The sequence below is a fragment of the Aristolochia californica genome, unplaced genomic scaffold (assembly GCF_029961685.1).
Source record: "Aristolochia californica isolate CCGP_79_NKW_82.1479 unplaced genomic scaffold, dmAriCali1.0.hap1 SCAF_6, whole genome shotgun sequence".
Taxonomy (NCBI): Eukaryota; Viridiplantae; Streptophyta; class Magnoliopsida; order Piperales; family Aristolochiaceae; genus Aristolochia; species Aristolochia californica.
In genome coordinates this window covers 31,723,318-31,795,406 of record NW_027182257.1, presented here as the reverse complement: position 1 = coordinate 31,795,406, position 72,089 = coordinate 31,723,318, and positions in this window count along the sequence as shown.

The following is a 72,089-nucleotide window of genomic DNA, read 5'->3' as shown; positions in this document are numbered from 1 at the left end:
ATTTTCTTCACTTACATTTATAATAGTTTTCAATTCTTTTACATATAAGAACTCTAAAATTTTCATTTTGTTGTGATCGTTTGGTTTACGAGAAAAGAGGGACAAGTTTGGATTTGAAAAAAAAATTGAACATCCAAAATGGAAATTCACAAATGCTGAGAGAGATAATTCAAAAAAGTATCTCTGATTTTAATCAATAGGCAAAAAGTGGGTGGTTTGGATCTGGTAAATATCCAATCACACGTTAACTTGAGAATTTAATTTTTTCTACTCCTTGAAATTTTTGGATCATTAGGTCATTTGCATCTTCAACATGTTTATGGCATGCATACCCATCACTTTTAAAACATGTTAGAATCAATTAGAAATCTCTTTCTTATAAAATTCCACCAAGCTATTAGGGGTTGTACTAGTGGAATTTCCCAAACATGGATAACAAAACTTTGGGGTTCATTTTTAGTGCGTGCAATAATTTTCTTCACTTACATTTATTATAGTTTTCAATTTTTTTGCATACATGAACTCTAAAATTATTAGTTTGTTGTGATCGTTTTGTTTACGAAAAAAGTGGGACAAGTTTGGATTTGAAAAAAAAATTGAACATCGAAAAAGGAAATTCACAAATGCTGAGAGAGATAATTCCAAAAAGTTTCTCTAATTTTGACGGATAAGAAAAAAATGGTTGTTTGACCATGGTAAATATCCTACCACAGGTTAATTTGTGAATTTAACTTTTTCTACTCCTTCAAATTTTTGGATCAATAGATCATTTGCATCTTCAAAATGTTTCTGGTATGCACACCCACCACATTTAAAACATGTTAGGATCAATTAAAAATATATTTTTTATAAAATTCCACCAAGCTATTAGAGGTTGTACTTGTGGAATTTAACAATCATGGATAACAAAACTTTGGAGTTCATTTTTAGTGCGTGAAATAATTTTCCTCAGTTAAATATATTATAGTTTTCAATTTTTTTGCATACATGAACTCTAAAATTTTTATTTTGTGGTGATCATTTTGTTTACGAGAAAAGTGGGATAGGTTTGGATTTTAAAAAAAATAGAACATCGAAAATGGAAACGCACAAATGCTGAGAGAGATAATTCCAAAATGTATCTATGATTTTGAAGGACAGGTACAAATTGGGTTGTTTGGCCATGGTAAATATCCTACCATACGTTAACATGAGAATTTAATTTTTTTTACTCCTTGAAGTTTTTGGATCATTAGGTTATTTGAATCTTCAACATGTTTTTGGCATGCACACCCACCACATTTAAAACATGTGAGGATCTATTAGAAATCTCTTTCTTATAAAATTCCATGTAGGTATTAGGGGTTGTACTAGTGGAATTTCCCAAACATAGATAACAAAACGTTGGAGTTCATTTTTAGAGATTGAAATAGTTTTCTTCACTTACATTTATTATAGTTTTCAAACTTTTTTGCATACATGAACTCTAAAATTTTCATTTTGTTGTGATCGTTTTGTTTACGAGAAAAGTGGGACAAGTTTAGATTTGAAAAAAAATTGAACTACCAAAAAGGAAATTAACAAAAGCTGAGAGAGATAATTCAAAAAAGTATCTCTCACTTTGATCGATAGGCAAAAAGTGGGTTGTTTGGCTCTGGTAAATATCCAACCACACGTTAATTTAAGAATTTAATTTTTTCTAGTCCTTGAAATTTTTGGAGCATTAGGTCATTTGCATCTTGAACATGTTTCTGGCATGCATACCCACCATTTTTAAAATATGTCAGAATCAATTAGAAATCTTTTTCTTATAAAATTCCACCAAGCTATTAGGAGTTGTACTAGTGGAATTTCCCAAACATGGATAACAAAACTTTGGAGTTCATTTTTAGTGCATGATATAATTTTATTCACTTACATTAATTATATTTTTCAATTTTTTTGCATATATGAACTTTAAAATTTTCAGTTTGTTGTGATCGTTTTGTTTACAAAAAAAATGGGACAAGTTTGGATTTGAAAAAAAAATTGAACATCGAAAATGGAAATTCACAAATGCTGAGAGAGATAATTCCAAAAATTAACTTTGATTTTGAAGGATTGGCAAAAAGTTGGTTGTTTGGCCATGGTAAATATTCTACCACACGTTAACTTGAGAATTTAACTTTTTCTACTCCTTCAAAATTTTGGATTATTAGGTCATTTGAATCTTCAACATGTTTCTGGCATGCACACCCACCAAATTTAAAACATGTTAGAATCAATTAGAAATATTTTTTTTAGAAAACTCCACCAAGATATTAGGGGTTGTACTAGTGGAATTTCCCAAACATGGATAACAGAACTTCGGAGTTCATTTTTAATGAATGAAATAATATTCTTCACTTACATTTATTATAGTTTTCAAATTTTTTCTCATGCATGAAGTCTAAAATTTTCATTTTGTTGTGATCGATTTGTCTACGAGAAAAGTGGGACAAGTTTAGATTTGAAAAAAAATTGAACATCCAAAATGGAAACGTACAAATGCTGAGAGAGATACTTCAAAAATGTATCTCTGATTTTGAAGGATTGGCAAAAAGTGGGTTGTTTGGCTCTGGTAAATATCCTACCACACGTTAACTTGAGAATTTAATTTTTTCTACCCCTTGAAATTTTTTGATCATTAGATCATTTGCATCTTCATCATGTTTCAGGCATGCATACGCACCACTTTTAAAACATGTTAGAATCAATTAGAAATCTCTCTCTTATAAAATTCCACTAGGCTATTAGGGGTTGTACTAGTGGATTTTTCCAAACTTGGATAACAAAACTTTGGAGTTCATTTTTAGTGCATGAAATAATTTTCTTCACTTAAATTTATTATAGTTTTAAATTTTTTTGGCAAAGATGAAATCTAAAATTTTCATTTTGTTTTGATCATGTTTTTTTACCAGAACAATGGGACAACTTTGGATTTGAAAAAAAATAGAACATCAAAAATTGAAACGCACAAATGCTGAGAGAGATAATTCTAAAAAGTATCTCTGATTTTGAAGGATAGGCAAAAATTGGGTTGTTTGGCCATGGTCAATATCCCACCACACGTTAACTTAAGAATATAATTTTTTCTACTCACTTGAAATTTTTGGATCATTAGGTCATTTGCATCTTCAACATGTTTCTGGCCTGCATACCGACCACAATTAAAACATGTTTGGATCTATTAGAAATATTTTTCTTATAAAATTCCACCAAGCTATTAGGGGTTGTACTAGTGGAATTTCCCAAACATGGATAACAAAACTTTGGAGTTCATTTTTAGTGCGTGAATTAATTTTCTTCACTTACATTTATTATAGTTTTCAATTTTTGTGCATACATGAACTCCAAAATTTTCATTTTGTTGTGATCGTTTTGTTTACAAGAAAAGAGGGAGAAGTTTGGATTAGAAAAAAACTAGAACATCCAAAATGGAAACATACAAAAGCTGAGAAAGATAATTCAAAAAAGTATCTCTGATTTTGAAGGATAGGCAAAAAGTGGGTTGTTTGGCTCTACTAAATATCCAACCACACGTTAACTTGAGAATTTTATTTTTTGTACTCCTTGAATTTTTTGGATCATTAGGTCGTTTGCATCTTCAACATGTTTCTGGCATGCATACCCACCAAAATAAAACCTTGTTAGAATCAATTAGAAATCTCATTCTAATAAAATTCCACCAAGATATTAGGGGTTGTACTAATGGAATTTCCCAAACATGGATAACAAAACTTTGGAGTTCATTTTTAGTGCGTGAAATAATTTTCTTCACTTACATTTATTATAGTTTTCAATTTTTTTGCATACATGAATTTTAAAATTTTTAGTTCATTGTGATCGTTTTGTTTACTAAAAAAGTGGGACAAGTTTGGATTTAAAAAAAAAAATTGAACATCAAAAATGGAAATTCATAAATGCTGAGAGAGATAATTCCAAAAAGTATCTCTGATTTTGAAGAATAAGCAAAAAAATGGTTGTTTGACCATAGTAAATATCCTACCACACGTTAACTTGAGAATTTAACTTTTTCAACTCCTTCAAATTTTTGGATCATTAGGTCATTTGCATCTTCAAAATGTTTCCGGCATGCACACCCACCATATTTAAAACATGTTAGGATCAATTAGAAATATCTTTCTTATAAAATTCCACCAAGCTATTAGGGGTTGTACTAGTGGAATTTCCCAAACATGGATAACAAAACTTTGGAGTTCATTTTTAGTGAGTCAAATAATTTTCTTCACTTACATTTATTATAGTTTTCAAATTTTTTCGCATGCATAAACTCTAAAATTTTCAATTTGTTGTGATCGTTTTGTCAACGAGAAAAGTGGTACAATTTTGGATTTGAACAAAAATTGAACATCCAAAATGGAAACGTATAAATGCTGAGAGAGATAATTCCAAAATGTATCTCTGATTTAGAAGGATTGGCAAAAAGTGGGTTGTTTGGCTCTGGTAAATATCCAACCACACGTTAAGTTGAGAATTTAATTTTTTCTACTCCTTGAAATTTTTGGATCATTAGATCATTTGCATCTTCATCATGTTTCTGGCATGCATACCCACTACATTTAAAACATGTTAGAATCAATTAGAAATATCTCTCTTATAAAATTCCACTAGGCTATTAGGGGTTTACTAGAGGAATTTTGCAAAACTTAGATAACAAAACTTTGGAGTTCATTTTTAGTGCGTGAAATAAGTTGCTTCACTTACATTTATTATAGTTTTAAATTTTTTTGGCAAAGATGAACTCTAAAATTTTTATTTTGTTGTGATCATTTTTTTTACGAGAACAGTTGAACAACTTGGGATTTGAAAAAAAATTGAACAACAAAAATTGAAATGCACAAATGCTGAGAGAGATAATTCAAAAAAGTATCTCTGATTTTGAACGATAGGAAAAAATTGGGTTGTTTGGCCATGGTCAATATCCCACCACACGTTAACTTAAGAATATAAGTTTTTCTACTCACTTGAAATTTTTGGATCATTAGGTCATTTGCATCTTCAACATGTTTCTGGCAAGCATACCCACCACATTTAAAACTTGTTTGGATCTATTAGAAATCTCTTTCTTATAAAATTCCACTAAGCTATTAGGGTTTGTACTAGTGGAATTTCCCAAACATGGATAACAAAACTTTGGAGTTCATTTTTAGTGCGTGAATTAATTTTCTTCACTAACATTTATTATAGTTTTCGAATTTTTTTGCATACATGAACTCTTAAATTTTCATTTTGTTGTGATCGTTTTGTTTACAAGAAGAGAGGAAGAAGTTTGGATTTGCGAAAAAATTGAACATCCAAAATGGAAACACACAAATGCTGAGAAAGATAATTCAAAAAAGTATCTCTGATTTTGAAGGATAGGCAAAAAGTAGGTTGTTTGGCCATGGTCAATATCCAACCACACGTTAACTTGAGAATTTAATTTTTTCTACTCCTTGAAATTTTTGGATCATTAGGTTATTTACATCTTCAACATGTTTCTGGCCTGCAAACCCACCACATTTAAAACATGATAGGATCTATTAGAAATCTCTTTCTTATAAAATTCCACCAAGCTATTAAGGGTTGTACTAGTGGAATTTCCCAAACATGGATAACAAAACTTTGGAGTTCATTTTGAGAGAGTGAAATAATTTTCTTCACTTACATTTATCATAGTTTTCAATTTTTTTTGCATACAGGTACTCTAAAATTTTCCTGTTGGTTTCATTGTTTTGTTTATGAGAAAAGTGGGACAAGTTTGGATTTGAAAAAAAATTGAACATCCAAAATGGAAGCGTACAAATCCTGAGAGAGATAATTCTAGAAAGTATCTCTAATTTTGAAGGATAGGCAAAAAGTGGGTTGTTTGGCTCTAGTAAATATCCAACCACACGTTAACTTGAGAATTTAATTTTTTCAACTAGTTGAAATTTTTGGATCATTGGGTCGTTTGGATCTTCAACATCTTTCTGGTCTGCATACCCACCACAATAAAAACATTTTAGAATCAATTAGAAATCTCATTCTTATAAAATTCCACCAAGATATTAGGGGTTTTACTAGTGGAATTTCCCAAACATGGATAACAAAACTTTGGAGTTCATTTTTAGTGCATGAAATAATTTTCATCACTTACATTTATTATAGTTTTCAATTTTTTTGCATACATGAACTCTAAAACTTTAAGTTTGTTGTGATCGTTTTTTTTACGAAAAAAGTGGGACAAGTTTGGATTCGAAAAAAAAATTGAACATCCAAAATGGAAGATCACAAATGCTAAGAGAGATAATTCCAAAATGTATCTCTAATTTTGAAGGCTTGGCAAAAAGTGGGTTGTTTGGCTGTGGTAAATATCCAACCACACGTTAAGTTGAGAATTTAATTTTTTCTACTCCTTGAAATTTTTGGATCATTAGATCATTTGCATCTTCATCATGTTTCTGGCATGCATACCCACTACTTTTAAAACATGTTTGAATCAATTAGAAATATCTCTCTTATAAAATTCCACTAGTCTATTAGGGGTTGTACTAGAGGAATTTCCCAAACTTGGATAACAAAACTTTGGAGTTCATTTTTAGTGCGTGAAATAAGTTGCTTCACTTACATTTATGATAGTTTTTAATTATTTTTTTTGCATACATGAACTCCTAGATTTTCATTGTGATCTTTTTTTTTTACAAGAAAAGTGGGATAAGTTTGGATTTGAAAAAAAATTGAACATCCAAAATGGAAGCGCACAAATGCTGAGAAAGATAATTTCGAAAAGTATCCTCTATTTGGAAGGATAGGCAAAAATTGGGTTATTTGGCTCTGGTAAATATCCGACCACACGTTAACTTGAGAATTTAATTTTTTCTACTCCTTGAAATTTTTGGATCATTAGGTCAATTACATCTTCAACATGTTTCTGGCATGCATACCCACTACATTTATAACATTTTAGGATCAATTAGAAATCTCTTTCTTATAAAATTCCACCAAGCTATTAGGGCTTGTACTTGTGGAATTTCCCAAACATGGAACAAACCTTTGGAGTTCATTTTTAGTGCATGAAATAATTTTTGTACTTACATTTATTATCGTTTCCAAATTTTTTTGCATACATGAACTCTTAAGTTTTCCTTTTGTAGTGATGGTTTTGTTTACGAGAAAAGTGGGACAGGTTTGGATTTGAAAAAAAAATTAAACATCCAAAATGGAAATGCACAAATGCTGAGAGAGATAATTCCAAAAGTATCTCTGATTTTGAAGGATAGGCAAAAAGTTGGTTGTTTGGCTCTGGTAAATATTCAACCACACGTTAACTTGAGAATTTAATTTTTTCAACTCCAAATTTTTGGATAATTAGGTCATTTGCATCTTCAACATGTTTCTGGCATGCATACCTACCACATTTAAAACATGTTAGGATCAATTAGAAATTTGTTTCTTATAAAGTTTCACCAAGCTATTAGGGGTTGTACTAGTGGAATTACCCAATCATGGATAAAAAACTTTGGTGTTCATTTTTTGTGCGTAAAATAATTTTATTCACTCACATTTCTTATAGTTTTCAAATTTTTTTGCATAGATTAACTATAAAATTTTTCATTTTTGTTGTGATCGTTTTGTTTAGGAGAATAGTGGGACTAGTTTGGATTCGAAAAAAAATTGAACATCAAAAATGGAAATGCACAAATGTTGAGAGAGATAAAGCCAAAAAGTATCTCTAATTTATAAGGATAGCCAAAAAGTGGGTCGTTTGGCTCTGGTAAATATCCAACCAGACGTTAAATTGAGAATTTACTTTTTTCTACTTCTTTAAATTTTTGGATCATTAGGTCATTTTCATCTTTAACATGTTTATGGCATGCATACCCACCACATTTAAAACATGTTAGGATCAATTAGAAATCTCTTTCTTATAAAATTCCACCAAGCTATTACGGGTTGTACTAGTGGAATTTCTCCTTGAAATTTTTGGATCATTATGTCATTTGCATCTTCAACATGTTTCTGGCATGCTTGCCCACCACATTTAAAACATGATGGGAACAATTAGAAATCATTTTCTTATAAAATTCCACCAAGCTATTTGGGGTTGCACTAGTGGAATTTCCCAAACATGGATAACAAAACTTTGGAGTTCATTTTTTAGTGCATGAAACAATTTTCTTCTCTTTCATTTATTATTGTTTTCAAATTTTTTTGCCTACATGAACTCTAAAATTTTCATTTTGTTGTGATCGTTTTGTTTACGAGAAAAGTGGGACAAGTTTGGATTTGAAAAAAAATTGAACATCCAAAATGGAAGCGCACAAATGCTAAGAGAGATAATTCCTCAAAGCATCTCTGATTTTGAATGATAGACAAAAAGTGGGTTGTTTGGCTTTGGTAAATATCCAACCAGACGTTAACTTGGGAATTTAATTTTTTCTACTCCTTGAATTTTTTAAATCATTAGGTCTTTTGCATCTTCAACATGTTTATGGCATGCTACCCCCAACATTTAAAACATGTCAGGATCAATTAGAAATCTCTTTCTTAAAAAAATCAACCAAGCTATTATGGGTTGTACTAGTGGAATTTCCTAAACATGGATAACAAAACTTTGGAGTTCATTTTTTAGTGCGTGAAATAATTTTCTTCACTTACATTTATTATAGTTTTCAAATTTTTTTGCATACATGAACCCTAAAATTTTCATTTTGTTGTGATCGTTTTGTTTAAGAGAAAAGTGGGACATGTTTGGACATGAAAACAAATTGAACGTCCAAAATGGAAACACACAAATACTGAGAGAGATAATTCCAAAAAGTATCTCTGATTTTGAAGGATAGGCAAAAAGTGAATTGTTTGGCTCTGGTAAATATCCAACCACACGTTAACTAAAGAATTGAATTTTTCCACTCCTTGAAATTTTTGGATCATTAGGTCATTTGCATCTTCAACATGTTTCTGGATTGCATACCCACCACATTTAAAACAAGTTAGGATCCATTAAAAATCACTTTCTAATAAAATTCTACTGAGCTATTAGGGGTTGTACTAGAGGAATTTTCCAAACATGCATATCAAAACTTTAAAGTTAATTTTTTATTGCGTGAAATAATTTTCTACACTTACATTTATTATAGTTTTCAAAATTTTCTTTCATACATGAGCTCTAAAATTTTTATTTTGCTGTGATCGTTTTGTTTAAGAGAAAAGTGGGACAAGTTTGGACTTGAAAACAAATTGAACGTCCAAAATGGAAACACATAAATGCTGAGAGAGATAATTCCAAAAAGTATCTCTGATTTTGAAGGATAGGCAAAAAGTGGATTGTTTGGCTCTGGTAAATATCCAACCACACGTTAACTAAAGAATTGAATTTTTCTACTCCTTGAAATTTTTGGATCATTAGGTCATTTGCATCTTCAACATGTTTCCTGATTGCATACCCACCACATTTAAAACAAGTTAGGATCAATTAAAAATCACTTTCTAATAAAATTCTACTGAGCTATTAGGGTTTGTACTGGAGGAATTTCCCAAACATGCATATCAAAACTTTAGAGTTAATTTTTTATTGCGTGAAATAAATTTCTACACTTACATTTATTATATTTTTCAAAATTTTCTTTCATACATGAGCTCTAAAATTTTTATTTTTTTGGGATCGTTTTGTTTATGAGAAAAGTGAGACAAGTTTGGATTTGAAAAAAAAATTGAACATCCAAAAAGGAAACGCTCAAATGCTGAGAGAGATAATTCAAAAAAGTATCTCTGATTTTGAAGGATTTGCAAAAAGTACGTTGTTTAGCTCTGGTAAATATCCAACCACACATAAACTTGAGAATTTAATTTTTCTACTCCTTGAAATTTTTGGATCATTAGGTCATTTTCATCTTCAACATGTTTCTGGCTTGCTTACCCGCCACAATTAGAACAAGTTAGGTACAATTAGAAATATCTTTCTTATAAAATTCCACCAAGCTATTAGGGGTTGTACTAGTGGAATTTCCCACACTTAGACAACAAAACTTTGGAGTTCATTTTTTAGTGCGTGAAATAATTTTCTTCACTTACATTTATTATATTATTTAAATTTTTTAGGGAACATGAACTCTAAAATTTTAATTTTGTTGTGATCGTTTTGTTTACAAGAAAAGTGGGACAAGTTTGGATTTGAAAAAAAATTGAACATCCAAAATTGAAATGCACAAATGCTGAGAGAGTTAATTCCAAAAAGTAGTTCTGATTTTGAAGGATAGGGAAAAAGTGGGTTGTTTGGCTCTAGTAAATATCCAATCGCACGATAACTTGAAAATTTAATTTTTTCTACTCCTTGAAACTTTTTGATCATTAGGTCATTTGTATCTTCAACATGTTCCTAGCTTGCATACCCACCACATTTAAAACATGTTAGGATCAATTAGAAATCTCTTTCTTATAAAATTCCACCAAGCTATTAGGGGTTGTACAAGTGGAATTTCCCAAACATTGATAACAAAGCTTTTGAGTTCATTTTTTAGTGCGTGAAATAATTTTCTTCACTGACATTTGTTGTAGTTTTCAAATTGTTTTGCATGCATGAACTCTAAAATTTTCAATTTGTTGAGATCGTTTTGTTTTCGAGAAAAGTGGGACAAGTTTGGATTTTAAAAAAATTGAACATTCAAAATGGAAACACACAAATGTTGAGAGATAATTCCAAAATGTATCTCGGATTTAGATGGATAGGCATAAAGTGGGAAGTTTGGCTCTACTAAACATCCATCTACACATTAACTTGAGAATTTAATTTTTTCTTCTCCAAGAAATTTTTGGATCATTAGGTCATTTGCATCTTCAACATGTTTCTGGCATGCATACCTGTCAAATTTAAAACAAGCTGGGATCAATTAGAAATCTCTTTCTTATAAAATTCCACCAAGCTATTAGGGGTTGAACTAGTGGAATTTCTAAAACTTGGATAACAAAACTTTGGAGTTCATGTTTTAGTGCGTGAAAAAAATTTCTTCACTTACATTATATATAGTTTTCAAATTTTTTTGCATACATGAACTCTAAAATTTTCATCTTGTTGTGATCGTTTTGTTTACAAGAAAAGTAAGACAAGTTTGGATTTGAAAAAAAATTGAGCATTCAAAATTGAAACGGACTAATGCTGAGAGAGATAATTCGTAAAGTATCTCTGACTTTGAAGCATAGGCAAAAAGCGGGTTGTTTAGGTCATTTGCATCTTCAACATGTTTCTGGCATGCATACCCACCACATTTAAAACATATTAGGATCAGTTTGAAATCTCTTTCTTATAAAATTCCACAAAGCTATTAAGGGTTGTATTAGTGAAATTTCCCAAACATCGATAACAAAACTTTGGAGTTCATTTTTTTGTGCGTGAAATAATTTTCTTCACTTACATTTATTATAGTTTTCAATTTTTTTTCCATATATGAACTCTAAAATTTTCATTATGTTGTGATCATTTTATTTACGAAAAAAGTGGGACAATTTGGATTTGAAAAAAAATTGAACATCCAAAATGGAAACGCACAAATGCTGAGAGAGATAATTCCAAAAAGTATCTACTATTTTGATGGATAGGAAAAAAGTGGGTTGTTTAGCCCTCGTAAATATCCAACCACACATTAACTTGAGAATTTAATTTTTTCTACTCTTTCAAATTTTTGGATCATTAGGTCATTTGCATCTTCAATATGTTTCTGGCATGCATACCCACCACATTTAAAACATGTTACGATCAATTAGAAATCTCTTTCTAATAAAATTTCACCAAGCAATTTGGGGTTGTACAAGTGGAATTTCCCAAACATGGACAACAAAACTTTGGAGATCATTTTTTAGTGCGTGAAATAATTTTCTTCATTTACATTGATTATACTTTTCTTTTTTTTTGCGTACATGAACTCTAAAATTTTCATTTTTTTCTGATCGTTATGTTTAAGGGAAAGTTGGCACAAGTTTGGATTTGAAAAAAAATTGAAAATCCAAAATGGAAACGCACAAATGCAGAGAGAGATAATTCCAAAAAACATCTTTGATTTTGAAGGATAGGCAAATAGTGGGTTGTTGGGCTCTGGTTAATATCCAACCACACGTTAGCTTGAGAATTTAATTTTTTCTACTCCTTGAAATTTTTAGATCATTAGGTCATTTGCATCTTTAACATGTTTCTAACATGCATACCCGTCACAATTTAAACAAGTTAGGTACAATTAGAAATCTCTTTCTTATAAAATTCCACCAAGCTATTAATGGTTGTACTAGTGAAATTTTCCAAACATGGATAACAAAAGTTTGGAGTTCAGTTTTAGTGCGTGAAATAATTTTTTTCGCTTTCAGTTATTATAGTTTTAATTTTTTTTGCATACATGAACTCTAAAATTTTCATTTTGTTGTGATCGTTTTGTTTTCGAGAAAAGTGGGACAAGTTTGGATTTAAAAAAATAATTGAACATCCAAAATGGAAACACACACACGCTGAGAGTGATAATTTCAAAAGTATCTCTGATTTCGAAGGATAGGGAAAAAGTGGGTTTTTTGGCTCTGGTAAATATGCAACCACACCTTAACTTGAGAATTTAATTTTTTCTAGTCCTTGAAATTTTTTATCATTAGGTGATTTGCATTTTCAACATAATTCTGCAATGGATACCCACCAAATTTAAAACATGTTAGGATCAATTAAAAATCTCTTACTTCTAAAATTCTACCAAGCTATTAGGGGATGTACTAGTGGAATTTTCCAAACATGGATCACAAATTTTGTAGTTCATTTTTAGTGCATGAAATAATTTTCTTTAGTTACCCATTTTCTTTAGTGAACTCTAAAATTTTCATTTTGTTGTGATAGGTTTGCTTACAAGAAAAATGGGAAAAGTTTGGATTTGAAAAAAAATTGAACATCCAAAATGGAAGCGCACAAATGCTGAGAGAGATAATTCCGAAAAGTATCCTCTATTTGGAAAGATAGGCAAAAATTGGGTTGTTTGGCTCTGGTAAATATCCAACCACACGTTAACTTGCAAATTTAATTTTTTCTACTCGAAATTTTTGGATCATTAGGTCATTTGCATCTTCAACATGTTTCTGGCATGTGTACCCACCACATTTCAAACTTGTTACGATCAATTAGAAATTTCTTTCTTATGAAATCTCACCAAGCTATTCGGGGTAGTACAAGTGGAATTTCCCAAAATTGGATAACAAAACTTTGGAGTTCATTTTTAGTGCTTGAAATAATTTTCTTCACTTACATTTATTATAGTTTTCAAATTTTTTTGCATACATGAACTCTAAAATTTTCATTTTGCTGTGATCGTTTTGTTTACGAGAAAAGTTGGACAAGTTTGGATTTGAAAAAAAAAATTAAACTTCCAAAATGGAAATGCACAAATGCTGAGAGAGATAATTCCCAAAGTATATCTGATTTTGAAGGATAGGCAAAAAGTGGGTTGTTTGGCTCTGGTGAATATTCAACCACACGTTAACTAAAGAATTTAATTTTTTCTACTCCTTGAATTTTTTTTATCATTAGGTCATTTGCCTCTTCAACATGTTTCTTGCATGCATACCCACCACATTTATAACATGTTAGATCAATTAGAAATCTCTTTCTTATAAAATTCCACCAAGCTATTAGGGGTTGTACTAGTGAAATTTCCAAAACACGGATAACAAACCTTTGGAGTTCATTTTTAGTGCATGAAATAATTTTCTTCACTTACATTCAATATCGTTTTCAAATTTTTTTGCATACATGTACTCTAAAATTTTCATTTTGTAGTGATCGTTTTGCTTACGAGAAAAGAGGGACAAGTTTGGATTTGAAAAAAAAATTAAACATCCAAAATGGAAATGCACAAATGCTGAGAGAGATAATTCCAAAAAGTATCTTTGATTTTGTAGGATAGGATAAAAGTTGGTTGTTTGGCTTTGTTGAAAATATGCAACCACACGTAACTTGAGAATTTAATTTTTTTCTACTCCTTGAAATTTTTGGATCATTAGGTCATTTGCATCTTCAACATGTTTCTGGCATGCATACCCACCACATTTAAATCATGTTAGGATCAATTAGAAATCATTTTCTTTTAAAATTCCACCAAGCTATTAGGGGTTGTTCTAGTGGAATTTCCCAAACATGGATAACAAAACTTAGGAGTTCCTTTTTTAGTGCGTGAAATAATTTTCTTCTCTTACATTTATTATAGTTTTCAAATTTTTTTGCATACATGAACTCTAAAATTTTCATTTTGTTGTGATCGTTTTATTTACGAGAAAACTGGGACAAGTTTGGATTTCAAAAAAAATTGAACATCCAAAATGGAATTGCACAAATTCTGATAGAGATAACTCCTAAAAGTATCTCTGATTTTGAATGATTGAAAAAATGAGGGTTGTTAGGCTCTGGTAAATATCCAAGCACACGTTAAGTTGAGAATTTAATTTTTTTTAACTCCTTGATATTTTTGGATCATTAGGTCTTTTGCATCTTAAACATTTTTCTGGCATGCAAACCCACAACATTTAAAACATGTTTGGATCAATTTGAAATCTCTTTCTGATAAAATTCCACCAAGTTATTAGGGGTTGTACTTGTGGAATTTTCCAAACATGGATAACAAAACTTTTGAGTTCTTTTTTTAGTTCATGAAATAATTTTCTTCACTTACATTTATTATAGTTTTCATATTTTTTTGCATACATAAACTCTAAAATTTTTATTTTGTTGTGATCGTTTTGTTTAAGAGAAAAGTGGGACAAGTTGGGATTTGAAAAAAAAATTGAACATCCAAAATGGAAACGCACAAATACTGAGAGAGATAATTCCAAAAAGTATCTCTGATTTTGGAGGATAGGTGAAAAGTGGGTTATTTGGCTCTGGTAAATATACAACCATACGTTAACTTGAGAATTTAATTTTTTCTACTCCTTGAAATTTATGGATCATTAGGTCTTTTGCATCTTCTACATGTTTCTGGCATGCGTACCCACCACATTTAAAATATGTTAGGATTAATTAAAAATCTGTTTCTTATCAAATTCCACCAAGCTATTAGGGGTGTTACAAGTGGAATTTCTCAAACATGGATAACAAAACTATGGAGTCCATTTTTTATTGCATGAAATAATTTTTCCCCTTACATTTATTATAGTTTTCAAATTTTTTTGCATTCATGTACTCTAAAATTTTCATTTTGTTGTGATCGTTTTTTTTACGAGATAAGTGGGACAAGTTGGAATTTGAAAAAAAAATCGAACGTCCAAAATGGAAGCGCACAAATGCTGAGAGAGATATTTCCTAAAAACATCTCTGATTTTGAATGATAGACAAAAAGAGGGTTGTTTGGCTTTGGTAAATATCCAACGACACGTTAACTTGAGAATTTTATTTTTTCTACTCCTTGAATTTTTTTGATCATTAGGTCTTTTACATCTTCAACATGTTTATAGCATGCAAACCCACAACATTTAGAACATGTTAGGATCAATTAGAAATCTCTTTCTTTTAAAATTCCACCATGCTATTAGGGGTTGTACTAGTGGAATTTTCCAAACATGGATAACAAAACTTTGGGGTACATTTTTTAGTTCATGAAATAATTTTCTTCACTTATATTTATTATAATTTTCAAATTTTTTTCCATACATGAACTCTAAAGTTTTCATTTTATTGTGATCTTTTTTTTAAGAGAAAAGTGGGATAAGATTGGATGTGAAAAAAAATTGAACATCCAAAATGGAAGCGCACAAATGCTGAGAGAGATAATTCCGAAAAGTATCCTCTATTTGGAAGGATATGCAAAAATTGGGTTGTTTGGTTCTGGTTAATATCCGACCACACGTTAACTTGAGAATTTAATTTTTTCTACTCCTTGAAATTTTTGGATCATTATGTCACTCGGATCTTCAACATGTTTCTGGCATGCGTACCCACCACATTTATAACATGTTACGATCAATTAGAAATTTCTTTCTTATGAAATTACACCAAGCTATTCGGGATAGGACTAGTGGAATTTCCCAAAATTGGATAACAAAACTTTGGAGTTCATTTTTAGTGCCTGAAATAATTTTCTTCACTTACATTAATTATAGTTTTAAAATTTTTTTGCATACATGAACTCTAAAATTTTCATTTTGTTGTGATCGTTTTCTTTACGAGAAAAGTGGGACAAGTTTGGATTTGAAAAAAAAAAATTGGACATCCAAAATGGAAATGCACAAATGCTGTCAGAGATAATTCCGAAAAGTATATATGATTTTGAAGGATAGACAAAAAGTGGGTTGTTTGGCTCTGGTAAATATTCAACCACACATTAACTTAAGAATTTAATTTTTTCTACACCTTGAAATTTTTTTATCATTAGGTCATTTGCCTCTTCAACATGTTTCTTGCATGCATACCCACCACATTTATAACATGTTAGATCAATTGGAAATCTCTTTCTTATAAAATTCCACCAAGCTATTAGGGGTTGTACTAGTGGAAATTGCCAAACATGCATAACAAACCTTTGCAGTTCATTTTTTGTGCATGAAATAATTTTCTTCACTTTCATTTATAATATTTTTCAAATTTTTTTGCATACATGTACTCTCAAATTTTCATTTTGTAGTGATCGTTTTGTTTACGAGAAAACTGGGAGAGGTTTGGGTTTGAAAAAAATTAAACATCCAAAATGGAAAAGCACAAATGCTGAGAGAGATAATTCCAAAAAGTTTCTTTGATTTTGTAGGCTAGGATAAAAGTTGGTTGTTTGGCTTTGGTGAAAATATCCAACCACACGTTATCTTGAGAATTTAATTTTTTTCTACTCGAAATTTTTGGATCATTAGGTCAGTTGCTTCTTCAACATGTTTCTGGCATGCATACCCACCACATTTAAAACATGTTAGGATCAATTAGAAATCACTTTCTTATAAAATTCCACCAAGCTATTAGGGGTTGTAGTAGTGAAATTTCCCAAACATGGAGAACAAAACTTTGGAGTTCCTTTTTGAGTACGTGAAAAAAATTTCTTCTCTTACATTTATTATAGTTTTCAAATTTTTTTGCATACATGAATTCTAAAATTTTGATTTAGTTGTGATCGTTTTATTTACGAGAAAACTGGGACAAGTTTGGATTTGAAAAAAAATTGAAAATCCAAAATGGAATTGCACAAATGCTGATAGGGATAATTCCTAAAAGTTTCTCTGATTTTGAATGACTGAAAAAATGTGGGTTGTTTGGCTCTGGTAACTATCCAACCACACGTTAAGTTGAGAATTTAATTTTTTTTACTCCTTGAATTTTTAGGATCATTAGGTCTTTTGCATCTTAAACATGTTTCTTGCATGCAAACCCACAACATTTAAAACATGTTAGGTTCAATTTCAAATCTCTTTCTTATAAAATTCCACCAAGCTATTAGGGGTTGTACTAGTGGAATTTTTGAAACATGGATAACAAAACTTTTGAGTTCTTTTTTAAGTTCATGAAATAATTTTCTTCACTTACATTTATTATAGTTTTCATATTTTTTTGCAAACATGAACTCTAAAATTTTCATTTTGTTGTGATCGTTTTGTTTAAGAGAAAAGTGGGACAAGTTTGGATTTGAAAAAAAATTGAACATCCAAAATGGAAACGCACAAATACTGAGAGAGATAATTCCAAAAAGTATCTCTGATTTTGGAGGATAGGTGAAAAGTGGGTTGTTTGGCTCTGGCAAATATCCAACCACACGTTAACTTGAGAATTTAATTGTTTCTACTCCTTGAAATTTTTGGATCATTAGGTGATTTGCATCTTCTACATGTTTCTTGCATGCATACCCACCACATTTAAAACACGTTAGGATCAATTAAAAATAACTTTTTTATCAAATTCCACCAATCTATTAGGGGTTGGACAAGTGGAATTTCTCAAACATGGATAACAAAACTTTGGAGTCCATTTTTTAGTGCGTGAAATAATTTTTTCCCCTACATTTACTATAGTTTTCAATTTTTTTTGCATTCATGAACTGTAAAATTTTCATTTTGTTGTGACCGTTTTGTTTACGAGATAAGTGAGAAAAGTTTGAATTTGAAAAAAAATTGAACATCCAAAATGGAAACGCACAAATGCTAAGTGAGATAATTGCAAAAAGTTTCTCTGATTTTGAAGGATTGGCAAAAAGTGGGTTGTTTGGCTCTGGTAAATATCCAACCACACGTTAACTTGAGAATTTAGTTTTTTCTACTCCTTGAAATTTTTGGATCATTAGGTCATTTGCATCTTCAACATGTTTCTAGCATGCATACCCACCACATTTAAAACATGTTGGGATCAATTTGAAATAACTTTCTTTTAAAATTCCACCAAACTCTTAGGGGTTGTACTAGTGGAAATTCCAAAACATGGATCACAAAACTTTGGAGATCATTTTTTAGTACGTTAAAAAAATTTCTTCTCTTACATTTATTATTGTTTTCAAATTTTTTTACATACATGAACTCTAAAATTTTCATTTTGTTGTGATCGTTTTGTTTACGAGAAAAGTGGGACAAGTTTGGATTTGAAAAACAAATTGAACATCCAAAATGGATGCGCACAAATGCTGAGAGAGATATTTCCTAAAAGCATCTCTGATTTTGAATGGTAGACAAAAAGAGGGTTGTTTGGCTTTGGTAAATATCCTACCACACGTTAACTTGAGAATTTAATTTTTTTTACTCCTTGAATTTTTTGGATCATTAGGTCTTTTACATCTTCAACATGTTTATAGCATGCAAACCAACAACATTTAAAACATGTTAGGATCAATTACAAATCTCTTTCTTTTAAAATTCCACCAAGCTATTAGGGGTTGTTCTAGTGGAATTTTCCAAACATGGATAACAAAACTTTGGAGTTCCTTTTTTAGTTCATGAAATAATTTTCTTCACTTACATTTATTATAATTTTCAAATTTTTTCGCACACATGAACTCAAATATTTTCATTTTCTTGTGATCTTTTTTTTTACGAGAAAAGTGGGATAGGTTTGGATGTGAAAAAAAATTGAACATCCAAAATGGAAGCGCACAAATGCTGAGAGAGATAGTTCCGAAAAGTATCCTCTATTTGGAAGGATAGGCAAAAATTGGGTTGTTCGGCTCTGGTAAGTATCCAACCACAACTTAACTTGAGAATTTAATTTTTTCTACTCCTTGAAATGTTTGGATCATTAGGTCATTTGCATCTTCAACATGTTTGTGGCATGCGTACCTACCACATTTAAAACATGTTACGATCAATTAGAAATATTTTTCTTATGAAATTCCACCAAGCTATTCGCGGTAGTACTAGTGGAATTTCCCAAAATTGGATAACAAAACTTTGGATTTTATTTTTAGTGCATGAAATAATTTTCTTCACTTACATTAATTATAGTTTTCAAATTTTTTTGCATACATGAACTTTAAATTTTTCATTTTGTTGTGATCGTTTTGTTTACGTGAAAAGTGGGACAAGTTTGGATTTGAAAAAAAAATTGAACATCCAAAATGGAAATGCACAAATGCTGAGATAGATAATTCCAAAAAGTATATCTGATTTTGACGGATAGGTAAAAAGTGGGTTGTTTGGCTCTGGTAGATTGCACAAATGCTGATAGAGATACTTCCTAAAAGTTTCTCTGATTTTGAAAGATTGAAAAAATGAGGGTTGTTTGGCTCTGGTAAATATCCAACCACACGTTCAGTTGAGAATTTAATTTTTTCTACTCGTTGAAGTTTTTGGATCATTAAGTCTTTTGCATCTTAAACATGTTTCTGTCATGCCAACCCACAACATTTAAAACATGTTAGGATCAATTTGAAATCTCTTTCTTATAAAATTCCACCAAGCTATTAGGGGTTGTACTAGTGGAATTTTCCAAACAGGGATAACAAAACTTTTGAGTTCATTTTTTAGTTCATGAAATAATTTTCTTCACTTACATTTATTATAGTTTTCAAATTTTTTTTATACAAGAACTCTAAAATTTTCTTTTTATTGTGATTGTTTTATTTACGAGAAAATTGGGAAGTGTTTGGATTTAAAAAAAAATTGAACATTGAAAATGGAATTGCACAAATGCTGAGAGAGATAATTCCTAAAAGTCTCTCAGATTTTGAATGATTGAAAAAATGAGGGATGTTTGGCTCTGGTAAATATCATACCACACGTTAAGTTGAGAATTTATTTTTTTCTACTCCTTGAAGTTTTTAGATTATTAGGTCTTTTGCATCTTAAACATGTTTCTGGCATGCAAACCCACAACATTTAAAACATGTTAGGATCAATTTGAAATCTCTTTCTTATAAAATTCCACCAAGCTATTAGGGGTTGTACTAGTGGAATTTTCCAAACATGGGTGACAAAACTTTGGTGTTCATTTTTTAGTTCATGAAATAATTTTCTTCACTTTCATTTATTATAGTTTTCATATTTTTTTGCATACATGAACTCTAAAATTTTCATTTTGTTGTGATCGTTTTGTTTAAGAGAAAAGTGGGACAAGTTTGGATTTGAAAAAAAATAAAACATCCAAAATGGAAACGCACAAATACTGAGAGAGATAATTCCAAAAAGTATCTCTGATTTTGGAGGATAGGTGAAAAGTGGGTTGTTTGGCTCTGGTAAATATCCAACCACACGTTAACTTGAGAATTTCATTTTTTCTACTCCTTGAAATTTTTGGATCATTATGTCATTTGCATCTTCTACATGTTTCTGGCATGCATACCCACCACATTTAAAACATGTTAGGATCAATTAAAAATCTCTTTCTTATCAAATTCCACCAAGCTATTAGGGGTTGTACAAGTGGAATTTCTCAAACATGGATAACAAATCATTGGAGTTCATTTTTTAGTGGGTGAAAAACTTTTCTTCTCTTACATTTATTATTGTTTTCAAATTTTTTTACATACATGAAGTCTAAAATTTTCATTTTGTTGTGATCGTTTTGTTTACGAGAAAAGTGGACAAGTTTGGATTTGAAAAACAAATTGAACATCGAAAATGGAAGCGCACAAATGGTGAGGGAGATATTTCCTAAAGCACCTCTAATTTTAAATGATAGACAAAAATAGGGTTGTTTGGCTTTGGTAAATATCCAACCACACGTTAACTTGAGAATTTTATTTTTTCTACTCTTTGAATTTTTTTGATAATTAGGTCTTTTACATCTTCAACATGTTTATAGCATGCAAACCCACAACTTTTAAAACATGTTAGGATCAATTGGAAATCTCTTTCTTATAAAATTCCAGCAAGCTATTAGGGGTTGTACAAGTGGAATTTTCCAAACATGGATAGCAAAACTTTGGAGTTCATTTTTTAGTTCATGAAATAATTTTCTTCACTTACATTTATTATAATTTTAAACTTTTTTTGCATACATGAACTCTAAAATTTTCATTTGCTTGTGATCTTTTTTTTTTTTATGAGAAAAGTGGGATAAGTTTGTATGTGAAAAAAAATTGAACATCCAAAATAGAAGCGCACAAATGCTGAGAGAGATAATTCCGAAAAGTATCCTCTATTTGGAAGGATAGGAAAAAATTTGGGATGTTTGGCTCAGGTAAATATCCAACCACACGTTTACTTGATAATTTAATTTTTTCTACTCCTTGAAATTTTTGGATCATTAGGTCATTTGCATCTTCAACAAGTTTCTTGCTTGCATATCCTCCACATTTAAAACATGTTAGGATCAATTAGAAATCTCTTTCTTATAAAATTCCACCAAGCTATTAGGGGTAGTACTAGTGGAATTTCCCAAACATGGATAACAAACGTTTGGAGTTCATTTTTAGTGCATTAAATAATTTTCTTCGCTTTCAGTTATTATAGTTTTAAATTTTTTTGCAAACATGAACTCTAAAAATTTCATTTTGTTGTGATAGATTTGTTTACAAGAAAAGTGGGACAAGTTTGGATTTGAAAATAAATTGAACATCCAAAATGTAAATGCACGAATATTGAGAGAGATAATTCCAAAAAGTATCTCTGATTTTGAAGGATAGGCAAAAAGTGTGTAGTTTGGCCATGGTAAATATACAACCACATGTTAACTTGAGAATTTAATTTTTTCTACACCTTGAAATTATTGGATCATTAGGTCATTTCCATCTTCAACATGTTTCTGGCATGCAAACCCACCACATTTAAAACAAATTAGGATCAATTAGAAATCTCTTTCTTATAAAATTCCAACAAGCTATTAGAGGTTGTACTAGTGGAATTTCCCAGACATGGACAACAAAACTTTGGAGTTCATTTTTTTAGTGCGTGAAATAATTTTCTTCACTTACATTTATTATAGTTTTTAATTTTTTTTGCATACAAGAACTCTAAAATTTTCATTTTTTTGTGATTGTTTTGTTTACGAGAAAAATTGGACAAGTTTGGATTTTTAAAAAAATTGAACATCGAAAATGGAAACGTACAAATGTTGAGAAAGATAATTCCAAAAAGTATCTCTGATTTGAAGGATAGGCAAAAAGTGCATTGTTTGGCTCTGGTTAATATCCAACCACACGTTAACTTGAGAATTTATTTTTTTCTACTCCTTGAAATTTTTCGATCATTAGGTCTTTTGCATCTTCAACCTTTTTCAGGCATGCATACCCGCCACATTTAAAACAAGTTAGGATCAATTAGAAATCTCTTTCTTATAAAATTCAACGAACCTATTAGGCGTTGTACTAGTGGAATTTCCCAAATTTGGATGAGAAAACTTTGGAGTTCATTTTTTAGTGCGTGAAATAATTTTCTTCACTTACATTTATTATAGTTTTCATTTTTTTTTTTTGCGAACATTAACTCTAAAATTTTCATTTTTTTGTGATCGTTTTGTTTACTAGAAAAGTGGGACATGTTTGGATTTAAAAAAAAAAATGATCATCCAAAATGGAAATGCACAAATGCTGTAAGAGATAATTCCAAAAAGTATCTCTAATTTTGAAGGATAGGCAAAAAGTGGGTTGTTTGGTTATGGTAAATATCCAACCACACATTAACTTGAGAATTTAATTTTTTCTACTCCTTCAAATTTTTGGCTCATTAGGTCATATGCATCTTCAACATGTTTCTGGCAAGCATACCCGCCACATTTAAAACAAGTTAGGATCAATTAGAAATCTCTTTCTTATAAAATTCCACAAAGCTATTAGGGGATGTACGAATGGAATTTTCCAAACTTGGATGACAAAACTTTGGAGTTCATTTTTTAGTGCGTGAAATAATTTTTTTCACTTACGCTAATTATAGTTTTCTTATTTTTTTGTCAACATGAACACTAAAATTTTCATTTTGTTGTGATCTTTTTGTTTACTAGAAAAGTGGGACAAGTTTAGATTAAAAAAAATTAACATCCAAAATGCAAACACAAAAATGCTGAGAGAGATAATTCCAAAAAGTTTCTTTGATTCTGTAGGATAGAATAAAAGTTGGTTGTTTAGTTTTGGTGAAAATATCCAACCACACGTTAAATTGAGAATTTAATTTATTCTACACCTTGAAATTTTGGGATCATTAGGTTATTTGCATATTCAACATGTTTCTTGCATGCATACCCACCACATTTAAAACATGTTAAGATCAATTAAAAATCTCTTTCTTATAAAATTCAACCAAGCTATTAGGGGTTGTACAAGTGGAATTTCCCAAATCTGGATGACAAAACTTTGGAGTTCATTTTTTTGTACGTGAAATAATTTTCTTCACTTACATTTCTATTAGTTTTCAATTTTTTTTGCATACATGAACTCAAAAATTTTAATTTTGTTGAGATCGTTTTGTTTACGAGAAAAGTGGGACAAGTTTTGATTTGAAAAAAAATGGAACATCCAAAATGGAAACACACAAATGCTGAGAGAGATAATTCCAAAAAGTATCCCTGGTTTTGAAGGATAGGCAAAAAGTGGGTTGTATGGCACTAGTAAATATCCGACCACACGTTAACTTATGAATCTAATTTTTTCTACTTCTTGAAATTTTTGGATCATTAGATCATTTGCATCTTCAACATGTCATGCATACCCACCACATTTAAAACATGTTATGATCAATTAGAAATATCTTTTGTATAAAATTCCACCAAGCTATTTCGGTTTTGATTTTCCCAAACATGGATAAAAAAACTTGGAGTTTATTTTTTAGTGCATGAAATAATTTTCTTCACTTACATTTATTATAGTTTTCAAATTATTTTGCATACATGAACTCTAAAATTTGCATTTTGTTGTGATCGTTTTGTATAAGAGAAAGATGGGACAAGTTTGGATTTGAAAAAAATGAACATCGAAAATGGAAACGCACAAATACAGAGAGAGATAATTCCAAAAAGTATCTTTGATTTTGAAGGATAGGCAAAATGTGGGTTGTTTGGCTCAGGTAAACATCCAACCACACGTTAACTTGAGAATTCAATTTTTTCTACTCCTTCAAAATTTTTGGATCATTAGGTCATTCGCATCTTCGACATGTTTCTGGATTGCATACCCACCACATTTAAAACATGTTAGGATGAATTTGAAATCTCTTTCTTATAAAATTCCACCAAGCTATTAGGGGTTGTACTAGTGGAATTTCCCAAACATGGATAACAAAACTTTGGAGTTCATTTTTTAGTGTGTGAAATAATTTTCTTCACTTACATTTAGAATAGTTTTCAAATTTTTTTGCATACATGAATTCAAAAATTTTCTTTTTGTTGTGATTGTTTTGTTTACGAGAAAAGTGGGACATTTTTGGATTTGAAAAAAAACTGAACATCCAAAATGGAAACGCTCAAATGCTGAGAGCGATAATTAAAAAAAGTATCTCTGATTTTGAAGGATAGGCAAAAAGTGGGTTGTTTGGCGCTAGTAAATATCCAACCACATTTTAACTTGAGAATTTAATTTTTTCTACTCCTTGAAACTTTTCGATCATTAGGTCATTTGCATCTTCAACAAGTTTCTGTCATGTATACCCGCCAAAATTAAAACAAGTTAGGTACAATTAGAAATCTCTTTCTTATAAAATTCCACCAAGCTATTAGTGGTTGTACTAGTGGAATTTCCCAAACTTGGATAACAAAACATTGCAGTTCAATTTTTAGTGCATTAAATAATTTTCTTCACTTAGATTTATTTTAGTTTTCAATTTTTTTTGCATACATGAACTCAAAAATTTTTATTTTGTTTAGATCGTTTTGTTTACGCAAAAAGTGGGACAAGTTTGGATTTGAAAAAAAATTGGACATTCAAAATGGAAACGCACGAATGCTGAGGGAGATAATTCCAAAAAGTATCTCTGATTTTGAAGGATAGGCAAAAAGTGGGTTGTTTGGCTCTGGTAAATTTCCAACCACACGTTAACTTGAGAATTTAATTTTTGTACTCCTTGAAATTTTTGGATCATTAGGTCATTTGCATCTTAAATATGTTTCAGGCATGCATACCCGCCACATTTAAAACAAGTTAGGAATAATTAGAAATCTCTTTCTTAAAAAATTCCACCGAGCTATTCAGGGTTGTACTGGTGGAATTTCCCAAACATGGATAACAAAACTTTGGAGTTGATTTTTTAGTGCGCGAAATAATTTTCTTCACTTACAGTAATTATATAGTTTTCAAATTTTTTTGTGTACATGAACTCTAAAATTTTAATTTTTTCTAATTGTTTTGTTTACGAAATAAGTGGGACAAGTTTGGATTTGAAAAAACAAATGAACATTCAAAATTGAAACGCACAAATGCTGATGGAGATAATTCCAAAAAGTATCTCCGATTTTGAAGGACAGGCAAAAAGTGGGTTTTTTGGCTCTGGTAAATATCCAACCACATGTTAACTTGAGAATTTAATTTTTCTACTCCTTGAAATTTTTGGATCATTAGGTCATTTGTATCTTCAACATCTTTTTGGCAAGCATACCCACTTCATTGAAAACATGTTAGGATCAATTAGAAATATCTTTCTTTGAGAATTCCACCAAGCTATTAAGGGTTGTACTAGTGGAATTTCCCCATCATGCATAACAAAACTTTGGAGTTCATTTTTTAGTACGTGAAATAATTTTCTTCACATACATTTATTATAGTTTTCAAATTATTTTGCATTCATGAACTCCAAAATTTAATTTTTTTGTGATCGTTTTGTTTAAGAGAAAGATGGGACAAGTTTGGATTTGAAAAAAAATTGATTATCCAAAATGGAAACGCACAAATGCTGAGAGAGATAATTCCAAAAAGTATCCCTGATTTTGAAGGATAGGCAAAAAGTGGGTTGTATGGCACTAGTGAATATCCGACCACACGTTAACTTATGAATTTAATTTTTTCTACTTCTTGAAATTTTTGGATCATTAGGTTATTTGCATCTTCAACATGTTTCTGGCATGCACACCCCCCACATTTAAAATATGTTACGATCTACTAGAAATCTCTTTCTTATAAAATTCCACCAAGCTATTTGGGGTTATACTTGTGGAATTTCCAAAACATAGATAACAAAAATTGGAGTTCATTTTTTAGTGCATGAAATAATTTTCTTCACATACATTTATTATAGTTTTCAAATTATTTTGCTTTCATGAACTCTAAAATTTGCATTTTGTTGTGATCGTTTTGTATAAGAGAAAGATGGGACAAGTTTGGATTTGAAAAAAAATGAACATCCAAAATGGAATAAAACATGTTAGGATCAATTTGAAATCTCTTTCTTATAAAATTCCACCAAGCTATTAGGGGTTGTACTAGTGAAATTTCCCAAACATGGATAACAAAACTTTAGAGTTCATTTTTAGTGTGTGAAATAATTTTCTTCACATATATTTATTATAGTTTTCAAATTTTTTTGCCTGCATGAACTCTAAAATTTTCATTTTGTTGTGGTCGTTTTGTTTACGACAAAAGTGGGACAAGTTGGGACAAGTTTGGATTTTAAAAAAAAATTGAACATCCAAAATGGAAACGCACAAATACAGAGAGAGATAATTCCAAAAATTATCTCTGATTTTGAAGGATAGACAAAAAGTGGGTTGTTTGGCTCTGGTACATATCCAACCACACGTTAACTTGAGAATTTAATTTTTTCTACTCCTTGAAATTTTTGGATCGTTAGATCATTTGCATCTTCAATATGTTCCTGGCATGCATACCCACCACTTATAAAACATGTTAGAAACAATTAGATATCCCTTTCTTATAAAATTCCACCAAGCTATGAGAGGTTGTACTAGTGGAATTTCCCAAACATGGATAACAAAACTTTTGAGTTCATTTTTAGTGCGTGAAATAATTTTCTTTACTAACATTTATTATAGTTTTCAAGTTTTTTTTTCATACTTGAACTCTAAAATTTTCATTTTGTTGTGATCGTTTTCTTTATGAGAACAATGGGACAAGTTTGGATTTGAAAAACAATTGAACCTGAAAAATGGAAACACACAAATGCTGAATGAGATAATTCCAAAAAGTATCTCTGATTTTGAAGGATAGGCAAAGATAGGGTTGTTTTGCCATGGTAAATATCCAACCACACGTTAACTTGAGAATTTAATTTTTCTACTCGAAATTTTTGGATCATTAGGTCATTTGCATCTTCAACATGTTTATGGCATGCATACCTACCAAATTTTGTTGTGAACATTCTGTTTACGAGAAAAGTGGGACAAGTTAGGATTTTAAAAAAAAATTGAACATCCATAATGGAAATGGACAAATGCTGAGAGAGATAATTCAGAAAAAAGTATATCTGATTTGGAAGGATATGCAAAAAGTGGGTTGTTTAGCTCTGGTAAATATCCAACCCTATGTTAACTAGAGAATTTAATTTTCCCTACTCGAAATTTTTGGATCGTTAGGAGATTTTCATCTTCCACATGTTTCTGGCATTGATACCCACCACTTTTAAAACATGTTAGGATCAATTAGAAATCTCTTTCTTATAAAATTCCACCAAGATATTAGGGGTGGTACTAGTGGAATTTCCCAAACATGGATAACAAAACTTTGGAGTTCATTTTTAGTGCTAGAAATAATTTTCTTCACTTACATTTATTATAGTTTTCAAATTTTTTTGCGTACATGAACTCTAAAATTTTCATTTTGTTGTGATCGTTTTGTTTACAAGAAAAGTGGGACAAGTTTGGATTTGAAAAAAAATTGAACATCCAAAATGGAAATGCACAAATGCTGAGAGAGATAATTCCAAAAAGTATCCTTTATTTTGAAATCTCGATAAAAAGTGGGTTGTTTGGCTCTGCTAAAAATATCCAACAACATGTTAACTTGAGAATTTAATTTTTTGTACTCCTTGAAATTTTTTTATCATTAGGTCATTTGCATCTTCATCATGTTTCTGGCATCCATACCCACCACATATAAAACATGTTAGAATCAATTAGAAAGCTCTTTCTTATAAAATTCGACCAAGCTATTTGGGGTTGTACTAGTGGAATTTCCCAAACATGGAAAACAAAACTTTGGAGTTCATTTTTAGTCCGTGAAATAATTTTCTTTACTAACACTTATTATAGTTTTCAATATTTTTTTCATACATGAACTCTAAAATTTTCATTTTGTTGTGATCATTTTCTTTACAAGAACAGTGGGAAAAGTTTGGATTTGAAAAAAATTGAACTAGTGGAATTTCCACCAAACATTTTAAAATTCCACCAAACTCTTAGGGGTTGTACTAGTGGAATTTCCCAAACATGGATAACAAAACTTTGGAGATAATTTTTTAGTGCGTGAAAAAATTTTCTTCTCTTACATTTATTATTGTTTTCAAATTTTTTTACATACATGAACTCTAAAATTTTCATTTTGTTGTGATCGTTTTGTTTACGAGAAAAGTGGGACAAGTTTGGATTTGAAAAAAAAATTGAACACCCAAAATGGAAGCGCACAAATGCTGAGAGAGATATTTCTTAAAAGCATCTCCGATTTTGAATGATAGACAAAAAGGGGGTTGTTTGGCTTCGATAAATATCCAACCACACGTTAACTTGAGAATTTTATTTTTTATACTCCTTGAATTTTTTGGATCATTAGGTCTTTTACATCTTCAACATGTTTATAGCATGCAAACCCACAATATTTAAAACATGTTAGGATCAATTAGAAATCTCTTTCTTTTAAAATTCCACCAAGCTATTAGGGGTTGTACTAGTGGCATTTTCCAAACATGGATAACAAAACTCTGGAGTTCCTTTTTTAGTTCATGAAATAATTTTCTTCACTTACATTTATTATAATTTTCAAATTTTTTTGCATACATGAACTCTAAAATTTTCATTTTCTTGTGATCTTTTTTTTTACGAGAAAAGTGGGATAAGTTTGGATGTGAAAAAAAATTCAACATCCAAAATGGAAGCGCAGAAATGCTGAAAGAGATAATTCCGAAAAGTATATCTGATTTTGACGGATAGGCAAAAAGTGGGTTGTTTGGCTCTGGTAAATATTCAACAACACGTTTACTTTAGAATTTAATTTTTTCTACTCCTTGAAAATTTTTTATCATTAGATCATTTGGCTCTTCAACATGTTTCTTGCATGCATACCCACCACATTTATAACATGTTAGATCAATTAGAAATCTCCTTCTTATCAAATTCCACCAAGCTATTAGGGGTTGTACTAGTGGAATTTCTCAAACAAGGATAACAAATCTTTGGAGTTCATTTTTTAGTGCGTGAAATAATTTTCTTCACTTACATTAATTATAGTTTTCAAAATTTTTTGCATACATGAACTCCCAATTTTTCATTTCGTTGTGATCATTTTGTTTACGAGAAAACGGGGACAGGTTTGGATTTGAAAAAAAAATAAAACATCCAAAATGGAAATGTACAAATGCTGAGAGAGATAATTCCAAAAAGTTTCTTTGATTCTGTAAGATAGGATAAAATATGGTTGTTTAGCTTTGATGAAAATATCCAACCACACGTTAAGTTGAGAATTTAATTTTTTCTACTCCTTGAAATTTTTGGATCATTAGGTCATTTGCATCTTTAACATGTTTCTGGCATGCATACCCACCACATTTAAAACATGTTAGGATCAATTAGAAATCACTTTCTTATAAAATTCCACCAAGCTATTAGGGGTTGTACTAGTGGAATTTCCCAAACATGGATAACAAAACTTTGGAGTTATTTTTTTAGTGCTTGAAATAATTTTATTCTCTTACATTTATAGTTTTCAAATTTTTTTGCATACATGAACTCTAAAATTTTACTTTTGTTGTGATCGTTTTATTTACAAGAAAACTGGGACAAGTTTGGATTTGAAAAAAAATTGAACATCCAAAATGGAATTGCACAAATGCTGATAGAGATAATTCCTAAAAGTTTCTCTGATTTTGAATGATTGAAAAAATGAGGGTTGTTTGGCTCTGGTAATATCCAACCACACGTTAAGTTGAGAATTTAATTTTTTCTACTCCTTGAAGTTTTTGGATCATTTGGACTTTTGCATCTTAAACATGTTTCTGGCATGCAAACCCACAACATTTAAAACATGTTAGGATCAATTTCAAATCTATTTCTTATAAAATTCCACCAAGCTATTAGGGGTTGTACTAGTGGAATTTTCCAAACATGGATAACAAAACTTTTGAGTTCATTTTTTAGTTCATGAAATAAATTTCTTCACTTACATTTATTATAGTTTCCAAATTTTTTTGCATAAATGAACTCTAAAATTTTCATTTTGTTGTGATTGTTTTATTTACGAGAAAATTGGGTAGTGTTTGGATTTGAAAAAAAATTGAATATCGAAAATGGAATTGCACAAATGCTGAGAGAGATAATTCCTAAAAGTTTCTCTGATTTTGAATGATTGAAAAAATTAGGGTTGTTTGGCTCCGGTAAATATCATACCACACGTTAAGTTGAGATTTTAATTTTTTCTACTCCTTGAAGTTTTTGGATTATTACGTGTTTTGCATCTTAAACATGTTTCTAGCATGCAAAACCACAACATTTAAAACATGTTAGGATCAATTTGAAATCTCTTTCTTATAAAATTCCACCAAGCTATTAGGGGTTGTACTAGTGGAATTTTCCAAACATGGATAACAAAACTTTGGAGTTCATTTTTTAGTTCATGAAATAATTTTTTTCACTTACATTAATTATAATTTTCAAATTTTTTTGCATACATGAACTCTAAAATTTTCATTTTGTTGTGATCGTTTTGTTTACGAGAAAAGTGGGACATGTTTGGATTTGAAACAAAATTGAACATCCAAAATGGAATCACACAAATGCTGGGAGTGACGATTCCAAAAAGTATCTTTGATTTTGGAGGATAGGTGAAAAGTGGGTTGTTTGGCTCTGGCAAATATCCAACCACACGTTAACTTGAGAATTTAATTTTTTCTACTCCTTGAAATTTTTGGATCATTAGGTGATTTGCATCTTCTACATGTTTCTGGTATGCATACCCACAACATTTAAAACATGTTAGGATCAATTAAAAATCTCTTTCTTATCAAATTCCACCAAGCTATTAGGGGTTGTACAAGTGGAATCTCTCAAACATGGAAAACGAAAGTTTGGAGTCCATTTTTTAGTGCATGAAATAATTTTTTCCCTTACATTTATTATAGTTTTCAAATTTTTTTGCATTCATGAACTCTAAAATTTTCATTTCGCTGTGATCGTTTTGTTTACGAGATAAGTGGGAAAAGTTTGAATTTGAAAAAAAATTGAACATCCAAAAAGGAAATGCACAAATTCTAAGTGAGATAATTGCAAAAAGTATCTCTTATTTTGAAGGATTGGAAAAAAGTGGGTTGTTTGGTTCTGGTAAATATCCAACCACACGTTAACTTCAGAATTTAGTTTTTTCTTCTCCTTGAAATTTTTGGATTATTAGGTAATTTGCATCTTCAACATGTTTCTAGCATGCATACCCACCACATTTAAAACATGTTAGGATCAATTTGAAATAACTTTCTTTTAAAATTCCACCAAACTCTTAGGGGTTGTACTAGTGGAATTTCCCAAACATGGATAACAAAACTTTGGAGATCATTTTTTAGTGCGTGAAAAAATTTTCTTCTCTTACATTTATTATTGTTTTCAAATTTTTTTACATACATGAACTCTAAAATTTTCATTTTGTTGTGATCGTTTTGTTTACGAGAAAAGTGGGACAAGTTTGGATTTGAAAAAAAAATTGAACATCCAAAATGGAAGCGGACAAATGCTGAGAGAGATATTTCTTAAAAGCATCTCTGATTTTGAATGATAGAAAAAAAGAGGGTTGTTTGGCTTTGGTAAATATCTAACCACACGTTAACTTGAGAATTTTATTTTTCTACTCCTTGAATTTTTTGGATCATTAGGTCTTTTACATCTTCAACATGTTTATAGCATGCAAACCCACAACATTTAAAACGTGTTAGGATCAATTACAAATCTCTTTCTTTTAAAATTCCACCAAGCTATTAGGGGTTGTTCTAGTGGAATTTTCCAAACATGGATAACAAAACTTTGGAGTTCATTTTTTAATTCATGAAATAATTTTCTTCACTTACATTTATTATAATTTTCAATTTTTTTTACATACATGAACTCTAAAATTTTCATTTTCTTGTGATCTTTTTTTTTACGAGAAAAGTGGGATAAGTTTGGATGTGAAAAAAAATTGAACATCCAAAATAGAAGTGCACAAATGCTGAGAGAGATAATCCCAAAAAGTATCCTCTATTCGGAAGGGTAGGCAAAAATTGGGTTGTTTGGCTCTGGTAAATATCCATCCACAAGTTAACTTACGAATTTAATTTTTTCTACTCGAAATTTTTGGATCATTAGGTCATTTGCATCTTCAACATGTTTGTGGCATGCGTACCCACCACATTTAAAACATGTTACGATCAATTAGAAATTTCTTTCTTATGAAATTCCACCAAGCTATTCGGGGTAGTACTATTGGAATTTCCATAAATTGGATAACAAAACTTTGGAGTTCATTTTTAGTGCGTGAAATTATTTTCTTCACTTACATTAATTATAGTTTTCAAATTTTTTTGCATACATGAACTCTAAATTTTTCATTTTGTTGTGATCGTTTTGTTTACGAGAAAAGTGGGACAAGTTTGGATTTGAAAAAAAAATTGAACATCCAAAATGGAAATGCACAAATGCTGAGATAGATAATTCCAAAAAGTATATCTGATTTTTACGGATAAGCAAAAAGTGGGTTGTTTGGCTCTGGTAAATATTCAACCACACGTTAACTTTAGAACTTAATTTTTTCTACTACTTGAAAATTTTTTATCATTAGATCATTTGCCTCTTCAACATCTTTCTTGCAGGCATACCTACCACATTTATAACATGTTAGATCAATTAGAAATCTCTTTCTTACAAAATTCCACCAAGCTGTAAGGGGTTGCACTAGTGGAATTTCCCAAACATGGATAACAAACCTTTGGAGTTCATTCTTAGTGCGTAAAATAATTTTCTTCAGTTACATTAATTATTTTTTTCAAATTTTTTTGTATACATGAACTCTAAATTTTTCATTTTGTTGTGATCGTTTTGTTTACGAGAAAACTAGGACAGGTTTGGATTTGAAAAAAAAATAAAACATCCAAAATAGAAATGCACAAATGCTGAAAGAGATAATTCCAAAAAGTTTCTTTGATTCTGTAGGATAGGATAAAAGTTGGTTGTTTAGGTTTGGTGAAAATTTCCAACCACACGTTAACTTTAGAATTTAATTTTTTACGGATAGGCAAAAAGTGGATTGTTTGGCTCTGGTAAATATTCAACCACACGTTAACTTTAGAATTTAATTTTTTTCTACTCCTAGAAATTTTTGGATCATTAGGTCATTTGCATCTTCAACATGTTTCTGGCATGCATACCCACCACATTTAAAACATGTTAGGATCAATTAGAAATCACTTTCTTATAAAATTCCACCAAGCTATTAGGGGTTGTACTAGTGGAATTTCCCAAACATGGATAACAAAACTTTGGAGTTATTTTTTTAGTGCGTGAAATAATTTTCTTCTCTTACATTTATTATAGTTTTCAAACTTTTTGCATACATGAACTCTAAAATTTTACTTTTGTTGTGATCGTTTTATTTACGAGAAAACAGGGACAAGTTTGGATTTGAAAAATAATTGAAATCCCAAAATGGAATTGCACAAATGCTGATAGAGATAATTCCAAAAAGTTTCTCTGATTTTGAATGATTGAAAAAATGAGGGTTGTTTGGCTCTGGTAAATATCCAACCACTCGTTAAGTTGAGAATTTAATTTTTTCTACTTCTTGAAGTTTTTGGATCATTATGTCTTTTGCATCTTAGACATGTGTCTGACATGCAAACCCACAACATTTAAAAAATGTTAGGATCAATTTGAAATCTCTTTCTTATAAAATTCCACCAAGCTATTAGGGGTTGTACTAGTGGAATTTTCCAAACATGGATAACAAAACTTTTGAGTTCATTTTTTAGTTCATGAAATAATTTTCTTTACTTACATTTATTATAGTTTTCAAATTTTTTTGCATACATGAACTCTAAAATTTTCATTTTGTTGTGATTGTTTTATTTACGAGAAAATTGGGAAGTGTTTGGATTTCAAAACAAATTGAACATTGAAAATGGAATTGCACAAATACTGATAGAGATAATTCCTAAAAGTTTCTCTGATTTTGAATGATTGAAAAAATGAGGGTTGTTTGGCTCTGGTAAATATCCAACAACTCGTTAAGTTGAGAATTTAATTTTTTCTACTTCTTGAAGGTTTTGGATCATTATGTCTTTTGCATCTTAGACATGTGTCTGACATGCAAACCCACAACATTTAAAAAATGTTAGGATCAATTTGAAATCTCTTTCTTATAAAATTCCACCAAGCTATTAGGGGTTGTACTAGTGGAATTTTCCAAACATGGATAACAAAACTTTTGAGTTCATTTTTTAGTTCATGAAATAATTTTCTTCACTTACATTTATTATAGTTTTCAAATTTTTTTGCATACATGAACTCTAAAATTTTCATTTTGTTGTGACTGTTTTATTTACGAGAAAATTGGGAAGTGTTTGGATTTCAAAACAAATTGAACATTCAAAATGGAATTGCACAAATGCTGATAGAGATAATTCCTAAAAGTTTCTCTGATTTTGAATGATTGAAAAAATGAGGGTTGTTTGGCTCTGGTAAATATCATACCACACGTTAAGTAGAGAATTTACTGTTTTCTACTCCTTGAAGTTTTTGGATTATTAGGTCTTTTGCATCTTAATCATGTTTCTGGCATGCAAACCCCACAACATTTAAAACATGTTAGGATCAATTTGAAATCTCTTTCTTATAAAATTCCACCAAGCTATTAGGGGTTGTACTACTGGAATTTTCCAAACATGGGTGACAAAACTTTGGAGTTCATTTTTTAGTTCATGAAATAATTTTCTTCACTTACATTTATTAGTGTTTTCATATTTTTTTGCATACATGAACTCTAAAATTTTCATTTTGTTATGATCATTTTGTTTAAGAGAAAAGTGGGACAAATTTGGATTTGAAAAAAAATTGAACATCCAAAATGGAAACGCACAAATACTGAGAGAGATAATTCCAAAAAGTATCTCTGTTTTGGAGGATAGGTGAAAAGTGGGTTGTTTGGCTCTGGTAAATATCCAACCACACATTAACTTGAGAATTTAATTTTTTCTACTCCTTGAAATTTTTGGATCATTAGGTCATTTGCATCTTCTACATGTTTCTGGCATGCTTACCCACCACATTTAAAACATGTTAGGATCAATTAAAAATTTCTTTCTTATCAAATTCCACCAAGCTATTAGGGGTTGTACAAGTGGAATTTCTCAAACAAGGATAACAAATCTTTGGAGTTCATTTTTTAGTGCGTGAAAAAATTTTCTTCTCTTACATTTATTATTGTTTTCAAATTTTTTTACATACATGAAGTCTAAAATTTTCATTTTGTTGTGATCGTTTTGTTTACGAGAAAAGTGGACAAGTTTGGATTTGAAAAAAAATTGAACATCCAAAATGGAAGCGCACAAATGCTGAGAGATATATTTCCTAAACGTACCTCTAATTTTAAATGATAGACAAAAAGAGGGTTGTTTGGCTTTGGTAAATATCCAACCACACGTTCACTTGAGAATTTTATTTTTTCTACTGCTTGAATTTTTTGGATAATTAGGTCTTTTACATCTTCAACATGTTTATAGCATGCTAACCCACAACTTTTAAAACATGTTAGGATCAATTGGAAATCTCTTTCTTATAAAATTCCACCAAGCTATTAGGGGTTGTACTAGTGGAATTTTCCAAACATGGATAACAAAACTTTAGAGTTCATTTTTTACTTCATGAAATAATTTTCTTCACTTACATTTATTATAATTTTCAAATTTTTTTGCATACATGAACTCTAAAATTATTATTTGCTTGTGATCCTTTTTTTTTTTATGAGAAAAGTGGGATAAGTTTGGATGTGAAAAAAAATTGAACATCCAAAATGGAAAGGCATAAATGCTGAGAGAGATAATTCCGAAAATTATCCTCTATTTGGAAGGATAGGAAAAAATTGGGGATGTTTGGCTCAGGAAAATATCCAACTACACGTTAACTTGAGAATTTAATTTTTCTACTCCTTTAAATTTTTGGATCATTAGATAATTTGCATCTTCAACATGTTTCTAGCATGCATACCCACCACATTGTAAACATGTTAGGATCAATTAGAAATCTCTTTCTTATAAAATTCCACCAAGCTATTAGGGGTAGGTACTAGTGGAATTTCCCAAACATGGATAACAAAAGTTTGGAGTTCATTTTTAGTGCGTCAAATAATTTTCTTCGCTTTCAGTTATTATAGTTTTAAATTTTTTTTGCATACATGAACTCTAAAATTTTCATTTTGTTGTGATAGGTTTGTTTACAAGAAAAGTGGGACAAGTTTGGATTTGAAAAAAAATTGAACATCCACAATGGAAACACACGAATACTGAGAGAGATAATTCCAAAAAGTATCTTTGATTTTGAAGGATAGGCAAAAAGTGGGTTGTTTGGCCATTGTAAATATCCAACCACACGTTAACTTGAGAATTTAATTTTTTCTACACCTTGAAATTTTTGGATCATTAGGTCATTTCGATCTTCAACATGTTTCTGGCATGAAAACCCAACACATTTAAAACAAATTAGGATCAATTGGAAATCTCTTTCTTATAAAATTCCAGCAAGCTATTAGGGGTTGTACTAGTGGAATTTCCCAAACATGGACAACAAAACTTTGGAGTTCATTTTTTAGTGTGTGAAATAATTTTCTTCACTTACATTTATTATATTTTTTAATTTTTTTGCATACAAGAACTCTAAAATTTTCCTTTTTTTGTGATCATTTTGTTTAGGAGAAAAATGGGACAAGTTTGGATTTTAAAAAAATTGAACATCGAAAATGGAAACGCACAAATGCTGAGAAAGATGATTCCAAAAAGTATCTCTGATTTGAATGATAGGCAAAAAGTGCGTTGTTTGGCTCTGGTAAATATCCAACCACTCGTTAACTTGAGAATTTATTTTTTTCTACTCCTTGAAATTTTTCGATCATTAGGTCATTTGCATCTTCAACCTCTTTCAGGCATGCATACCCGCCACATTTAAAATAAGTTAGGATCAATTAGAAATCTCTTTCTTATAAAATTCCATGAAGATATTAGGGTTGTACTAGTGGAAATTCCCAAATTTGGATGAGAAAACTTTGAAGTTCATTTTTTAGTGCGTGAAATAATATTCTTCACTTACATTTTTTATAGTTTTCATTTTTTTTTGCGAACATCAACTCTAAAATTTTCATTTTGTTGTGATCATTTTGTTTACTAGAAAAGTGGGACATGTTTGGATTTTAAAAAAAAATTGATCATCCAAAATGGAAACTCACAAATGCTGTGAGAGATAATTCCAAAAAGTATCTCTGATTTTGAAGGATAGGCAAAAAGTGGGTTGTTTGGATGTGGTAAATATCCAACCACACATTAACTTGAGAATTTAATTTTTTCAACTCATTGAAATTTTGGATCATTACCTCCGAGTAGGGCTTTTTCAAAATTATTCTTCACAGAGTTATCTACTATAGCTGCTATGAAGGGTAAATTCTGATTGATTCATATTAAGGGGTCTAATCCTATACGAACTAGTCCATAGTGGACATATTTGAATCTTTTTAACTTAGCTAAGTCAGATTCACTTAATAATCTATAGCAGAAAGTACCTGAGTCGGTATCCTGTATTTCTACAGATAGTTCCTTCTGAAAGACGAAGGATTTCTTTTGGAATTCAATCCAATCTTTGTTGTAGACTTCAGTTATCCGAGGGATACTTATTGTCCACTTTTGTCCATCCTGCATCAGATTAGGATGTTCATCGTATTCTCCCTGTGTTTCATGATGTATATGAACACTGTTTTGGAGAGAAATACATTCTATTCCTATTTGTTTAGACATTTAGGAATTTTAGATGAGTTGAAGTCTCTTCTAATTTTTGGAATAAGATTTCAAGAATCTCTAGATGAGTTGAAGTCTCTCCATCGCGAGAAAAGGAAGCCACAACGTAAGCTAATCAGCAGACGGATGACTTTAGTGTTTTGATAAACACAGGTCGACCTGGGATTTCTACCGGTCATGTCAGGCATGAGAAGGAAATCACAACCCAATCTTCTCTGAAGATAGGGGAATCAAGGATTTCTACCTGCCAGTCTAGAGCTGGAAAGGAAACCTTAACGATTTCTTTGAAATCAGAATCAGGAACTTCTACCTGTCAGTCTAGAGCTGAAAAGGAAGTCTTAACGGATCCATCCCAGATGGAAACGGACTTGTCTAGTAATGAGAAATCATTCAAGACAAAATTGGTTACCCCGTCTGAGTTTACAAGGTTGAAAAGCCTAAATAAACCAGACAAAACTAGTTTTAATGAGTTTGAGTTTTTAAAGAAATTTAAACCTTTAAAACTTTCGGACATTATGTCTGAGGAACCCTCGCTACGCCCTCAAAAGGTGGACAGCATTCGTTCAAAGATCGAATCCGATCATACTGTTCAATTCCAGAGATGGAATGAACAAATTGAGCAAGGGAGGAATACTCTCTTCGTCACCACTGAGCCCAGCAACAGTTGAAATCAAGTGAAGCTGAGTCATGAAATAGACTCAAAATATGCATCTATGCTTTACGCATATGGATTCATAAAACTGATGGTACTTCACTCCACCGACTTATCAGTATTGGAGAAAATGCCAAAGGAAATTATGGAGGCTTGCAAAAGTTTCATCTCCATAACGAAGAATAAAGGAATTCGACTTCATTTCGTTTCTTGTATTGCTGACACTAAAATGTTTCCGAGCATTTTCGTTGTGACTATTGAAGCATCAAAGAAGGTCACGCACATATGGAATATGATCCCCGACATGTTCCAAAAGCCAAGCCTTGCCCAGAAGCAGTCTGGCCAACCAGGCGTATCCGCGGGCTCAAGAACCTGATACAGCTCATACAGTAGCTGATTTAGAAAAAGAGAAGCTTCGTCTACAAGACCTCCATCCCACTGACGATCATCTCTAAATGCTATAAAGAGACTCCGACTTCTGTCCAGACTAGTCTCGAAGCCACGCTGAAGAAACTCCTTGGAGGAAATATCCCCTTCAGCAAAGCAACAAAGGAAAGCTTCTGCCAGATGGCCTAGAAGACTTTTCCGAAGGAGCACACCTGTAAATTGTGCACAGAAAGGCAGCTGTCCGAATGAGCAGTCAGCAGCCACGTCAACCGACTAGTCAGCAGCCAAGTTAGCAGACTAGGCCCACGACGAAAACAAAGTCAGCAAAGGTGGCTCAAAAGTCCGCAAAGGCGGCTACAAAAGTCATTAATGACGGCTACATCAAGTCAACAAAGATGGCTAAAAAGGATTCCTGCACGTCATCATGATGATGTCACAAGCAGAAAAGACATTTCTACCCTTGCTTTCGGCACCGAAAGGTAATAATGCAAGGGTACAAAAGACATGCCAAAAAGATAAAAGTTACCCTTTGTCTTTAAACACACACCTTTCAATCAAGGGTAAAGGTGGAAGAGCTGAAAAATCTTCAGCTATAAAGACGGTGCTCCTCCAGAGGTTGAGATATTTGAAGTTGGAGCAATTTCGAACTAAGAGACACTTGGAGCGACTCGATGAAGGCGATTTCCGGCGATCTTTCTCCGGCAAGTTCCTCAAGCACGGTATGTGCTTAACAGCCGTAATGGCTGAGTAGAAAAGAGGGAACCGACCGGTGCCACGGTCGGTAACTTCGGGAGTTATGTAGATAAGTAGTTTTTTCTTTCCCTTTTTAAGGGTATGTATTTCGTTATGTTTTTTCTTTGTTTGAACAATGTTTTTTATATTCCCGCATGTTTGTAATATTGTGATTCATACAGTAGTTGTTTTTACTGTTCATGTTCCGCATTTATAAATATGATCTCCACAGTAGTTGTTATTACTGTTCATATTCCGCATCTATGTATTGATCTCCACAGTGTTTGTTTTTACTGTTCCATAGTTACTGTTGAAAAGTACTGTTCATTTTTACTATTCACAGTTACTATTCATGATTACTATTCATGTTTACTGCTCACTCGTCAAAAAAGAAATAGTATTGAAATAGTGCCAAATAGGACAGAAGCTAGACTCTCGGAATTATTTGGCTACGCTCTGAGGTAGAAAATGAAACGGAGCTGTGCTCTACCCTGCTGAAGCAGCCATGGAGCCGCAACGGTTAATAGGAACGGCTCGGGGCCCTCTGAAGACCGTGAGGACCGCATCGACGGAATTGCCCACTTGGTGGTAAGCCGGTAGGAATAGGGTCAAACCCCGAAGAAGTTCTAGGTAGCAGCAGAAGTCATGTTGGGCCTACTAGATAGCTATGACATAGACACAAACGAGTACATAGCAGTGACATGTGGTAGGAAGCAGGAAGGTGGCCTAATGGTAAACTGATAGGACGGACGAAGTGTGACTGTAGGAATAGTATTGTGTGAGTCATTATTCTATCCCTATTTGTTCATACATTTAGGAATTTTAGATGAGTTGAAGTCTCTTCTAATTTTTGGAATAAGATTTCAAGTAATCTTTCCAATTGATACAAAGTGATGAAAGGAGAGATGTGTTGTATAACCAATTCTCTCAATTCTTCGTTTTGAGTTTAAGGCGTAGATGTCTCGTATATGACGATCTCTATCTGTTCCCTGATGGGTTTTTACAGAAGATATTTTGCAAATTACTTCCTGTAACTCCTTTTTGGATGGTTTATTATTAACAATTTTTATTTTCACTTCTCGGATTGGTGCTAAGATCCTAGAAGGATTTATTTCTTGATCCACATAGCTTTGTAGATCTGTAAGGAAACGTACTATTTCTTCAGTATTTCCTGTTTTAAGTACCTCAAGATGGGCATTAATTCTTCTCTTGAGTTTCTGTACTTGTTCATTAACGTCACTTTCTATTCCTACGCATAGGAAAGCAACGCATTCTGGGGTGTATTTTTCCCAGCATCTTTTCATAAAGAAGTTGTGATGCATATCACCAACTAAATCCATTATATTATTTAATATTGGATTATTCTTGTCATGCCATCCATGTGGATAGCCTATTATTTGACAAACATTGGTGTGTCCAGTTTTCAACACGGTGTCGTAAGAAGGACCGTTGAGTTCCTTCTGACCTACCAGTTGGGGTCTTTGGTACATTTGTTCCTTACAAATGTTACTTGGGATGTGACCGGTATGGGTCGTAACTGTTTGGGAGTATGTATACCTAAACAGAAAGAATCAAAGTTAACCTTTGAGTTCTTTGACACATACAAAACCAAGTCTATTACTCGGCTTTGATACCATTTTTACACAGCAAACACACACAAAGAGTCTCTAGCAGACTCTGATAGCGGAATACTGATACCAAAGCACTATTGCTATGATATCGACACAAAGTCTCTAGCAGACTTGTACACACAACGGAAGACAACCTCGGGATGAGGGCAGCGAAACTAGAATCATAGGGAGATCTACCTACCAGTCTCGAGCTACAGGCAGTGGATGACATCTATGGGCAGCGGAAAACAATAATGACTCACACAATACTATTCCTATAGTCACAATTCGTATGTCCTATCAATTTACTATTAGGCCACCTTCCTGCTTCCTACCACATGTCACTGCTATGTACTCGTTTGTGTCTATGTCATAGCTATCAAGTAGGCCCAGCATGACTTCAGCTGCTACCTAGAACTTCTTCGGGGTTTGACCCTATTCCTGCCGGCTTACCACCAAGTGGGCAATTCCATCGATGCGGTCCTCACGGTCTTCAGAGGGCCCTGAGCCGTTCCTATTAACCGTTGCGGCTCCATGGCTGCTTCAGCAGGGTAGAGCACAGCTCCGTCTCGTTTTCTACCTCGGTGCGTAGCCGAATAATTCCAAGTCTCTAGCTTCTGTTCTATTTGGCACTATTTCGATACTATTTCTGTTTTTGACGAGTGAACAGTAAACATGAATAGTAAACATGAATAGTAACCATGAATAGTAAAAATGAACAGTACTTTTCAATAGTAACTATGGAACAGTACAAACAAACACTGTGGAGATCAATAGATAGATGCGGAATATGAACAGTAATAACAACTACTGTGGAGATCATATTTATAAATGCGGAACATGAACATTAAAAACAACTACTGTACGAATCACAATATTACAAACATGCGGGAATATAAAAAACATTGTTCAAACAAAGGAAAAACATAACTAAATACATACCCTTAAAAAAGGGAAAAGAAAAAACTACTTGGCTACATAGCTCCCGAAGTTACCGACCGTGGCACCAGTCGGTTCCCTCTTTTCTACTCAGCTATTACGGCTATTAAGCACATACCGTGCTTGAGGAACTTGCCGGAGAAAGATCGCCGGAAATCGCCTTCGTCGAGTCGCTCCAAGTGTCTCTTAGTTCGAAATTGCTCCAACTTCGAATGTCCCAACCTCTGGAGGAGCATCGGATTTATAGCTGAAGATTTTTCAGCTTTCCACCTTTACCCTTGATTGAAAGGTGTGTGTTTAAAGACAAAGGGTTTTTGGCATGTCGCTTTTACCCTTGCATTATTACCTTTCGGCGCCAAAAGTAGGGGTAGAAATGTCTTTTCTGCTTGTGACATCATGATGATGACGTGCAGGAATCCTTTTTAGCCATCTTTGTTGACTTGGTGTAGCCGTCATTGATGACATTTGTAGCCGCCTTTGCGGACTTTTGAGCCGCCTTTGCTGACTTTGTTTTCGTCCTGGCCTAGTCTGCTGACTTGGCTACTGACTAGTCGGTTGACGTGGCTGCTGACTGATCATTCGGACAGCTGCCTTTCTGTGCACAGTTTACAGGTGTTCTCCTTCGAAAAATTCTTCTGGGCCATCTGGCAGAAGCTGTCCTTTGTTGTTTTACTGAAGGGGATGTTTCTTCCAAGGAGTTTCTTCAACGTAGCTTCGAGACTGGTCTGGATGGTTGTCGGAGTCTCTTTATAGCTTTTCGAGACAATCGTCAGTGGCACGGAGGTCTTGTAGATGAAGCTTCTCTTTTTCTGAATCAGCTATTGTATGAGCTGTATCAGCTTCTTGAGCCCGTGGATATGCCTGGTTGGCCAGACTGTTTCTGGGCAAGGCTTGGCTTTTGGAACATGTCTGGGATCATATTCCATATTTGCGTCACCTTCTTTGATGCCTTCAATAGTCACGACAGAAGTGCTTGGAAACATCTTTGTGTCAGTAACAATTTCAGCAATACAGGAAACGAAATGAAGTCGAATTCCTTTACTCTTTGTTATGGAAATGAAACTTTTGCAAGCCTCCATAATTTCCTTTGGCATTTTCTCCAATACTGATAAGTTGGTGGAGGGCAATACCATCTGTTTTATGAATCCATATGCATAAAGCATGGATGCATATTGTGAGTCTATTTCATGACTCAGCTTCACTTGATTCCAACTGTTGCTGGGCTCAGTGGTGAAGAAGAGAGTGTTCATCCCTTGTCCAATTTGTTCATTCCATCTCTGGAATTGAACAGTATGATCGGATTCGATCTTTGAACAAACGCTGTCCACCTTTTGAGGGCATAGCGAGGGTTCCTCAAACATAATGTCCGATAGTTTTAAAGGTTTAAATTTCTTTAAAAACTTAAACTCATTAAAACTAGTTTTATCTGGTTTATTTAAGCTTTTCAACCTTGTAAACTCAGACGGGGTAACCAATTTTGTCTTAAATGACTTCTCATTACTAGACAAGTCCGTTTCCATCAGGGATGGATCCCTTAAGACTTCCTTTTCAGCTCTAGACTAACAGGTAGAAGTCCCTGATTCCAATTTCAACGAAATCATTAAGGTTTCCTTTCCAGCTCTTGACTGGTAGGTAGAAATCCCTGATTCTCCTATCTTCAAAGAAGATTGGGTTGTGATTTCCTTCTCATGCCTGGCATGACCGGTAGAAATCCCGGGTCGACCTGTGTTTATCAAAACACTAAAGTCATCCGTCGGCTGAGTAGCTGACGTTGTGGCTTCCTTTTCTCGCGATGGAGATTCGGTAGAAGTCCCGGAGGAGCTTGGCATTTCATGCCGTTGAGTGAGTTCTTTTAACTCTTCGGTTAATTCTTTAACCTTGAGTTGTAAGACTTCTCTACTTAACCCGTAACGGGCACAATTAACAGGTATGTCTCCTCATTCTGAAAGAACTAAAAGACTATCGAATAGTGACTGTAGGGTTGAGAGCAATACCGTGAGTGTGGCAATTGCTGCTGCTAGGTCCGTCAGGGTGCTGCTGAGAGGATCCATTTTACCTGTCTGTAACACAAGAAAATTCTCGAGTGGTAAGAGTATCAGGTTAATTATAAAATTCTCTATAATGCAGGAGTAGAGAAAGTAATTTATGACAATAGTGGGAGATAAATCACCATGCTGGCTGCCATTTGTATAACGGGAAGGCAAAAGCATAACCGAATATTAGGCAAAAGTTGTGCCTGAAGAGTCACTCATATTTTCTGAGTTTTCCGAGGAGGAAGACTCAGTTTCGAGATGAAGTTCATATACTTCATCTTCTGACTGGATGTCATCGTAATGGATGATTTCAAAGAAATCGTTAAGGTTTCCTTTTCAGCTCTAGACTGGCAGATAGAAATCCCTGATTCCCCTATCTTCAGAGAAGATTGGGTTGTGATTTCCTTATCATGCCTGGAATGACCGGTAGAAATCCCGGGTCGACCTGTGTTTATCAAAACACTAAAGTCATTCGTCTGCTGATTAGCTGACGTTGTGGCTTCCTTTTCTCGCGATGGAGAGACTTCAACTCATCTAAAAATTCCCTCTTTTCTACTCAGCCATTACGGCTGTTAAGCACATACCGTGCTTGAGGAACTTGCCGGAGAAATATCACCGGAAATCACCTTCGTCGAGTCACTCCAAGGGTCTCTTAGTTCTGAATGAATGGTGGAGATTAACCCGTAGAGAAATTCTACTACGGTATTTGATCAAAAAGGTTCAACGGAAGCTTCAAGAATTAGCTCTATGACAGAGTTTTTCTATTTAATGGATATGGAAACTCCATTACCATTAGGCCTTCCTGACATCACCGGATGGCTTAAAAACCTAGTGTACTTTGCTACACCTTGCATAGAACCTAGAAGAAAGGATCTAGAACCACCTGCTTTTAGGATCGCTTCAAAAGCATCATCCTCCACCGATGATGAAGTTTACGCAGAATATAATACCTTCGGTCGCCAACCGATTTATTATGTTCAAGAAGAAAAACCTTCTTCTAGTAAACAACAAGAGCAACACGACTGTGAACCAGAAGCCTTGGAATCTGATGAAGTTGCAGAAGAAACCAAGAAAACAGACTACTCTACTAAAGACAAAAAGGCAGATGATCTTGGTAAAAGATTTCGAATGCTTCGTGGTAGCGACCATTTTGAAGCAGAAACTTCAAGGGTACGAGATACCCACATGGAAGATAGCTTTCAAGATAACTTCCGAAACCGTACTACGGTTCATCCGCAAGAACGAGAAAGTTTCTCCCACTCCAAAATATCCCTAGGAGGACAAAGGTATTCGACAAAATACACAAATGTCGATCCTTCAAAGGCTACTAAGGGACACCAAACCATAGATAGCATAAACCCTTTTGGATTTTACCTCAACTTGGATTGCCCCAAGGATGGAGAAAAAAGTCCTTAAAGATTGGGAAAGAAGCATGAGCAATGCTGCAAATATGCATGAATCTTGGAACCAAGAATCAGCATTTAATTTCTTTACCCATGCTTTACAGGGTAATGTAGCTCTTTGGTGGGACAACCTTCCCGAAGACCAAAAACGAGCTACTACCTCAATATCGATAGCCAATATCTTGAAAGGATTAGTGGCTAAAATATCAAAGGAATTTCAAGGAATACATCCAACCCTAGAAGCCTACAATGAAAGTACTAAACAAAGAAAACGTTTAGCAACTCTTCAGAAATTAAACAAGTTACAAATCTGTAACATTTGTTTTTATGAGAAGTATTACTGCGAGTTTGCAAGTTACTTCTATAAATTGCAAAAAGAAGACCAGAAACCTTATCTGTCTATCTTTTATGCAAAATTGCCAGAACCATTTGCACATGTAGCTGAAAAAGTCTACATTACAAAATATTGGCAAAACAATCCCGAACTTGGTACTTTAACCATGGTTATTTTCCTAAACATTGATACATTAGGAAGAAGACATAGATTTTTACAAGACATGTTGGCAAATCTTTGTGAAGCCCAAAAACTACAAAAGAAAAGTAGTAAGGCAAATAAACAAACATTATGTTGTTCAAACCAGAACAAAAATGTAGGAGCTTATGGTTGTAAAACCACCTCTCATAAGCAACGAAAATATCCTAAGAAATTTCAACAGAAAAAATTTAGGATACAAAAAAGTTCTACAAAAAGTATACTCCTAAAAAGAGATACTTTAAGAAAAGAACAAATTCTGGGCCCACCACATCCAGTAAAGGGTCAAATGCATAATGCCCAAAGGGGAAAACCCCAACCAAATGCAAATGCTGGATATGCCAGAAAGAAGGACATTTCGCCAGAGATTGTCCAAATGATAAACAACAACGGCGGTACAGTACATACATGTTACTAGCCGAAGAAAATGGATTGGAAATCATCTATTACGATGACATCCAGTCAGAAGATGAAGTATATGAACTTCATCTCGAAACTGAGTCTTCCACCTCAAAAAACTCAGAAAATATAAGTGACTCTTCAGGCACAACTTTTGCCTAATATTCGGTTATGCTTTTTCCTTCCCGTTATACAAATGGCAGCCAGCGTGGTGATTTATCTCCCACTATTGTCATAAATTACTTTCTCTACTCCTGCATTATAGAGAATTTTATAATTAACCTGATACTCTTACTCGAGAATTTTCTTGTGTTACAGACAGGTAAAATGGATCCCCTCAACAACACCCTGACGGACCTAGCAGCAGCAATTGCCACACTCACGGTATTGCTCTCAACTCTACAGTCCCTATTCGACAGTCTTTTAGTTCTTTCAGAACGAGGAGACATTCATGAGAATTGTGCCCGTTACGGGTTAAGTGGAGAAGTCTTACAACTCAAGGTTAAAGAATTAACCAAAGAGTTAAAAGAACTCACTCAACGGCATGAAATGCCAAGCTCCTCCGGGACTTCCACCGGATCTCCATCGCGAGAAAAGGAAGCCACAACGTGAGCTAATCAGCAGACGGATGACTTTAGTGTTTTGATAAACACAGGTCGACCCAGGATTTCTACCGGTGATGCCAGGCATGAGAAGGAAATCACAACCCAATCTCCTCTGAAGATAGGGGAATCAGGGATTTCTACCTACCAGTCAAGAGCTGGAAAGGAAACCTTAATGATTTCTTTGAAATCGGAATCAGGGACTTCTACCTGTCAGTCTAGAGCTGAAAAGGAAGTCTTAATAGTCTTTCTCTACTGATCATTTTACAAAGCTAAAAGGTTTAGCTTTCTTTTGATTTTCTTGATCTTGCATCGAATGTAGATGCGATCAGAATATCTTTCCCAAAAATAGTAATACCATACCATTGCTGGGATTGTATTATCTTCTGGCTGAAGAGTATTTCTTTGGAGTAACGCGAGGTCAAGGCTTTCTCTTTTTAATTTTAAACGATCTAAAGTTTCCTTTTATAGATCATTCTGGTGTCCAAGGTGTAAAAGGTGTTTTATACCTTGATGGACTTGGAGAACCTAGACATTCTTTTGAACCTAGCTGTTCTTTTAAGGCTAAGACTTCTGTCAAAAGTTCTTGCATTTTATCTTTGTTTAGAATATCTAAATTTTGTTTAAGTTCTGTTAACTCTTTGAAGAAAACATGACTATTTCCATGGTCAATCTTTTCTAGAATATTTTCTAGGATGTTTTGACACTTTATTATTTCTCTATGTTTATGTTCATCATAGAGGAAATCTATTGTCTGTTGGAGGTTTTCAACAGTTTTTTCTAACCTATTAAGGGTTTTACAATAAGACTCTAAGGTTTGAATGGAATTGGTGACAATGTCACTATTTCCTATAGGTGGACCTAAGGCTTTGTATGGATTATGTGCCATCATCTATGTGAAGAGGAACATAAGCATTGGGCCTTGGATTTCCTATTCCTTCGAAACGGGAACTGATTGAGGTAGAGGGTTAATCTCCACCATTCATTCGAAAGAGACACTTGGAGCAACTTGACGAAGGCAATTTCCGGCGATCTTTCTCCGGCAAGTTCCTCAAGCACGTTATGTGCTTAACGGCCGTAATGGCTGAGTAGAAAAGAGGGAACCGACCGGTGCCACGGTCGGTAACTTCGGGAGCTATGTAGATAAGTAGTTTTTTCTTTCCCTTTTTAAGGTTATGTATTTCGTTATGTTTTTTCTTTATTTGAACAATGTTTTTTATATTCCCGCATGTTTGTAATATTGTAATTCGTACAGTAGTTGTTTTTACTGTTCATGTTCCGCATTTATAAATATGATCTCCACAGTAGTTGTTATTACTGTTCATATTCCGCATCTATGTATTGATCTCCACAGTGTTTGTTTTTACTGTTCCATAGTTACTGTTCAAAAGTACTGTTCATTTTTACTATTCACGGTTACTATTCATGTTTACTGTTCACTCGTCAAAAAAGAAATAGTATCGAAATAGTGCCAAATAGGACAGAAGCTAGAGACTTGGAATTATTCGGCTACGCTCCGAGGTAGAAAACAAAACGGAGCTGTGCTCTACCCTGCTGAAGCAGCCATGGAGCCACAATGATTAATAGGAACGGCTCGGGGCCCTCTAAAGACCGTGAGGACCGCATCGACGGAATTTCCCACTTGGTGGTAAGCCGGCAGGAATAGGGTCAAACCCCGAAGAAGTTCTAGGTAGCACCAGATGTCATATTGGGCCTACTAGATAGCTATGACATAGACACAAACGAGTACATATGAGTGACATGTGGTAGGAAGCAGGAAGGTGGCCTAATGGTAAACTAATAGGACGGACGAAGTGTGACTGTAGGAATAGTATTGTGTGAGTCATTATTGTTTTTCACTGCCCGTAGATGTCATCCACTGCCTGTAGCTCGAGACTGGCAGGTAGCAGTCCCTAGGATTCTAGTTCCACTGCCCTCATCCCTAGGTTGTCTTCTGTTGTGTGTACAAGTCTGCTGGAGACTTTGTGTCGATATCATAGCAACAATGTTTTGGTATCAGTATTCCGCTATCAGAGTCTGCTAGAGACTCTTTGTGTGTGTTTTCTGTGCAAAAATGGTATCAGAGCCGAGTAGTAGACTTGGTTTTGTATGTGTCAAAGAACTCAAATCTTAACTTTGATTCTTTCTGTTTAGGTATACATACTCCCAAACAGTTACGACCCATACCGGTCACATCCCAAGAAACATTTGTAAGGAACAAATGTACAAAACCAAAAGTCCATTATGGAACAAAATAGGTCTAATCCAGCGATAAGACTTATAAATTATTCGCGACTGCAAGAATATATCATGACCAGAAGGTATGATAACCAAAAACGAATTCCAGAGGGTCTGGATTCGATAGTTCAAAGATCGACTCGCACGAGTTCAAGCCAAACTCAAAGAGCTCGAAGAAAATCCTTTAGTTGTAGACTATAACAACGAAAGAATAAGGATAATCCGAGATGGTCGATTCTTAGGACTCGGTCCAGTAGGATTAAAACAAGTTATCAAAGACCTGAAACAATAAATTAGGATTGAACAACTTGAACTTGAAGAATATGCTATCTAAGCAATTCTTAGAAGCTTTGGTAATCATTCTGCAAAGAGAAATCTACAGAATGACCCATGAAGAAACTGTATCTCAACCTATAGACACCGCTTCAACAGGAGAAGCATCTACAAGTACATACGAAAAACCAAAAAAAATAAAATACTGGTATGTTGTCTTCATAGGAAGAGAAACAAGAATATATGACAGCAGGGAAGAAGCCCAAGCTCAAGTCATAGGATTTCCCAAAAATTCTCACCGAAAATTCCGGACGAAGGACGATGCTGAACAAGCTTGGATAGCATCCCGAAATAAATGATCTATAAAAAAAAACTTTTAGATCGTTTACAAAGAAAGAGAGAAGGCCTAGCCTTCACCCTCTTATTAAGAAACATGCTTCAACCAGAAGATGATTCTATCCACTCCATGGAAATGTATTATTTCCATTGGGAAAGATACACAAATCGCATCCATAAATTTCGATGCAAGCTCGAAAATATTAAACAAAAGCTAAATTTCCTAACTTTGTAAAAATGAGTGAGTTTTTCTATTTAATGGATATGGAAACTCCATTACCATTAGGCCTTCCTGACATCACCGAATGGCTTAAAAACCTAGTATACTTTGCAACACCTTGCATAGCACTAAGAAGAAAGGATCCCGCACCACCTGCTTTTCGGATCGCTTCAAAGGCATCATCCTCCACCGATGATGAAGTTTACGCAGAATATAATACCTTCGGTCGCCAACCGATTTATTATGTTCAAGAAGAAAAACCATCTTCTAGTAAACAACAAGAGCAACACGATAGTGAACCAGAAGCCTGGGAATCTGATGAAGTTGTAGAAGAAAATACCAAGAAAATAGACTACTCTGCTAAAGACAAAAAGGCAGATGATCTTGGTAAATGATTTCGAATGCTTCGTGGTAACGACCATTTTGAAGCAGAAACTTCAAGGGTACGAGACACCCACATGGAAGATAGCTTTCAAGATAACTTCCGAAATCGTACTGCGGTTCATCCGCAAGAACGAGAAAGTTTCTCCCACTCCAAAATATCCCTGGGAGGACAAAGGTATTCGACAAAATACACAAATGTCGATCCTTCAAATGCTACTAAGGGACACCAAACCATTGATAGCATAAACCCTTTTGGATTTTACCTCAACTTGGATTGCCCCAAGGAAGGAGAATAAGTCCTTAAAGATTGGGAAAGAAGCATGAGCAATGCTGCAAATATGCATGAATCTTGGAACCAAGAATCAGCATTTAATTTTTTTACCCATGCTTTACAGGGTAATGTAGCTCTTTCGTGGGACAACCTTCCCGAAGACCAAAAACGAGCTAATACCTCAATATCGATAGCCAATATCTTGAAAGGATTAGTGGCTAAGATATCAAAGGAATTTCTAGGAATACATCCAACCCTAGAAGCCTACAATGAGAGTACTAAACAAAGAAAACGTTTAGAAACTCTTCAAAATTAAACAAGTTACAAATCTGTAACATTTGTTTTTATGAGAAGTGTTACTGCGAGTTTGCAAGTTACTTCTATAAACTGCAAAAAGAAGATCAGAAACCTTATCTGTCTATCTTTTATGCAAAATTGCCAAAACCATTTGCACATGTAGCTGAAAAAGACTACATTACAAAATATTGGCAAAACAATCCAGAACTTGGTACTTTAACCATGGATATATTCCTAAACATTGATACTTTAGGAAGAAGACATAGATTTGTACAAGACATGTTGGCAAATCTTTGTGAAGCCCAAAAACTACAAAAGAAAAGTAGTAAGGCAAATAAACAAACATTATGTTGTTCAAACCAGAAAAAAAATGTAGGAGCTTATGGTTGCAAAACCACCTCCCATAAGCAACGAAAATATTCTATGAAATTTCAACAGAAAAAATTTAGGATACAAAAAAGTTCTACAACAAGGTATATTCCTAAAAAGAGATACTTTAAGAAAAGAACAAATTCTGGCCCACCACATCCAGTAAAGGGTCAAATGCATATTGCCCAAAGGGGAAAACCCCAAGCAAATGCAAATGCTGGATATGCCAGAAAGAAGGACATTTCGCCATAGATTGTCCAAATGATAAACAACAAAGGCGGTACAGTACATACATGTTACTAGCCGAAGAAAATGGATTGGAAATCATCCATTATGATGACATCCAGTCAGAAGATGAAGTATATGAACTTCATCTCGAAACTGAGTCCTCCTCGAAAAACTCAGAAAATATGAGTGACTCTTCAGGCTCCTTCTCTGAATGAGTATCCGCATAAACGCAGAGCATGTTGCATCTGGAAATTCTTATATCACGGTCATGCTTAAACTACCCGGATATATCAAATTCCATATACACGCTCTGGTAGATACAGGAAGTTCATATTGTCTAGCTAGACAAAATCTACTTCCCGTGGATCTATGGAAACCACTTGAAGTACCCCTTCAAGTAACAATTGGCTCCAGAAAAACTATCTCTCTTCCTGCCGAAGCCCGCAACATTCATCTCGACATTGGAGGTGAAAAGTTTCTGATTCCAAGACTTATTAGTTTAGGATCAAACATAAATTTAGGACCAGATTTAGTCCTAGGAAATGAATGGCTCATGTTTCGTGCCCCTGTCGAGCAAAAACCAGCCTACTATAAACTTCGATGTCGCACTCAATGTGAAATTGATAATACTGCTGTATTTGTCTATGTAGTAAAACCTACTGAAGCCTATGCCATTTATGGCAATGGAGCTATCCTCCATCAGGTCTTCAAAAAATGTAGCAAGCGTGGTGATGAGATTCCTCCCCTAGAAACTCTGCTCCTCGCTGAGTCCTGTGAATCTGAAGTTCAGCAACTTCTCGAATCCACTTGTTCTGAAAAACCCTTAGAATGGTGGCACAAACAAAAACCATATGCAGACCTCGAACTTCTTGATCCTGAAAAAGAAATCCGAGAAAAACCTATGGTTTACACTCCTTCTGATGTTGAAGAATTCTCAACACAGATAAATGATTTCCTAGCTCAAGGTTTAATCCACGCAAGTCATTCTCCACATACATCTCCTGCTTTCCTGGTAAGGAATCACGCAGAGATAAAACGAGGTAAAGCTCGAATGGTCATTAACTATAAAAAGGTTAATGAAGCCACAAAAATGGATGGCTACTATCTTCCTAACAAAGAAAGATTAATAGCTGCCATAAGAGGAAAACAATGGTTTTCTAAATTTTATTGCAAATCTGGGTTTTGGCAAATTCGTCTAACCGGAAGAGCTATTCCCCTTACTGAATTCAGTTGTCCTTCAGGACATTATGAGTGGCTTGTAATGCCCTTTGGGTTAAAACAAGCTCCCAACATATTTCAAAGGAGAATGGATGATATTCTCAAACCATTCTTTAAATTATGCCTAGTTTATGTTGATGACATCCTAGTCTTTTCAGAAACCAAGGATCAACATAAAGAGCAATTACTTAAGGTCTTAAATGCCTTAAAAACTGTTGGGATAGCACTCAGCAAAAAGAAATCAGAGTTGTTTAAAACCAAGATAGATTTCTTAGGTCTAAACATCTCAAAAGGAGAAATCATTCTTCAAAATCATATTTTGGAAAAACTAGCCGTTTTTCCGAATGAAATTGAAGATATAAAACAACTTCAATGTTTCTTAGGATGCCTAACATATGCTAAACAATTCATAAAGAATTTAGCAGAGATTAGGAAACCCTTTCAAAAGAAACTAAAGAAAGACGTTAAATGGGAATGGACACCCACTGATAGTCTCAAAGTAATCCGGATCAAACAAATGATGAAACACCTCCCGGTGTTAACTCTACCCGATCCAGATGCAAATCTGATTTTAGAAACTGATGCCTCTGATCACACTTGGGCAGCAGTCCTAAAATGCAAAATCAATGATTCTGAAAGAATATGCAAATATACATCAGGAACATTTTCATCTGCTGAAACAAACTATCATTCTTATGAAAAAGAAATTTTAGCAGTAAAGAATGGGATAAAAAAGTTTTATATTTATCTCGCTCCCAAAGAATTTCTGGTATGAACTGACTGTAAAAATTTTGTCGGTTTCATGAAAAGAAATTTAGAAGATTCACTTTGTTGCGGTAGGTTACTCCGTTGGCAGCAATGGTTCTTTCAATTCTCTTTTACTGTTGAACACATTAAAGGAGATAAAAATTATTTACCTGACACTCTTACTCGAGAATTTTCTTCTGTTACAGACAGGTAAAATGGATCCCCTCAGCAGCACCCTGACGGACCTAGCAGCAGCAATTGCCACACTCACGGTATTGCTCTCAACCCTCCAGTCACTATTCGACAGTCTTTTAGTTCTCTCAGAACGAGGAGACATTCATGAGAATTGTGCCCGTTACGGGTTAAGTGGAGAAGTCTTACAACTCAAGGTTAAAGAATTAACCGAAGAGTTAAAAGAACTCACTCAACAGCATGAAATGCCAAGCTCCTCCGGGACTTCTACCGGATCTCCATCGCGAGAAAAGGAAGCCACAACGTCAGCTAATCAGAAGACGGATGACTTTAGTGTTTTGATAAACACAGGTCGACCCGGGATTTCTACCGGTCATGCCAGGCATGAGAAGGAAATCACAACCCAATCTTCTCTGAAGATAGGGGAATCAGGAATTTCTACCTGCCAGTCAAGAGTTGGAAAGGAAACCTTAACGATTTCATTGAAATCGGAATCAGGGACTTCTACCCGTCAGTCTAGAGCTGAAAAGGAAGTCTTAACGGATCCATCCCTGATGGAAACGGACTTGTCTAGTAATGAGAAATCATTCAAGACAAAATTGGTTACCCCGTATGAGTTTACAAGGTTGAAAAGCCTAAATAAACCAGATAAAACTAGTTTTAATGTGTTTGAGTTTTTAAAGAAATTTAAACCTTTAAAACTTTCGGATATTATGTCTGAGGAACCCTCGTTACGCCCTCAAAAGGTGGACAGTGTTCGTTCAAAGATTGAATCCGATCATACTGTTCAATTCCAGAGATGGAATGAACAAATTGGACAAGGGATGAACACTCCCTTCTTCACCACTGAGCCCAACAACAGTTGGAATCAAGTGAAGCTGAGTCATGAAATAGACTCAAAATATGCATCCATGCTTTATGCATATGGATTCATAAAACAGATGGTATTGCCCTCCACCGACTTATCAGTATTGGAGAAAATGCCAAAGGAGATTATGGAGGCTTGCAAAAGTTTCATCTCCATAACCAAGAGTAAAGGAATTCGACTTCATTTCGTTTCCTATATTGCTGAAATCGTTACTGACAAAAAGATGTTTCCAAGCATTTCTTTCGTAACTATTGAAGGCATCAAAGAAGGTGACACAAATATGGAATATGATCCCAGACATGTTCCAAAAGCTAAGCCTTGCCCAGAAGTAGTCTGGCCAACCAGACGTATCCACGGGCTCAAGAAGCTGATACAGCTCATACAACAGCTGATTCAGAAAAAGAGAAGCTTCGTCTACAAGACCTCCGTCCTCTGACGATCGCCTCGAAATGCTATAAAGAGACTCCGGCATCCCTCCAGACCAGTCTTGAAGCTACGCTGAAGAAACTCCTTGGAGGAAATATCCCCTTCAGCAAAACAACAAAGGAAAGCTTCTGCCAAATCTCCCAGAAGACTTTTCCGAAGGAGCACACCTGTAAACTGTGCACAGAAAGGCATCTGTCCGAATGAGCAGTCAGTAGCCACGTCAATCGACTAGTCAGCAGCCAAGTCAGCAGACTAGGCCCACGACGAAAACAATGTCAACAAAGGCGGCTACAAATGTCATCAATGACGGCTACACCAAGTCAGCAAAGATGGCTAAAAAGGATTCCTGCACATCATCATCATGATGTCACAAGCAGAAAAGACATTTCTACCCCTGCTTTCGGGGCCGAAAATGCAAGGGTAAAAGCGACACGCCAAAATGACAAAAGTTACCCTTTGTCTTTAAACACACACCTTTCAATCAAGGGTAAAGGTGGAAGAGCTGAAAAATCTTCAGCTATAAATCCGATGCTCCTCCAGAGGTTGGGACATTCGCAGTTGGAGCAATTTCGAACTAAGAGACACTTGGAGCGACTCGACGAAGGCGATTTTCGGCAATCTTTCTCCGGCAAGTTCCTCAAGCACGGTATGTTCTTAACAGCCTAATGGCTGAGTAGAAAAGAGGGAACCGATCGGTGCCACGGTCGGTAACTTCGGGAGTTATGTAGATAAGTAGTTTTTTCTTTCCCTTTTTAAGGGTATGTATTTCGTTATGTTTTTTCTTTGTTTGAGCAATGTTTTTTATATTCCCGTATGTTTGTAATATTGTGATTCGTACAGTAGTTGTTTTTACTGTTCATGTTCCGCATTTATAAATATGATCTCCACAGTAGTTGTTATTACTGTTCATATTCCACATCTATGTATTGATCTCCACAGTGTTTGTTTTTACTGTTCCATAGTTACTGTTCAAAAGTACTGTTCATTTTTACTATTCACGGTTTCTATTCATGTTTACTGTTCACTCGTCAAAAAAGAAATAGTATCGAAATAGTGCCAAATAGGACAGAAGCTAGAGACATGGAATTATTCGGCTACGCTCCGAGGAAGAAAACAAAACGGAGCTGTGCTCTACCCTGCTGAAGCAGCCATGGAGCTGCAACGGTTAGTAGGAACGGCTCGAGGCCCTCTGAAGACCGTGAGGACCGCATTGACGGAATTGCCCACTTGGTGGTAAGCTGGCAGGAATAGGGTCAAACCCCGAAGAAGTTCTAGGTAACAACAGAAGTCATGTTGGGCCTACTAGATAGCTATGACATAGACACAAACGAGTACATAGCAGTGACATGTGGTAGGAAGCAGGAAGGTGGCCTAATGGTAAACTGATAGGACGGATGAAGTGTGACTATAGGAATAGTATTGTGTGAGTCATTATTGTTTTCCGCTGCCCGTAGATGTCATCCACTGCCTGTAGCTCGAGACTGGCAGGTAGCAGTCCCTAGGATTCTAGTTCCGCTGCCCTCATCCCTAGGTTGTTCTCCACTGTGTGTACAAAAAAAACTTTTCACCTCCAATGTCGAGATGAATGTTGTGGGCTTCGGCAGGAAGAGAGATAGTTTTTCCGGAGCCAACTGTTACTTGAAGGGGTACTTCAAGTGGTTTCCATAGATCCATGGGAAGTAGATTTTGTCTAGCTAGACAATATGAACTTCCTGTATCTACGAGAGCGTGGATATGGAATTTGATATATCCGGGTAGTTTAAGGATGACCGTGATATAAGAATTTCCAGATGCAACATGGTCTGCGTTAATGCGGATACTCATTCGGAGAAGGAGCCTGAAGAGTCACTCATATTTTATGAGCTTTCCGAGGAGGACTCAGTTTCAAGATGAAGTTCATATACTTCATCTTCTGACTGGATGTCATCGTAATGGATGATTTCCAATCCATTTTCTTCGGCTAGTAACATGTATGTACTGTACCGCCTTTGTTGTTTATCATTTGGACAATCTCTGGCAAAATGTCCTTCTTTTGTGCATATCCAGCATTTGCATTTGCTTGGGGTTTTCCCCTTTGGGCAGTATGCATTTGACCCTTTACTGGATGTGGTGGGGCCAGAATTTGTTCTTTTCTTAAAGTATCTCTTTTTAGGAGTATACCTTGTTGTAGAACTTTTTTGTATCCTAAATTTTTTCTGTTGAAATTTCTTAGGATATTTTCGTTGCTTATGGGAGGTGGTTTTGCAACCATAAGCTCCTACATTTTTGTTCTGGTTTGAACAACATAATGTTTGTTTATTTGCTTTACTACTTTTCTTTTGTAGTTTTTGGGCTTCACAAAGATTTGCCAACATGTCTTGTACAAATCTATGTCTTCTTCCTAAAGTATCAATGTTTAGGAATATATCCATGGTTAAAGTACCAAGTTCTGGATTGTTTTGCCAATATTTTGTAATGTAGTCTTTTTCAGTTACATGTGCAAATGGTTCTGGCAATTTTGCATAAAAGATAGACAGATAAGGTTTCTGATCTTCTTTTTGCAGTTTATAGAAGTAACTTGCAAACTCGCAATAATACTTCTCATAAAAACAAATGTTACAGATTTGTAACTTGTTTAATTTTTGAAGAGTTTCTAAACGTTTTCTTTGTTTAGTACTCTCATTGTAGGCTCCTAGGGTTGGATGTATTCCTAGAAATTCCTTTGATATCTTAGCCACTAATCCTTTCAAGATATTGGCTATTGATATTGAGGTATTAGCTCGTTTTTGGTCTTCGGGAAGGTTGTCCCACCAAAGAGCTACATTACCTTGTAAAGCAAGGGTAAAAAAATTAAATGCTGATTCTTGGTTCCAAGATTCATGCATATTTGCAGCATTGCTCATGCTTCTTTCCAAATATTTAAGGACTTTTTCTCCATCCTTGGGGCAATCCAAGTTGAGGTAAAATCCAAAAGGGTTTATGCTATCTATGGTTTGGTGTCCCTTAGTAGCATTTGAAGGATCGACATTTGTGTATTTTGTCGAATACCTTTGTCCTCCCAGGGATATTTTGGAGTGGGAGAAACTTTCTCGTTCTTGCGGATGAACCGCAGTACGGTTTCGGAAGTTATCTTGAAAGCTATCTTCCATGTGGGTGTCTCGTACTATTGAAGTTTCTGCTTCAAAATGGTCGTTACCACAAAACATTCGAAATCTTTTACCAAGATCATCTGCCTTTTTGTCTTTAGCAGAGTAGTCTGTTTTCTTGGTATTTTCTTCTGCAACTTCATCAGATTCCCAGGCTTCTGGTTCACTGTCGTGTTGCTCTTGTTGTTTACTAGAAGATGTTTTTTCTTCTTGAACATAATAAATCGGTTGGCGACCGAAGGTATTATATTCTACATAAACTTCATCATCGATGGAGGATGATGCTTTTGAAGCGATCTGAAAAGCAGGTGATGCGGGATCCTTTCTTCTAGGTGCTATGCAAGGTGTTGCAAAGTATACTAGGTTTTTAAGCCATCCGGTGATGTCAGGAAGGCCTAATGGTAATGGAGTTTCCATATCCATTAAATAGAAAAACTCATTCATTTTTACAAAGCTAGGAAATTTAGCTTTTGTTTAATATTTTTGATCTTGCATCGAAATTTATGGATGTGATTTGTGTATCTTTCCCAATGGAAATAATACATTTCCATGGAGTGGATAGAATCATCTTCTGGTTGAAGCATGTTTCTTAATAAGAGGGCGAAGGCTAGGCCTTCTCTATTTCTTTGTAAACGATCTAAAAGTTTTTTTTTATAGATCATTTATTTCGGGATGCTGTCCAAGCTTGTTCAGCATCGTCCTTCGTCCAGAATTTTTGGTGAGAATTTCCGGGAAATCCTATGACTTGAGCTTGGGCTTCTTCCCAACTGTCATATATTCCTGTTTCTCTTCCTATGAAGACAACATACCAGTATTTTTTTTTCTGGTTTTCCGTATGTACTTGTAGATGCTTCTCCTGTTGAAGCGGTGTCTACAGGTTGAGATACGGTTTCTTCATGGGTCATTCTATAGATTTCTCTTTGCATAATGATTACCAAATCTTCTAAGAATTGCTTAGATAGCATATTCTTGAAGTTCAAGTTGTTCAATCCTGATTTGGTGTTTCAGATCTTTGATAACTTATTTTAATCCTACTGGAACGAGTCCTAAGAATCGTCCATCTCGGATTATCCTTCTTCCTTCGTTGTTATAGTCTACAACTAAAGGATTTTCTTCGAGCTCTTTGAGTTTGGCTTGTACTCGTGCGAGTCGATCTTTTAACTGTCGAATCCAGACCCTCTAGAATTCGATTTGGTTATCATACCTTCTGGTCATGATATATTCTTGCAGTTGCGAATAATTTATAAGTCTTATCGCTGGATTAGACCTATTTTGTTCCATAATAGACATTTGGTTTTGTACATTTGTTCCTTACAAATGTTTCTTGGGATGTGACCGGTATGGGTCGTAACTGTTTGGGAGTATGTATACCTAAACAGAAAGAATCAAAGTTAAGCTTTTAGTTCTTTGACACATACAAAACCAAGTCTATTACTCAGCTCTGATACCATTTTTGCACAGCAAACACACATAGCCGAATAATTCCAAGTCTCTAGCTTCTGTCCTATTTGGCACTATTTCGATACTATTTCTTTTTTGACGAGTGAACAGTAAACATGAATAGTAACTGTGAGTAGTAAAAATGAACAGTACATTTGAACAGTAAAAACAAACACTGTGGAGATCAATACATAGATGAGGAATATGAACAGTAATAACAACTACTATGGAGATCATATTTATAAATGCGGAACATGAACAGTAAAAACAACTACTGTACAAATCACAATATTACAAACATGCAGGAATATAAAAAACATAACGAAATACATACCCTTAAAAAGGACAAGAAAAAACTACTTATCTACATAACTCCCGAAGTTACCGACCGTGGCACCGGTTGGTTCCCTCTTTTCTACTCAGCCATTACAGCTGTTAAGCACATACCGTGCTTGAGGAACTTGCCAGAGAAAGATCGTTGGAAATCGCCTGCGTCGAGTCGCTCCAAGTGTCTCTTAGTTCGAAATTGCTCCAACTTCGAATGTCCCAACCTCTGGAGGAGCATCGGATTTATAGCTGAAGATTTTTCAGCTCTTCCACCTTTACCCTTGATTGAAAGGTGTGTGTTTAAAGACAAAGGGTAAATTTTGTCTTTTTGGCATGTCATTTTTACCCTTGCATTATTACCTTTCGGCGCCGAAAGCAAGGGTAGAAATGTCTTTTCTGCTTGTGACATCATGATGATGATGTGCAGGAATCCTTTTTAGCCATCTTTGGTGACTTGGTGTAGCCATCATTGATGACATTTGTAGCCGCCTTTGCGGACTTTTGAGCCGCCTTTGCTGACTTTGTTTTCATCGTGGGCCTAGTCTGCTGACTTGGCTGCTGACTAGTTGGTTGATGTGGCTACTGACTGCTCATTCGGACAGCTGCCTTTCTGTGCACAGTTTACAGGTGTGCTCCTTCGGAAAGTTTTCTGGGCCATCTGGCAGAAGCTTTCCTTTGTTGTTTTGCTGAAGGGGATATTTCCTCCAAGGAGTTTCTTCAGCGTAGCTTCGAGACTGGTCTGGATGGTTGCCGGAGTCTCTGTATAGCTTTTCGAGGCGATTGTCAGTGGGACGGAGGTCTTGTAGACGAAGCTTCTCTTTTTTTGAATCAGCTGTTGTATGAGCTGTACCAGCTTCTTGAGCCCGTGGATACGCTTGGTTGGCCAGACTGTTTCTGGGCAAGGCTTGGCTTTTGGAACATGTCTGGGAGCATATTCCATATTTGCGTCACCTTCTTTGATGCCTTCAATAGTCACGATAGAAGTGCTTGGAAACATCTTTGTGTAAGTAACAATTTCAGCAATACAGGAAACAAAATGAAGTCAAATTCCTTTACTCTTTGTTATGGAGATGAAACTTTTGCAAGCCTCCATAATTTCCTTTGGCATTTTCTCCAATATTGATAAGTCGGTGGAGGGCAATACCATCTGTTATGAATCCATATGCATAAAGCATGGATGCATATTGTGAGTCTATTTCATGACTCAACTTCACTTGATTCCAACTGTTGCTGGGCTCAGTGGTGAAGAAGGGAGTGTTCATCCCATGTCCAATTTGTTCATTCGATCTCTGGAATTGAACAGTATGATCGGATTCGATCTTTGAACGAACGATGTCCACCTTTTGAGGGCGTAGCGAGGGTTCCTCAGACATAATCTCCGATAGTTTTAAAGGTTTAAATTTCTTTAAAAACTCAAACTCATTAAAACTAGTTTTATCTGGTTTATTTAGGCTTTTCAACCTTGTAAACTCAGACGGGGTAACCAATTTTGTCTTGAATGATTTCTCATTACTAGACAAGTCCGTTTCCATCAGGGATGGATCCATTAAGACTTCCTTTTCAGCTCTAGACTGACAGGTAGAAGTCCCTGATTCCGATTTCAACGAAATCGTTAAGGTTTCCTTTCCAGCTCTTGTCTGGCTGGTAGAAATCCCAGATTCCCCTATCTTCAGAGAAGATTGGGTTGTGATTTCATTCTCATGCCTGGCATGACCGGTAGAAATCCTGGGTTGACCTGTGTTTATCAAAACACTAAAGTCATTCGTCTGCTGATTAACTGATGTTGTGGCTTCCTTTTCTCGCGATGGAGATCCGGTAGAAGTCCCGGAGGAGCTTGGCATTTCATGCTGTTGAGTGAGTTCTTTTAACTCTTCGATTAATTCTTTAACCTTGAGTTGTAAGACTTCTCCACTTAACCCGTAACGGGCACAATTCTCATGTATGTCTCCTCGTTCGAAAAGAACTAAAAGACTATCGAATAGTGACTGTAGGGTTGAGAGCAATACCGTGAGTGTGGCAATTGCTGCTGCTAGGTCCGTCAGGATGCTGCTGAGAGGATCCATTTTACCTATCTGTAACACAAGAAAATTCTCGAGTGGTAAGAGTATCAGGTTAATTATAAAATTCTCTATAATGCAGGAATAGAGAAAGTAATTTATGACAATAGTGGGAGATAAATCACCACGCTGGCTGCCATTTGTATAACGGGAAGGCAAAAGCATAACCGAATATTAGGCAAAAGTTGTGCCTGAAGAGTCACTCATATTTTCTGAGTTTTTCGAGGAGGAGGACTCAGTTTCGAGATGAAGTTCATATACTTCATCTTCTGACTGGATGTCATCGTAATGGATGATTTCCAATCCATTTTATTCGGCTAGTAACATGTATGTACTGTACCGCCGTTGTTGTTTATCATTTGGACAATCTCTGGCGAAATATCCTTCTTTCTGGCATATCCAGCATTTGCATTTGCTTGGGGTTTTCCCCTTTGAGCAGTATGCATTTGACCCTTTACTGGATGTGGTGGGGCCAGAATTTGTTCTTTTCTTAAAGTATCTCTTTTTAGGAGTATACCTTGTTATAGAACTTTTTTGTATCCTAAATTTTTTCTGTTGAAATTTCTTAGGATATTTTCGTTGCTTATGAGAGGTTGTTTTACAACCATAAGCTCCTACATTTTTGTTCTGGTTTGAACAACATAATGTTTATTTATTTGCCTTACTACTTTTCTTTTGTAGTTTTTGGGCTTCACAAAGATTTGCCAACATGTCTTGTACAAATCTATGTCTTCTTCCTAATGTATCAATGTTTAGAAAAATATCCATGGTTAAAGTACCAAGTTCGGGATTGTTTTGCCAATATTTTGTAATGTAGTCTTTTTCAGCTACATGTGCAAATGGTTCTGGAAATTTTGCATAAAAGATAGACAGATAAGGTTTCTGGTCTTCTTTTTGCAGTTTATAGAAGTAACTTGCAAACTCGCAGTAATACTTCTCATAAAAACAAATGTTACAGATTTGTAACTTGTTTAATTTCTGAAGAGTTTCTAAACGTTTTCTTTGTTTAGTACTTTCATTGTAGGCTTCTAGGGTTGGATGTATTCCTAGAAATTCCTTTGATATTTTAGCCACTAATCCTTTCAAGATATTGGCTATCGATATTGAGGTATTAGCTCATTTTTGGTCTTCGGGAAGGTTGTCCCACCAAAGAGCTACATTACCCTGTAAAGCATGGGTAAAGAAATTAAATGCTAATTCTTGGTTCCAAGATTCATGCATATTTGCAGCATTGCTCATGCTTCTTTCCAAATCTTTAAGGACTTTTTCTCCATCCTTGGGGCAATCCAAGTTGAGGTAAAATCCAAAAGGGTTTATGCTATCTATGGTTTGGTGTCCCTTAGTAGCATTTGAAGGATCGACATTTGTGTATTTTGTCGAATACCTTTGTCCTCCCAGGGATATTTTGGAGTGGGAGAAACTTTCTCATTCTTGCGGATGAACCGCATTACGGTTTCGAAAGTTATCTTGAAAGCTATCTTCCATGTGGGTATCCCGTACCCTTGAAGTTTCTGCTTCAAAATGGTCGCTACCACAAAGCATTCGAAATCTTTTACCAAGATCATCTGCCTTTTTGTCTTTAGCAGAGTAGTCTATTTTCTTGGTTTCTTCTGCAACTTCATCAGATTCCCAGGCTTCTGGTTCACTGTCATGTTGCTTTTGTTGTTTACTAGAAGATGGTTTTTCTTCTTGAAAATAATAAATCGGTTGGCGACCGAAGGTATTATATTCTACGTAAACTTCATCATCTATGGAGGATGATGCTTTTGAAGCGATCCTAAAAGCAGGTGGTGCTGGATCCTTTTTGCTTCTAGGTGCTATGCAAGGTGTTGCAAAGTACACTAGGTTTTTAAGCCATCCGGTGATGTCAGGAAGGCCTAATGGTAATGGAGTTTCCATATCCATTAAATAGAAAAACTCTGTCATAGAGCTAATTCTTGAAGCTTCCGTTGAACCTTTTTGATCAAATACGGTAGTAGAAGTTCTCTACAGGTTAATCTCCACCATTCATTCAGATATGCCTGATAAGCTATATCGGTGTTATTTACTGGTGTGAGAGTTTCTCTGGCTTGCCAATTTTGGGCTTGCATTGACCGTACCAGACGGAGTTGATCTAGTAGTCTTGCTCTACTGATCATTTTACAAAGCTAAAAGGTTTAGCTTTCTTTTGATTTTCTTGATCTTGCATCGAAGGTTGTAGATGCGATCAGAATATCTTTCCCAAAAATAGTAATACCATACCATTGTTGGGATTGTATTATCTTCTGGCTGAAGAGTATTTCTTTGGAGTAAAGCGAGGTCAAGGCTTTCTCTTTTTAATTTTAAACGATCTAAAAGTTTCCTTTTATAGATCATTCTGGTGTCCAAGGTGTAAAAGGTGTTTTATACCTTGATGGACTTGGAGAACCTAGACGTTCTTTTGAACCTAGCTGTTCTTTTGAACCTAGCTATTCTTTTAAGGCTAAGACTTCTGTCAAAAGTTCTTGCATTTTATCTTTGTTTAGATTATGTAAACTTTGTTTAAATTCTGTTAACTCTTTGAAGAAAACAGGACTATTTCCATGGTCAATCTTTTCTAGAATATTTTCTAGGATGTTTTGACACTTTATTATTTCTCTATGTTTATGTTCATCATAGAGGAAATCTATTTTCTGTTGGAGGTTTTCAACAGTTTTTTCTAACCTATTAAGGGTCTTACCATAAGACTCTAAGGTTTGAATGGAATTGGTGACAATTTCACTATTTCCTATAGGTGGACCTAAGGCTTTGTATGGATTATGTGCCATCATCTATGTGAAGAGGAACATAAGCATTGGGCCTTGGATTTCCTATTCCTTCGAAACGGGAACTGATTGAGGTTCTACTGGTTGAGGGCCTCATCTGTTCGATGGAAAAGCTGGGTCTAGTGTTTGCGATCACTAGTTTTCCTTCTATCTCCTTTATGGTTTTTCGAGAGAGAGGAAGGTGTCTGGGTGCCAAAGGTTGAACTACCCATTCTGTTGGCCATGTTAACTCTCTTGGGTCAAGTTCTTCTATGGTCAAGTTTTCAGAATAACCAATGTTTTTGGCTAATTCTGTGAGTTTCTTTGAATCTTTAACTGGAACCTTTCCAGTGTTGATTCCTCGGGCTACTATGCATACAAGTATGCGCATAACTCTTCTTCCTGGTTGAATTCCATTTTTTGACCAGTTGTCTGTATAGATTTTTAGGGACAAGGTATCTTGGATATGCTTGTCTTCTAAATCTATTTGTAGATTGGGCCATGTTGTAAAGGATACTGGGCCTAATCCTAAGTTTGCTCTAACTCCTCCGAGTAGGGCTTTTTCAAAATTATTCTTCACAGAGTTATCTACTATAGCTGCTATGAAGGGTAAATTCTGATTGATTCATATTAAGGGGTCTAATCCTATACGAACTAGTCCATAGTGGACATATTTGAATCTTTTTAACTTAGCTAAGTCAGATTCACTTAATAATTTGTAGCAGAAAGTACCTGAATCGGTATCCTATATTTCTATAGATAGTTCCTTTTGAAAGAAGAAGGATTTCTTTTGGAATTCAATCCAATCTTTGTTGTAGACTTCAGTTATCCAAGGGATACTTATTGTCCACTTTTGTCCATCCTGCATCAGATTAGGATGTTCATCGTATTCTCCCTGTGTTTCATGATGTATATGAACACTATTTTGGAGAGAAGTACATTCTATTCCTATTTGTTCAGACATTTAGGAATTTTAGATGAGTTGAAGTCTCTTCTAATTTTTGGAATAAGATTTCAAGTAATCTTTCCAATTGATACAAAGTGATGAAAGGAGAGATGTGTTGTATAACCAGTTCTCTCAATTCTTCATTTTGAGTTAAGGCGCAGATGTCTCGTATAAGACGATCTCTATCTGTTCAATGATGGGTTTTTACAAAAGATATTTTGCAAGTTACTTCCTGTAACTCCTTTTTGGATGGTTTATTATTAACCATTTTTATTTTCGCTTCTCGGATTGGTGCTAAGATCCTAGAAGGATTTATTTCTTGATCCACATAGCTTTGTAGATCTGTAAGGAAACGTACTGTTTCTTCAGTATTTCCTGTTTTAAGTACCTCAAGATGGGCATTAATTCTTCTCTTGAGTTTCTGTACTTGTTCATTAACGTCATTTTCTATTCCTATGCATAGAAAAGCAACGCTTTCTGGGATGTATTTTTCCCAGCATCTTTTCATAAAGAAGTTGTGATGCATATCACCAACTAATCCATTATATTATTTAATATTGGATTATTCTTGTCATGCCATCCATGTGGATAGCCTATTATTGGACAAACATTTGTGTGTCCAGTTTTCAACATGGTGTCGTAAGAAGGACCGTTGAGTTCCTTCTGACCTACCAGTTGGAGTCTTTGGTACATTTGTTCCTTACAAATGTTACTTGGGATGTGACCGGTATGGGTCGTAACTGTTTGGGAGTATGTATACCTAAACAAAAAAAATCAAAGTTAAGCTTTGAGTTCTTTGACACATACAAAACCCAGTCTATTACTCGGCTCTGATACCATTTTTACACTAGGTCATTTGCATCTTCAACATGTTTCTAGCATCCATACCGCCATATTTAAAACAAGTTAGGATCAATTAGAAATCTCTTTCTTACAAAATTCCACAAAGCTATTAGGGGATGTACAAATGGAATTTTCCAAACTTGGATAACAAAACTTTGGAGTTCATTTTTTAGTGCGCGAAATAATTTTTTTCACTTACGCTAATTATAGTTTTCTTATTTTTTTGTCAACATGAACACTAAAATTTTTATTTTGTTGTGATCGTTTTGTTTACTAGAAAAGTGGGACAAGTTTGGATTAAAAAAATTAACATCCAAAATGCAAACACAAAAATGCTGAGAGACATAATTCCAAAAAGTTTCTTTGATTCTGTAGGATGGGATAAAAGTTGGTAGTTTAGCTTTGGTGAAAATATCCAACCACACGTTAACTTGAGAATTTAATTTTTTCTACACCTTGAAATTTTTGGATCATTAGGTTATTTGCATCTTCAACATGTTTCTTGCATGCATACCCACCACATTTAAAACATGTTAGGATCAATTAGAAATCTTTCTTATAAAATTCAACCAAGCTATTAGGGGTTGTACAAGTGGAATTTCCCAAATATGGATGACAAAACTTTGGAGTTCATTTTTTTGTTCGTGAAATAATTTTCTTCACTTACATTTATTATAGTTTTCAAATTGTTTTGCATACATGAACTTTAAAATTTTCAATTTGTTGAGACTGTTTTGTTTACGAGAAAAGTGGGACAAGTTTGGATTTAAAAAAAAATTGAACTTTTCAAAATGGAAACGCACAAATATAGAGAGAGATAATTCCAAAAAGTTTCTCTGATTTAGATGGATAGGCATAAAATGGATTGTCTGGCTCACATCAACATCCACCCACACGTTTACTTGAGAATTTAATTTTTTCTACTCCTTGAAATTTTTGGATCATTAGGTCTTTTGCATCTTCAACATGTTTCTGGCATGCATACCCGCCACATTAAAAACAAGTTAGGATCAATTAGAAATCTCTTTCTTAAAAAATTCCACAAAGCTATTAGGAGTTGTACTAGTGGAATTTCCAAAACATGGAAAACAAAATTTTGGAGTTCATGTTTTAGTGAGTGAAATAATTATCTTCACTTACATTATTTATAGTTTTCAAAATTTTTTTGAGTACATGAACTCTAAAATTTTCATCCTGTTGTGATCGTTTTATTTACGAGAAAAATGGGACAAGTTTGGATTTGAAAAAAAATTGAACATCCAAAATTGAAACGCACAAATGCTGAGAGAGATAATTCCAAAAAGTATCTCTGATTTTGAAGGTTAGGCAAAAAGTGGGTTATTTGGCTCTATTAAATATCCAACCACATGTTAACTTGAGAATTTAATTTTTCTACTCCTTGAAATTTTTTTATCATTAGGTTATTTGCATCTTCGACATGTTTCTGGCATGCATACCCACAACATTTAAAGCATATTAGGATCAATTAGAAATCTCTTTCTTATAAAATTCCACCAAGCTATTAGGGGTTGAACTAGTGGAATTTCCCAAACATGGAAAACAAAACTTTGGTGATAATTTTTTAGTGCGTGAAATAATTTTCTTTACTTACATTTATTATAGTTTTCAAATTCTTTTGCATACATGAACTCTAAAATTTTCATTTTGTTGTGATCGTTTTGTTTACGAGAAAAGTGGGACAAGTTTGGATTTGAAACAAAATTGAACATCCAAAATGGAAACACACAAATGCTGGGAGTGACGATTCCAAAAAGTATCTCTGGTAAATATCAAACCACACGTTAACTTGAGAATTTAATATTTTCTACTCTTTGAAATTTTTGGATCATTAGGTCATTTGCATCTTCAACATGTTTCTGGCATGCATACCCACCACATTTAAAACAAGTTAGGATCAATTAGAAATCTCTTTCTTATAAAATTCCACCATGCTATTCGGGGTTGTACTATTGGAATTTCCTAAACAAGGATAACAAAATTTTGGAGTTAATTTTTTAGTGCGTGAAATAATTTTCTTCTTGTACATTAATTATAGTTTTCAAATTTTTTTGCGAACATGAACTCTAAAATTTTCATTTTGTTGTGATCGTTTTGTTTACAAGAAAAGTGGGACAAGTTTGGATTTGAAAAAAATTGAACATCCAAAATGGAAACGCACAAATGCTGAGAGATATAATTCCAAAAAGTATCTCTGATTTTAAAGGATTGGCAAAAAGTGGGTTGTTTGGCTCTGGTAAATATCCAACCACACATTTAACTTGAGAATTTTAATTTTTCTACTCCTTGAAATTTTTGGATCATTTGCATCTTCAACATGTTTCTGGCATTCATACCCACCACATTTAAAACATGTTATGATCAATTAGAAATCTCTTTCTTATAAAATTCCACCAAGCTATTAAGGGTTGTACTGGTGGAATTTCCCCAACATGCACCACAAAAACTTTCGAGTTCATTTTTTAGTACGTGAAATAATTTTCTTCACGTACATTTCTATTAGTTTTCAAATTTTTTTGCGTACATGAACTCTAAAATTTTAATTTTGTTGTGATTGTTTTTTTTTACGAGAAAAGTGGGACAAGTTTGGATTTGAAAAAAAATTGAACATCCAAAATGGAAACGCCCAAATGCTCAGAGAGATAATTCCAAAAAGTATCCCTGATTTTGAAGGATAGGCAAAAAGTGGGTTGTATGGCACTAGTAAATATCCGGCCACACGTTAACTTATGAATTTAATTTTTTCTACTTCTTGAAATTTTTGGATCATTAGGTCATTTGCATCTTCAACATGTTTCTGGCATTCAGACCCACCACATTTAAAACATGTTATGATCAATTAGAAATATCTTTCGTATAAAATTCCACCAAGCTAACATGGATAACAAAACTTGGAGTTTATTTTTTAGTGCATGAAATAATTTTCTTCACTTACATTTATTATAGTTTTCAAATTATTTTTCATACATGAACTCTAAAATTTGCATTTTGTTGTGATTGTTTTGTATAAGAGAAAGATGGGACAAGTTTGGATTTGAAAAAAAAACTGAACATCCAAAATGGAAACGCTTAAATGCAGAGAGCGATAATTCTAAAAAGTATCTCTGATTTTGAAGGGTAGGTAAAAAGTGGGTTGTTTGGCGCTAGTAAATATCCAACCACATTTTAACATGAGAATTTAATTTTTTCTACTCATTGAAACTTTTCGATCAATAGGTCATTTGCATCTTCAACATGTTTCTGTCATGTATACCCGCCACAATTAAAACAAGTTAGGTACAATTAGAAATCTCTTTCTTATAAAATTCCGCAAAGCTATTAGGGGTTGTACTAGTGGAATTTCCCACTCTTGGATAACAAAACATTGGAGTTCATTTTTTAGTGCGTGAAATAATTTTCTTCTCTTAGATTTATTTTAGTTTTCAATTTTTTTTGCATAAATGAACTCTAAAATTTTTATTTTGTTTAGATCGTTTTGTTTACACAAAAAGTGGGACAAGTTTGGATTTGAAAAAAAATTGGACATTCAAAATGGAAACGCACGAATGCTGAGAGAGATAATTCCAAAAAGTATCTCTGATTTTGAAGGATAGGGAAAAAGTGGGTTGTTTGGCTCTGGTAAATATCCAACCACACGTTAAATTGAGAATATAATTTTTTTTACTCCTTGAAATTTTTGGATCATTAGGTCATTTGCATCTTCAACATGTTTCTGGCATACATACCAGCCACATTTAAAACAAGTTAGGATCAATTAGAAATCTCTTTCTTAAAAAATTCCACCAAGCTATTTGGGGTTGTACTAGTGGAATTTCCCATACATGGATAACAAAACTTTGGAGTTGATTTTTTAGTCCGTGAATTAATTTTCTTCACTTACAGTAATTATATAGTTTTCAAATTTTTTTGCGTACATGAACTCAAAAATTTTCATTTTTCTAATCATTTTGTTTTCGAGATAAGTGGGACAAGCTTGGATTTGAAAAAAAAATGAACATCCAAAGTTGAAATGCACAAATGCTGATAGAGATAATTCCAAAAAGTATCTCTAATTTTGAAGGACAGGCAAAAAGTGGGTTTTTTTGGCTTTGGTAAATATCCAACCACATGTTAACTTGAGAATTTAATTTTTCAACTCCTTGAAATTTTTGGATCATTAGGTCATTTGTATCTTCAACATGTTTTTGGCAAGCATACCCACCACATTTAAAACATGTTAGGATCAATTAGAAATATCTTTCTTTTAAAATTCTACCATGCTATTAAGGGTTGTAGTAGTGGAATTTCCCCATCATGCATAACAAAACTTTCGAGCTCATTTAGTACATGAAATAATTTTCTTCACTTACATTTCTATTAGTTTTCAAATTTTTTAGAATACATGAACTAAAAATTTTTAATTTTGTTGAGATCGTTTTGTTTACGAGAAAAGTGGGTCAAGTTTTGATTTGAAAAAAAATGGAACATCCAAAATGGAAACGCACAAATGCTGAGAGAGATAATTCCAAAAAGTATCCCTGATTTTGAAGGATAGGCAAAAAGTGGGTTGTATGGCACTAGTAACTATCCAACCACACGTTAACTTATGAATCTAATTTTTTCTACTTCTTGAAAATTTTGGATCATGAGATCATTTGCATCTTCAACATGTCATGCATACCCACCACATTTAAAACATGTTATGATCAATTGGAAATATCTTTGGTATAAAATTCCTCCAAGCTA